The sequence below is a fragment of the Triticum urartu genome, chromosome 6 (genome assembly GCF_003073215.2).
Source record: "Triticum urartu cultivar G1812 chromosome 6, Tu2.1, whole genome shotgun sequence".
Taxonomy (NCBI): domain Eukaryota; kingdom Viridiplantae; phylum Streptophyta; class Magnoliopsida; order Poales; family Poaceae; genus Triticum; species Triticum urartu.
In genome coordinates this window covers 412953748-413018307 of record NC_053027.1, presented here as the reverse complement: position 1 = coordinate 413018307, position 64560 = coordinate 412953748, and the positions used below count along the sequence as shown (strand labels likewise).

The following is a 64560-nucleotide window of genomic DNA, read 5'->3' as shown; positions in this document are numbered from 1 at the left end:
GCTTCTCCAGCCACGGCCAGCTCCAAATCGACCTTTTACAGTTTTACCCTTCCACCAATTTCCATAATACAACAAAATTGCGACGTAATGGTTCGCTGGTGTTCTCGCTCCTCCCTCACCCCGATAGAACATGCTCACTTCCCTCGCCTCGACGACTCCGCCGCCACCTGCTCGATCTCCGGCCGCCGCCACCCGTCCCCTCAGTAGTGAAACTCCCACCTCGGAACCCCGCGGCGAGGCGCTCGTCCTCCACCTCCCTGCAACCCATGGAATCAAAGGCGCCGCACCGAGATCCCTCGCGAGCTCTGCCGCCGTCACCAGTTGCCTCGGCGACGACGTCCGCCGCCACAAGCTAACTTGCCGCATTGGTGGGGTGATCCTTCCCTGGTCAACGTTAGGCACGCGCAGGCGCAGCTGCTAGCGAGCCCCCGGGCATGACTGTGCTTGCCGATGACGTACCCGGGGATCGTTTCGGTGCAGGCTCCACCTTGGCCTCTTCCCATTACCTCCGTCCTTTGCTTCGCCATAGAAGCCAGCGAGCTCCCCGGTCCGTCCTGCTGCTTCGCTTAGGCAGAACGCCGGTCTGTGAGCACTTGTATATGAACCGTGATATGCTAATTGATATGTATATGAGTGCTAATTGACGTCCAAGGTTTGGGTGCGTGCTTGTGCTTATGTAGCGTGCTCTGTGTGCTAGCTGTGTCATCGACTATGTGACTTGTAATATTTTTGTGATAAAGGTACAGAGAGATCGATCGACTATGTGAAACTGTGAATTCAGTTCAAATCTATGAAAAATTAGCCATTTTCGAAAAAATAACTTCTAATCCAGTCATTTATTGTTAAAACAGTATAATCAGCACAATACATGACATTTTGGTCATTTCAGCACATTTCAGAACAAGCCGCTGCTGCTACAGCACAACTACCAAACGACTACACTTCAGCTTCAACCTTTCAGCCACAGCTAGCAGCTACAGCTGCGCCTTCCAGCTGGAGCCGTTGCAGCTGCAGCCGAACAAGTTGCAGCCCAAACAAACACACCCTTATATCTGTCATTTGATACCAAACAAGAGGTGGGACAGTACTCCTAGGGCCTCTCATTCGTAGAAATTTCAAAACGCAAGAACAGGAAAAAAGGCAGGATTGGATTAACATTGTCCACTTGAATCTTATATACCAGAGAGTGTTTGATGCCATAGAAAAAATAAAGTAATTGTGAAAAGAGGTTTGAGTGGATGTTATCTTTCCTATGAAATAGGATCCAATCATATGAATCAAACAACCAATATAGGAAAAATTTCTAAGAACTTTAATTCTCCAAAAATCCTACAAAATTTCCATGAATCAAAGGAGCCCTTAGCATGCACTAAACTGTATGGTCCTTGATCCAACCTGTGCCCTAGCCATCACTAATGCTCTTTAGTCTGCACATACTTATTAATGACTTAACTATAAGGTTCTGATAATCTATATACATGGTACAGTATGCGGCATTATGCGATAGAAGTATAAACGGGATCAAAACCGACTATTATATGACACTAAACGACATAAGCCAAAAGAAAACCTTAAGGACATAGATGTGCAATGTTCAGGGCACATCTATATGTAGTTTAACAAAACTGTAATATAATATACAATATTCCAACCATACATCCCCCAGTCGGCAACGATAATTGAACAAGGCTTGACACTGTGTGTACCGTAGCTATTCTTTTTTTTTTTTTGCGGGTGACCCGTAGCTATTCTTAATACCTTTTATGATATGAATAAAACTAGAGGTGTCATGCTAGAGTACTCTTGGTCGGCTAGAAATCCGGAGGGAGAATCCACCTGCCAGTTGAAGCATGAGGAACTATAATAGATCCTGCTGATTTGATCTCTGGCATGACATCGCCAGTGCTTTCATCAAGAGTAGGAAATACATGATCATCATGGCCGTACAAATACGTCAACACCATGTCGTCGGGATAGACATAGTTCGCTTGCACCCCGCTACGCCCGGTCGCCGACACGTACACCGTTTTCGAGCACATTTCCCCAAAAAACAAGGCATGATCACCCAAGCTCATTATCTCCTCCCACTTGAGAGCATCCTTTCTGGCCGAGTCGTCAACAAGCTTAAACACCTTCCATAAAGGTCCATGGCGGATACCGTTTGACGACCAGGTCCTCTCCAACATCGCGAGCTTTGAGTGTCATCTCCAACATCGCCGTTGCTCCGAAATCCACCTTTGCGGTGTTTGAGTGTTATCTCCGGCTACATGGCTGGTGGAGTCGTCGGCTGGCTTGGTGCGCAGCCTCGGGGATGGTGTCTCCGCGTGTCGCAGTTGTATCGATTTGCGGCCAATTTTTTTATGAACTGGTCAATTCTCTTGTTCTTAATGAAAATGCAGAGATCTTGCCGGTTACTTGATTTTTTTATAATATGGATTGGTTTAGGCGACAAATAATATGGATCGGAGGGAGTACAATGTGTAGAATGTCACTGGCAAGATTCTCTCTTTGATGTCCGTGTGCAAAAACCAGAAGAGCAGTGAAATTCTTCTTAATCAAAACAAACAAACTTGTCATGATCCACTATGTATCGGTCTATTCCAGTTATTTTTTCTAAGGGAAACTCTAACCGATCCCCTATATATAGCGGAGGATCTGGCGGAGTAAATCTTAGTGGAGTATTTTTACTCCACTAAGTTTTGGCCGGATCTAGCCGATTCCCAATATATAATTGAGTAATTTTGATTTTTATTTCCATTTTATTTTCGAGAACCAAAACAAATTTCATTGCTTCTTATTTCATTCAACGACATATTGATACATTGAAGTACATAATTCACCAATTATTTGCTACGAGAACAAAACCAAAGAAAACGAGAACCACGGTTAGACACTTTAAAAGATATCCAAGTTCCATAGATATGCTCCCACTAGTTGGATCAATATTTTCTATACGTCTTAATTGTTGATTCTCTCTATCCATGACAAAGGCGCAGTCCCCGACAGCCGGATGTGTCAAATCTGGCGGTGGCGACGGCAACCGCAGATCTACCGGTTGTGTGCCGGTGATGGAGCGGGAGAGACATAAATCCAGATGGTCAAGGAGCGCGGCGGAGCCTACGAAAGGTTTGTGGTGGCCGATGGAGCGTGGGAAGGACAGTTTCATCGTAAATGCGGTGCGGGAGTGAGGTGGGTGAGGCAGTGGAGGGGAAATGATTTTTTTTCATTCGAGCGATAGCGGTGGATTAAAAATAGGGAGGTGAGACGCAGCTGAGGATATTTTATTCTCAACTAACAACTATTGGAGATTGGCTAGGTGTCAATTAGAATTTTTAATTTTATAACCGGTAAGAGGGGATTAGTTAAAGTTGCCCTAAGAGCATCTCCAACAGCTGCCCAACGTGCGGTGCACTAAAAACCAGTTTGCAGCGCGCCCATCGCCTGGTTTGGCGCGGCGGGTAGCGCTGGCTCCAGTAGCCGCGGTAAAATGCAGCGGCGCGTAGCTCCTGCAGCGCGCGAGCAGCCGACGCATGCCATATGTTGCATTTTGGACACGAAATGAATTTCAAGAATCACAAAACAAAGACATGGCATAATTTAAATCACACAAACAAGTTGATGACTAAAACTTCATACCCACAAGTTCAAATTTATGCCCACAACATCATCCAACCAAGTTTAAAATCCAAACGAAGTTCATGACACAAAAGTTCACACCAACGAAAGGCACATCAACAATCAAGCCTCGTCCTCGTCTTCGTCCACTAGTAGAAAAAAGGGCATTTTGTCCCGGTTCTAAAGAGCCTTTAGTCCCGGTTCTGGAACCGGGACTAAAGTGTCGTTACTAAAGGTCCCCCCCTTTTGTCCCTGTTCTTATACGAACCGGGACTAAAGGCCCTCCACGTGGCTGCTACTTGGAGGTCCACCTTTAGTCCCGGTTGGTAACACCAACCGGTACTAAATGATTTTTTTTGAAATATTTTCCCGATTTTCAAATTTCTGAATTATTTTAACCTCTAATCTCTAATTGCCCCTCATCACTGCTCAATTTAATCTCTAATCACCCCTCATCATTTCAAGTCATCTAACTTCCGGACGGTCACCCATCCTCCCACTCCCCCAGCCTGAGCACGCTTAACTTTCGGGTTCTATTCTCCCTCGTTTCCAAGTCTGTACTTGTTGTTTTCCTGACAATACTGATGTCAATCCTATTAACCCTCAGGAGTTTAGCTTGAGCATGAAGTCACACATTTCACTGTTTCAATTTGAAACTATTGTTCTAAAAAACAATAATTATTCAGTAACACTAATATTTCTTGAATAAGTAGTTGACCATTGTTTGACCAGATTTGACCAAAATTCAAAAAAACTGAAATAATTATTTAGTAACACTAATATTCTTGAATAATTATTTAGTAACACTAATATTCTTGAATAAGTAGTTTGACCATAGTTTGACCAGATTTAACGAAAATTTAAAAAAAGTAAAATTTGAGCATAACTTTTTTCCTTTTGGAATTTGAGGATTCAAAATTTGCAAACAGGCCATAGGTGGTCAAAATCGGATGCGGATTTTCATGCTGAACATTTTTATATATTATACGTTTTTTTCTGACATCATATGCAAAAGTTATAGCCGTTTTACATTTTCCCTATAAATTTTGCAAAACATGTCCAAATTTAAGTTTTTAAATTTTCCTAACTAGTAGATGTAGTAACATAACTACATCACGAAGGATTTTAACTTTTGAAGTTTTTATCAATTTCTTTCGCTTTTTACAAAACTGAAAAGTCGATACACGCGCGGGGGGTGGGGGGGTAGGATTTGAAAATTGCACCATCAGTACCGGTTCGTGGCACGAACCGGTACTAAAGGTCAAACCTTTAGTACCGGTTGGTGCCACAAACCGGTACTAATGCCTCAACCCTTTAGTACCGGTACGTGCCACGAACCGGTACTAATGGGCATCGTACCCTTTAGTCCTGGTTCGTGGCACCAGCCGGGACTGAATGTCCCATTTGAACCGGGAGTAATGCCTGTACGGTGCCCTAGCCGCTCGAACCGGGACTAATGCTCACATTAGTCCCGGTTCATAATGCAACCGGTATTAATGCTCTTTTCTGGCTGAACCAAAGCCCCCTTTTCTACTAGTGATCCTCATCTTCCTCCGATTCATCCAACTCCTCCGAAGACGATTCTTCCTCCTCTTCATTATCGCGCGCCGCATCATCACGTGGAGCTTGGAAGCTGTTGGCAAGATCTTCAACGGCATCTTGATGCAGAGGTGTGTGAGGCACACCGGAAGACATTCCGCCCATGGCGCCCGGAGGTGCACCCATGCCTCCCATGAGAGACGTGACTGTAGGAAGGGGCGAGAGGGGTACCGGCACGGGCGTTCATCAGGTCAATTCGCCGGCGCCGGCGCGGGGCGGGCGAAGGTGGCGCGGCGGAGAGAGTGCGGCGCGAGCGCTCGAGTGTGCGGCGCGCGGAAGCGGGCGCACCGAATACACTGTGCGCGATGGCGATTCGGACCGCGCGTCCAACTCTATATGCCGCGCGCGCTCTTATAGCGCGTCCATTGAAGTCCCTCTGCCGATTGCGCGCGAGCTAAAAATGGGCAAATTTGCTGCGCGGCGCTTATGTAGCGCAGCTGTTGGAGATGCTCTAACCAAACTTGTGTTTCGGCGCTTATGTAGCGCAGCTGTTGGAGATGCTCTAACCAAACTTCTGTTTGGCTCAACCTGGTGGAGGCAGGTGGTTGCCTCCATGAACCCTCGAGTGCACGGCAAAGAATCGTCAAACCCTTTCCTTGTCGATAACTGAACCCCACTTGCCATTAGGGGTGGAAATTGGTAGCGGATAATCCGAAATATCCGATATTCATATTCGAGAAAATGCCTATTCATATCTGAAACATCCGCATCCGAACCAAAATGGAAATGGAAACTATCCGTATCCGAATTTATTAAAGAAATAAAAAATAAAATATGGTAGGAGATTTTGAGACAAATATGGATATGGAAGTGGATATATCCGTATCCGAATAAGATTATGGGTGGTAATTTTTAAAATTCTAGACCCAATATTCCAATTATCCAACATAAAAGCCAAATAAGTAGTCAAATTTTACTCTTTATATGATTAAACTTATAAATTATTATGCATTACAATAGTATTTATTCATAAACCTATTTATCATTGACTTATTGTATGTCACAAGTTGATTATTTCAGGTCACATAGCTATCGACTAATTTACTTAAGCAATATGTTGATATTATTCGTATTCGTTTCGAATCAAGAAAATATCCGATACGTATCCATATTCGAATAATATCCGAGCCGCATCCGTATCCGATAACATCCATATTCGGATTCGTATTCGTTTTGAAAATATGAAAATGGAAGTGGCAAGAGCACTATCCAATTTGCATCCGATCCGTTTCCACCCCTACTTGCGATGCAGTCATCTGAACCTGCCAAGCTAGTGTCACTGAAACCCCACTTGGCCTAGTGAACATTTGGCGAGAGGAATCTGACCAGCTAGCTTGAATACGACCACACCACCGCTGGCTACTAGCTACAAGATGAAGCGATCATCATCAAGCTAAGTCTCTTCCACACGTAGGCCTATTCAAGTACTCTCTCCGTCCCATAATATAAGAATGTTTTTTACACCAGTAGTTCTCAATAATCGACTGGCTGCTCGTAGTTCAAGCTTTGATCTAGCTTAGAAAACACCATCCTGCTTAATCAGTGATTCCCACCTTCACCATGTCATAGATGCTCATGTATACGCCAAATCCCTACTAATACTTGTATCTTGTGCCTATATACACACAAACTTAATTAGGGTGCTAGCGGCAAGCTCAATGGATTGAATTATTTTCCTAAATTTCCTGTGTTTTCTCCATCGTCAAGAAAATTAATTTAAATCGTCTTGACTGAGCTTTCGTGATTTGGTTCGTAGCCGTACGTCCGACCCAGAGGAAGTACAAAGATCAGGCATGCCGTCACCCAATCCAGCACCTTCCTTGGTACTTACATAGGCCTCTTCCTCCAGTGATCTTCTTCATTGTTGATGCTTACACATCTGTTAGTGACGTTTCCTTACCATTAGAACTGTTCAATCGACCCTAATTAAATTCTACATTTAGTTATTATTGTCGTGTGATCCTGCCATTGGTGTAATATCCATTGAAATGATGCTAGCGGCAAGTGTCTGAGTCGCCAACAATCACGGATTTATCGGGCAGTATGGAGCATACACTTAAAAAGAGGGTAAACCCTTCGAACGCAAGTTTCTTTATAATGTGGTTTTGGACATTGACACGTCTTTAAACTGAGGTTACATGCACAAATCTACTATTACTGAAACAACATTTGATCTGTTTGTGCAGTTCAAAGTACATACCGCTACTAGCGAAAAGCCTATAGACACTAGTAGAAAAATGTCCATTTGTCCCGGTTCGGGAACCGGGACTAAAGGGTCGGTACTAAAGGCACTGCTGCTATATAGCAGCAGCTCGCTCCAGCAGAACACGTTGCTGAAATAAAAGTAGCAGTATCGCGCCTCCTCTAAGACACGCTACTAATATAATTGCCACAACCCCGCCGCGAAACTAGTTTTAGCCGCAGCGCGTCAATACGAAGAGCGCTACTGCTACAGATCATAGCAGTAGCGCATTCTCGTAATACACGCTACTGCTAAGTTTACTAAAAAAAATTATAAAGTTTTTTCTTTTCTGTTTTATTTATTTTATTTATTTATTTCTGAGTAGTTTTTTTATATAGTTTTTTTCTTTTCTGCTTTATTTATTTTCTTCTATTTATTTATGAGTAGTTTTTATATAGTTTTTTTTTCTTTTCTGCTTTATTTATTTTCTTCTATTTATTTATGAGTAGTTTTTTATATAGTTTCTTTCTTTTCTGCTTTATTTATTTTCTTCTATTTATTTCTGAGTAGTTTTTTTATATAGTTCTTTCTTTTCTGCTTTATTTATGGCAGAAAGGGTTGAAAGTTGACGACGTGGCTTTGAATGTTGTATAATGAACGCACAAAAAGTCTGGAGTTGTAATAAGTTATTAAAATTTTGAAAAGCCGATGTAACAGATGAGTTTTCGTCCGAAACCCTGATACTTCGAAAGAGAGTGTCCAGTTTGTACACGAAGTGCATCCAGTTTTTGCCGTAACCATCTCTACTTCTTTGCACATGCCATGTGGGTGAAATGATGATACCATGCCAAGTTTCAACCTATTCAGAATTCCTTTGTAGTGATTTTCAATTTCAGGGTCATTTAGCTCAAAACAAATCAGTAAATGCATCAAAAATAGGAAATTATGTCAGAAAGGGTTGAAAGTTGACGACGTGGCTTTGAATGGTGCATAATGGACGCAAAAAAAGTCTGGAGTTATAATAAGTTTAAAATAATAAAGTGCCTTTGTAACAGATGAGTTTTCGTCCTAAACCCTGATACTTCGAAAAAGAGTGTCCAGTTTGTACACGAAGTGTATCCAATTTTTGCCGTAACCATCTCTACTTTTTTGCATATGCCATGTGGGTGAAATGATGATACCATGCCAAGTTTTAACCTTTTCAGAGTTCATTTGTAGTGCTTTTCAATTTCAGGGTCATTTAGCTCAAAACAAATCAGTAAATGCATCAAAAATAGGAAATTATGTCAGAAATGGTTGAAAGTTGACGACGCGGCTTTGAATGGTGTATAATGAACACACAAAAAGTCTGGAGTTGTAATAAATTATTAAAATTTTGAAAAGCCGGTGTAACAAATGTGTTTTCGTCTGAAACCCTGATACTTCGAAAGAGAGTGTCCAGTTTGTACGCGAAGTGCATCCAGTTTTTGCCGTAACCATCTCTACTTCTTTGCACATGCCATGTGGGTGAAATGATGATACCATGCCAAGTTTCAACCTATTCAGAGTTCAATTGTAGTGATTTTTAATTTCAGGGTCATTTAGCTCAAAACAAATCAGTAAATGCATCAAAAATAGGAAATTATTTCAGAAATGGTTGAAAGTTGACGACGTGGATTTGAATGGTGCATAATGAATGCACAAAAAGTCTGGAGTTATAATAAGTTATTAAAATTTTGAATAGCCGGTGTAACAGATGACTTTTCGTCTGAAACACTGATACTTCAAAAGAAAGTGTTCAGTTTGTACACGAAGTGCATCCAGTTTTTGCCGTAACCATCTCTACTTCTTTGCACCGGTTCGTAAAAATGTAAAAATATACCCCTCTGTAAAGAAATATAAGAGCATTTAGATTACTAAAATAGTGATCTAAATGCTCTTATATTTCTTTATAGAGAAATACATTGATCATCAATGATCTTTTTGTGCACAATCTGAATTGACAATATGGGTCCTCACCGGTTTAGAAACAGGAGAAAACTCATATTGTGGCCACAAATTCTACACATAGAGTTCAATGAAGACCAAGTGGTTGTGATAGCTTGAGAAGTAACATATTTAAGGTGGTAAAAACCCTGTTAGCGGAGCGAGGTGAGACTAAAAAACCATTGCAACTAAAAACCTCTAGTACCGGTTTGTGGTATGAACCGGTACTAAAGGTGCTGGTAGGGCCCCAGCCTGACCACGGCGTGCCACAACCTCTTTACACTAGTGCAGAACCGGGCAATAGCACCGGTTCGTAAGGGGCTTTAGTGTCGGTTCGATAACCGGCACTAAATTGTAGGAACTAAAGCCCCCCCTTTAGTACCGGTTCAGCATGAACCGGTGCTAAAGGGCAAACACGTGGCACGAGCCAGCTCCGTGGGCGTGTAGGACATTAGTACCGGTTGGTAACACCAACCGGTACTAAATGTTTTGGTGTGTTTTGGTTTTATTTTTTATTTTTACTTTACTTTTGTGTTTTCAATTTAATTTAGTGATTGTTTTACATTATAATGAGTTGTTAAATCATTAGGTGATTAGTTTGACTGGATGCGTGTGGATCCTAGCTAAGTCATCAAGTATATGTCATATCCATATTATATATACTTGATCACCAACTTAAGTGATCGAGGTAATATGGATATGGCATATACTTGATCACTTAGCTAGAATCCATCCAGTTGAAACAAATATGCAATTTCTTTCATAAATGATATAATAACTCGTCATCATCATCATCATATTAATTAATATAAAAACTCTTGCATCATATATATCATCATCAACGGTTTTCATAGCAAAGATATCATCAAGTTCAACATGGTAATGATATTATAAGCATTCATAACAGCACAAAAGCAAATCACTCTTTCAGATTAAGTTCAGGACGAAGAACACAGACATGAGAGGACAAGTACTAAGAGCATAAACTAGCTAATTAATCACTCCTGCTGCTCTCTCTCAGGTAAAATAGCATAGGACATGTATAGATTTGCTGATTCATCATATTGGAGCATGCAGATGAACCTGTCTCCTAATCGTGGGTTGCGCTTCTGATTGCTGCCCCCTAGTACTTCTCTGTGATCGTTCACAATTTTGCTCCAGTCTTTTACTATTAAGCATTCCTCGCTATTAGAAATCCTGAATGCACTAAAGTGCATTGTAGGATATCTTGGCCGTAAGCTAACAATATTCATGGTACCTTTAGTCTCGATCCAATCAGGCACAACATTCATCGGGAGTTCCTGTTGAAGAACATTGTATAGTAACATACTTAGCAATGAAGTTTAGCTTAAAAAATAATGTATGCAAAAGATGCACTGAGGAGAAATAGTAGAAATCTTACCATCTTTCCTAAATATATGTGACCGTAGTTCAGTACGAACACTATTGGTCGCACGTTTTGAGTACTAACATTTCTAAGTGCAGGAAAGAAATTTGTCTTCACAGCATCAAGATCCTCAAGCCATGAAACATAATGACTTGTCTCCTCGCAGTTTAGTTCAACCCCGGGACAGTGGACGGTCCTGTCTACCAAGCGCCGGACATGTTTGCTTGATTGAAAGTAAGCTGTCAATATAAATTGAGATCTATTAATTATTCAACTGGTTCAAATAATCTCATATCAAAGACATAAATATGGTTGAGAAACTCAAATAATGGTAGAAATGGAGGCGTCTACACATCGACCCAGATGTCTCTATTACCTTCAATATCATCTTTCGGACGAATATCAAAGGTGATAACCATATCAGGCTCAAATGCATAAGCCTTGCATAGTACTTGCCAAGTTTTGCATTCAAAATAGGTATATGTGTCTGCATTGTATAATTTGACATTGAAGGTATAACCATGCTCGGTCTTCAAGTAAACTCTTTTTACCTCCATAGTTTCGTTAGGACTGAAACCTATCTTATCCAAGACAAAAATTCTTGCATGGCAGGGGATACGCTAGTAGAATAGTGAAAATTAAAATTAAAAGGTGAAGCAAATGAAGCATAAGTCATGCTTAATTATGAAAAAAGACTTGTCGTTGTGACTTACTGTATCCACTTCGAAGTTCTCATCCAGCTTGATGCTGAAGCGTCTATCATCAACTAGAAAATTTCTGCCGCACAGGCCGCGCTGGTCTTCGCAGTATTCGCACATAATGAAATCGTGTTCGTCGTCAGACGACATTCCTATGTTCATAGGTGAAACATTAAACACTTATTAGTTCTATTAATTCAACTAATTATGTTAATTCAACTAGTTCAACTTAGCACTTACGAAGAATATACCTAATTAATTGAACTAATTCAACTAACTAGTTTAACTAATTAATTCAACTAAACTAGTTCTATTAATTTTCTTACTAAAAATAAGGTAGCTAGTTCTATATAATAAAATGTTAATTAGATAATGAAATCTCATATAACTAAACTAAATAAACTTGTTCTATTAATTCAACTAAGCATTTACTAAAAATAAACTAGTTCTATTAATTTCTTACTAAAATAAAGTAGGTAGTTCTATATAGTAATATTTTCATTAGATCATCAAATCTCATATACCTACATTTTCTTACTAAAAATAAACTTGTTCTATTAATTTTGAAACTAAAAATAAACTAGTTATATTAATTCAACTAGTTCAAATCTCATATATACCTAATTAATATCTAGCTATACTAATTCAACTAGTTCAACTTGTTCTAATTCATGTAAAATATATTTAACATTAATATTTAACATATTTTCCATATAATTCATCTAACATTAACATTCTAACATTATTATCTACGTAATTTATCTAACATTAATCTAAACAACAGAAAATAGAAAATAAGTAAAAACAATGTGTGTGTATGTGTGTGTGTGGTGTGTGTGTGTGTGTGTCTATGTGTGTGTGTGTGTGTGTGTGTACGACCGGGGGGCGTCGGCGGGCGACGACGGGGGGACGGGCGCGGCGGGCGAGAGGCGGCGGCGACGTACAGGCGCGGCGGGGCCAACGGGCCGGGCGGTGACGGCGACGACGGGTGGTGGGGGCGACGGCGGTGACGGCGACGACGGGTGGCATGGGTGACGGCGGTGACGGCGACGACGGGCGGCGGGGGCGGCGAGGGCGGCGCGCGATGGGGCGACGGGCGCGGCGAGAAGTTTGGATCGAGAAGAACTACTGGTGGTCGATGAAACTGATTTTTTCGTAGGTTCCATATATAGGAGGGGTCTTTAGTGCTGGTTGGAGCCACCAACCGGTACTAAAGGTCAATTTTCGCCAGGCCAAGGGGCGGAAAACGGCCCCTTTAGTACCGGTTCGTGCCACGAACCGGTACTAAAGGGGGGGGGGTCTTTAGTACCGGTTCGAGCCACCAACCGGTACTAAAGGTTGTGCACTGCCACCGGCGGTGCACAATGTTTAGTCCCACCTCGCCGAGCGAAGGGCAGCCGCACTGGTTTATAAACCCAGTCGCGGCTGCTCCTTCGAGCTTCTCTATATAGCAGGCTTCTGGGCCTAATTAACTAGGGCGCGCTGCCCTGTGAGCCTGCTGGCCCTTCTAGGCCTGCATTTGCACACCCTAGGTCTGGCAGGCCCACTTGGCAGCGCGCCAACAATTTTTTTATATAGTTTTGTCTTTTCTGCGTTATTTATTTTCTTCTATTTATTTTTGAGTAGTTTTTTATATAGTTTTTTTTCTGCATTATTTCTTTTCTTCTATTTATTTTTGAGTAATTTTTTTGTAGTTTTTTTATTTTCTGCATTATTTCTTTTCTTCTATTTATTTTCTTCTGGAAATTGAATGCTGCATACTGAACACAAAAGAAGTCCGGAGTTCAAATAAGTTATTGAAAACATTGAAGTGGACGTGTAACACATGAGTTCTCGTCCGAAACCCTGATACTCCGAAAGAGTTTGTCCAGTTTGTACACGAAGTGCGTCCAGTTTTTACCGTGACCCTCTCTACTCTTTCGAGCATGCTATGTGGGTGATATGATGATACCATGCAAAGTTTCAATATTTTCAGGATTCATTTTGTAGTGATTTTCAATTTCACGGTCATTTAGCTCTCTAAACAATTAGGTAAATGACCGAAAAACAACAAATGATGTCAGAACATGTTGGAAACTGATGACCTCGCTTTGAATGCTGCATACTGAACACAAAAGAAGTCCGGAGTTCAAATAAGTTATTAAAAACATTGAAGTGGCCGTGTAACAGATGAGTTCTCGTCCGAAACCCTGATACTCCGAAAGAGTTTGTCCAGTTTGTACGGGAAGTGCGTACAGTTTTTGCCGTGACCCGCTCTACTCTTTCGCGCATGCTATGTGGGTGATATGATGATACCATGCCAAGTTTCAACATTTTCAGAATTCATTTTGTAGTGATTTTCAATTTCACGGTCATTTAGCTCTCTAAACAATTAGGTAAATGACCGAAAAACAACAAATAATGTCAGAACATGTTGGAAATTGATGACGTCGCTTTGAATGATGCATACTGAACATAAAAGAAGTCCGGAGTTCAAATAAGTTTTTAAAAACATTGAAGTGGCCGTGTAATAGATGAGTTCTCGTCCGAAACCCTGATACTCCGAAAGAGTTTGTCCAGTTTGTACACGAAGTGCGTCCAGTTTTTGCCGTGACCCTCTCTACTCTTTCGCGCATGCTATGTGGGTGATATGATGATACCATGCCAAGTTTCAACATTTTCAGGATTCATTTTGTAGTGATTTTCAATTTCACGGTCATTTAGCTCTCTAAACAATTAGGTAAATGACCGAAAAACAACAAATGATGTCAGAACATGTTGGAAATTGATGACGTCGCTTTGAATGATGCATACTGAACACAAAAGAAGTCCGGAGTTCAAATAAGTTTTTAAAAACATTGAAGTGGCCGTGTAATAGATGAGTTCTCGTCCGAAACCCTGATACTCCGAAAGAGTTTGTCCAGTTTGTACACGAAGTGCGTCCAGTTTTTGCCGTGACCCTCTCTACTCTTTCGCGCATGCTATGTGGGTGATATGATGATACCATGCCCAAGTTTCAACATTTTCAGGATTCATTTTGTAGTGATTTTCAATTTCACGGTCGTGTAGCTCTCTAAACAATTAGGTAAATGACCGAAAAACAACAAATAAGTGTCAGAACATGTTGGAAATGATGACGTCGCTTTGAATGATGCATACTGAACACAAAAGAAGTCCCGAGTTCAAATAAGTTTTTAAAAACATTGAAGTGGCCGTGTAACAGATGAGTTCTCGTCTGAAACCCTCATACTCCAAGAGTTTGTCCAGTTTGTACACGAAGTGCGTCCAGTTTTTGCTAGTGACCCTCTCTACTCTTTCGAGCATGCTATGTGGGTGATATGATGATACCATGCCAAGTTTCAACATTTTCAGGATTCATTTTGTAGTGATTTTCAATTTCACGGTCATTTAGCTCTCTAAACAATTAGGTAAATGACCGAAAAACAACAAATGATGTCAGAACATGTTGGAAATTGATGACGTCGCTTTGAATGCTGCATACTGAACACAAAAGAAGTACGGAGTTCAAATAAGTTATTAAAAACATTGAAGTGGCCGTGTAACAGATTAGTTCTCGTCCGAAACCCTGATACTCCGAAAGAGTTTGTCCAGTTTGTACACGAAGTGCGTCCAGTTTTTGCCGTGACCCTCTCTACTCTTTCGCGCATGCTATGTGGGTGATATGATGATACCATGCCAAGTTTCAACATTTTCAGGATTCATTTTATGTGATTTTCAATTTCACGGTCATTTAGCTCTCTAAACAATTAGGTAAATGACGAAAAACAACAAATAATGTCAGAACATGTTGGAAATTGATGACGTCGCTTTGATGATGCATACTGAAACACAAAAGAAGTCCGAGTTCATAAGTTTTTGAAAACATTGAAGTGGCCGTGTAACAGATGAGTTCTCGTCCGAAACCCTGATACTCTGAAAGAGTTTGTCCAGTTTGTACACGAGTGCGCTTCCAGTTTTTGCCGTGACCCTCTCTACTCTTTCGAGCATGCTATGTGGGTGATATGATGATACCATGCCAAGTTTCAACATTTTCAGGATTCATTTTGTAGGATTTTTCAATTTCACGGTCATTTAGCTCTCTAAACAATTAGGTAAATGACCGAAAAACAAACAAATGATGTCAGAACATGTTGGAAATTGATGACGTTCGCTTTGAATGCTGCATATGAACACAAAAGAAGTCCGGAGTTCAAATAAGTTATTTAAAAACATTGAAGTGGCCGTGTAACAGATGAGTTCTCGTCCGAAACCCTGATACTCCGAAAGAGTTTGTCCATTTGTTACCGAAGTGCATCCAGTTTTTGCCGTGACCCTCTCTACTCTTTCGCGCATGCTATGTGGGTGATATGATGATACCATGCCAAGTTTCAACATTTTCAGGATTCTTTTTGTAGTGATTTTCAATTTCACGGTCATTTAGCTCTCTAAACAATTAGGTAAATGACCAAAAAACAACAAATGATGTCAGAACATGTTGGAAATTGATGACGTCGCTTTGAATGCTGCATACTAAACACAAAAGAAGTCCGGAGTTCAAATAAATTTGAAAAACATTGAAGTGGCCATGTAACAGATGGGTTCTTGTCCGAAACCTTGATACTCTGAAAGAGTTTGTCCAGTTTGTACACGAAGTGCGTCCAGTTTTTGCCGTGATCCTCTCTACTCTTTCGCGCATGCTATGCGGGTGATATGATGATACCATGCCAAGTTTCAACATTTTTAGGATGCATTTTGTAGTGATTTTCAATCTCACGGTCATTTAGCTCTCTAAACAATTAGGTAAATGACTGAAAAACAATAAATGATGTGAGAACATGTTGGAAATTGATGACGTCGCTTTGAATGCTGCGTATTAAACACAAAAGAAGTCCGGAGTTCAAATAAGTTTAAAAAACATTGAAGTGGCCATGTAACAGATGAGTTCTCGTCCGAAACCCTGATACTCGAAAGAGTTTGTCCAGTTTGTACACGAAGTCGCTCCAGTTTTTGCCGTGGACCCTCTCTTACTCTTTCGCGCATGCTATGCGGGTGATATGATGATACCATGCCAAGTTTCAACATTTCAGGATTTCATTTTAGTGATTTCAATTTCCACGGTCATTTAGCTCTCTAAACAATTTAGGTAAATGACCGAAAAAACAACAAATGATGTCAGACATGTTTGAAATTGATGACGTCGCTTGAATGCTGCATACTGAACACAAAAGAAGTCTCGAGTTCAAATAAGTTTTAAAAAACATTGAAGTGCCGTCTGTAACAGATGAGTTCTCGTCCGACCCTGATACTCTAAAAGAGTTTGTCCAGTTGTACACGAAGTGCGTCCAGTTTTTGCCGTGACCCTCTCTACTCTTTCGCGCATGCTATGCGGGTGATATGATGATACCATGCCAAGTTTCAACATTTTCAGGATTCATTTTGTAGTGATTTTCAATTTCACGGTCATTTAGCTCTCTAAACAATTAGGTAAATGACCGAAAAACAACAAATGATGTCAGAACATGTTGGAAATTGATGACGTCGCTTTGAATGCTGCATACTGAACACAAAAGAAGTCCGGAGTTCAAATAAGTTATAAAACATTGAAGTGGCCGTGTAACAGATGAGTTCTTGTCCGAAACCCTGATACTCCGAAAGAGTTTGTCCAGTTTGTACACGAAGTGCGTCCAGTTTTTGCCGTGACCCTCTCTACTCTTTCGCGCATGCTATGCGGGTGATATGATGATACCATGCCAAGTTTCAACATTTTCAGGATTCATTTTGTAGTGATTTTCAATTTCACGGTCATTTAGCTCTCTAAACAATTAGGTAAATGACCGAAAAACAACAAATAATGTCAGAACATGTTGGAAATTGATGACGTCGCTTTGAATGATGCATACTGAACACAAAAGAAGTCCGGAGTTCAAATAAGTTTTTAAAAACATTGAAGTGGCCGTGTAATAGATGAGTTCTCGTCCGAAACCCTGATACTCTGAAAGAGTTTGTCCAGTTTGTACACGAAGTGCGTCCAGTTTTTGCCGTGACCCTCTCTACTCTTTCGCGCATGCTATGTGGGTGATATGATGATACCATGCCAAGTTTCAACATTTTCAGGATTCATTTTGTAGTGATTTTCAATTTCACAGTCATTTAGCTCTCTAAACAATTAGGTAAATGACCAAAAAACAACAAATGATGTGAGAACATGTTGGAAATTGATGACGTCGCTTTGAATGATGCATACTGAACACAAAAGAAGTCTGGAGTTCAAATAAGGTATTAAAAACATTGAAGTGGCCGTGTAACAGATGAGTTCTCGTCCGAAACCCTGATACTCCGAAATAGTTTGTCCAGTTTGTAAACGAAGTGCGTCCAGTTTTTGCCGTGACCCTCTCTACTCTTTCGCGCATGCCATGTGGGTGATATGATGATACCATGCCAAGTTTCAACATTTTCAGGATTCATTTTGTAGTGATTTTCAATTTCATGGTCATTTAGCTCTCTAAACAATTAGGCAAATGACCGAAAAACAACAAATGATGTCAGAACATGTTGGAAATTGATGACGTCGCTTTGAATGATGCATAGTGTACACAAAAGAAGTCCGGAGTTCAAATAAGTTTTTAAAAACATCGAAGTGGCCGTGTAACACATGAGTTCTCGTCCGAAACCCTGATACTCTGAAAGAGTTTGTCCAGTTTGTACACGAAGTGCGTCCAGTTTTTGCCGTGACCCTCTCTACTCTTTCGCGCATGCTATGCGGGTGATATGATGATACCATGCCAAGTTTCAACATTTTCAGGATTCATTTTGTAGTGATTTTCAATTTCACGGTCATTTAGCTCTCTAAACAATTAGGTAAATGACCGAAAAACAACAAATGATGTCAGAACATGTTGGAAATTGATGACGTCGCTTTGAATGCTTCATATTGAACACAAAAGAAGTCCGGAGTTCAAATAAGTTATTAAAAACATTGAAGTGGCCGTGTAACAGATGAGTTCTCGTCCGAAACCCTGATACTCCGAAAGAGTTTGTCCAGTTTGTACATGAAGTGCGTCTAGTTTTTGCCGTGAACCTCTCTACTCTTTCGAGCATGCTATGCGGGTGATATGATGATACCATGCCAAGTTTCAACACAAAAGAAGTCCGGAGTTCGAATAAGTTATTAAAAATAAAAAAGAGGTGCAATGCTGGTTAATTTGCTTCAAGCCATTCGGAATAGTGTAGATTGCACTGCACATAGCTCAGTGCAATCTATGCTATTCCGCAAGGCTTGAAGCTAATCAACATGCAGGTGAGCATTGCAACTCTTCGTCATTGTCTGTGGACTCACGGCTTATAAACCGCTCATACTGCCTCTCTCTTGGCGAGGTGGGACTAAAAATCAGCTTACAAAGAAACTCTAGTACCGGTTCATGGCATGAACCGGTACTAAAGGTCTTCGTGGGGGCCCCAGCCTGACCATAGCCTGACACAGCCTCATTAGTACTGGTTCGTGGCATGAACCGGTACTAAAGGTTGCACACAAACCGGTACTAACGATGCCCGCCCACCTAGCCGTTGGAACCGGCACTAATGGTCACATTAGTGCCGGCTCAAATTCAAACCGGCACTAATGTGCTTCACATTTGACCCTTTTTCTACTAGTGTTAGTACCGGTTCGTGGCACGAACCGGTACTAAAGGTTCGCCACGAACCGGTACTAATTAGCTCTGCCCGCCTAGCCATTCGAACCTGCACTAATGGACACATTAGTGCCGGTTTTGTTACAAACCGGTACTAATGTGCTTCACATTACGCCGTTTTTCTACTAGTGTGAGGACCCACTCGATGAAGATGATGAGGACCCACTTCATGAAGTCATCTAGCTCAAAGAATGAGGCTGAGCGAGGAGGAGGTGTTCAACCTATGGGACATAATTCCGCCACGTGATGACTTTGTCGAGGTGCCATCCGTGACCCGCCTAACAAGTACCATGGTCGATCGGCATGATATGGTATGTTATACTTACAAATGCAAATTATCCGATGATATGCTTAGTGTAGAGTCCAATAATATGCTGTGTGGAATCTAGTCAATGATATGCTTTAGTGTAGAGTCTGATCACATGCTTATTAGTGTAGAATCCAAGGAACTATTAATAGTGTAGATAATCCATATATATTTATTAGTAGAATTCATGCTTAGTACAAATGTGTAGTACTGTGTCTTTTGATAGTGTAGAAATCTATATTTAATAGAAATATATTTGCAAGAATATGTGCGCGGCTATTTATTAATTGATATGTTTTTCTTATTCAGAAATTGCCAAAGAGCCTATCTATGAGTTGTGGTATCGAGCCTGATGAAGAAGGCTCAGCTGGACTACGCCTTACCGCAAGGGGCTCCGTCACCACCTGTACTTATCGCATGGACACAGACGGTCGCACACACTTAAACTCGGTTGGGTGGAACAGATTCCTCGTTGGCAAGAATCTTCGTGTTGGACAGGCCATCCTAATTAGTATCAGGAACACCCACCGCCCATGCTAGAGGATGATGATCGTCGTCGATATCATCTAGAACTACATATGTGTGTGTGGCTATATCATCTAGAACTACATATGATGATCGTCGTTGATATCATGTAGAACTACATATGATGATCGTCGTCGATATCATCTAAAACTACATATGATGATCGTCGTCGATATCACCTAATACTGCTTGAGGATGCATGTTGACTATATATGAAATTGTTATCTAGTAAAATCATGACGAGTAATTTGGAACGGAGGGAGTACTATCTAGTACCTATAATGCTTTATGAAATTGATATCTAGTAGTACCTAGTATATCTGGAAATTGCAGTTTATTGAAACTGAAACGAGGTAGGAAGTGAAGGGGGGCGGGGGGGATAATGAAAGATATAGCAGTAGCGCCGGGCTAGGAAACTGCTACATCTAATTAATAGTAGCGCATTCCGAAAAAACGCTGCTACTACTAATAGTTAGCTGTAGCGTTGTAGTAGTAGCGCGGTTGCCCGCGCTGCTTATAGCCTCAAAAGCCGTGCTACTACTAGGGTTTTCCCTAGTAGTGTACCATCACCTTTAATATCTACAGACACACCGATTCATGGATATGTGCTTAATTTGCAGGGTGGGTCGGTGTGCGTCAGTTTGGTTGCCTTCCTGCGATTTGGTGGCTGGTTAGTCCAGAGAAATAGATAGAACCAGGGCATTTGAGCGCCAGGCGTACGTCGCGAGAAAATTTCTCTTTCTCGTGCACTTCTTCTTCTACCTTCGCCTAGGGTTAGACCCAACAAAAATGACTCTGTGAAGAGGGCACTGATCATACGTACATTTCGACTTAAAAAAGAATCAAATGAAACTAGGTAGATAAGGCCACTGATTATTCATCTCGTGGCTGGTTGTCATGATTCTCACCGGGGGCCTGTGCCAAAACTGAAAAAGCAGTGAAACTCTTCTGATTCAGACAAAAAAAACTGTCATGATCTAACTGTTAGAATTAGAGATAAATACCAATTGTAATCTCAACAATCTCTCTTTTGTATCTCTCCCGTATCTATCTCTTCTCCTAGCGACAACGTGTAACGACCTGAAACCTAGCGATCGGGCTTCTATCCTTGTACGCCACGGCAAGGCTGTTTCTGCCTCATATCAATAAATACCGACGCGGCTCCTCGTTGAGGAGTAGGAACGCTTAAACCTTACATGGTATACATAGCCAATTCTCTTCCCAATCTAGCTACGAGAACCTATCTCCATCGCCATGTCGTCTTCCTCAGCACCTGTCGTCCTTAACCTCGGATCTCCACCAACCGAGAAGCTCACCAAGGGGAATTACCTCTTGTGGAAGGCCCGGGTTATGCCCGGCCTGCGAGGAGCGCAGGTCACGGGGCTCCTGGATGGAACCGACGCCACGCCCGCTCGCATGGTGGAGCAGCAGCAGTCGGACAAAACTACCGTCATGGTGCCAAACCCACTATAAGCACCATGGTTATCAAAGGATCAACAAGTTCTTGGCTTTTTGCTGAACTCCCTCTCCAAAGAAGTCCTCGCCCAATTTGTTGGTAAGGAACATACTTTTGATTTATGGACTGGCATCACTACCCTCTTTGCATCGCAATCTCAATCCAGAATTACAAACCTGAGAATCGCCATAACCACAGCAAAGAAGGGGAACACGTCCAGTACCTCCTACATCTCCAAGATGAAAAGCCTTGGGGATGAGCCTGCAGCTGCAGGACGACCTGTCACAGATCCTGAGATGGTGGATTATGTGCTTGCTGGATTGGATCGGGACTACGATCCAGTTGTGGCAGCCATCGGAGCTGTCAAATCTGTCATCACCGTCGACGAGCTGTTTGCTCAGATCGCCGCCTTCGACCAGCGCCTAGAGATGCTCGGTGATGGTGGTGAAGGCGGCTTCCACACGTCCGCTAATCTGGCCTACCGCGGTCGTGGCCAGTACAAGCCTCGGGGGCGTGCACGCGGCAGCAGAGGTCGTGACCGAGGGAGGCGATCTCCTTCTGCTACAAGCGGCAGCAACAGAGGAGCTCGAGGCGGTCGTCCACAACCACAGCAGCAGCAACGCCAACCTTACAGGGATTATCCCAAGTGCCAAATCTGCCTCAAGCATCACCGCGGGGGCGCCCGTGAGTGTTGGGATCGTTATGAAGATGACGAGTACGAGGAGAAGGAGGCCAACGTTGCCACTGATTCCTACGGCATCGACACCAACTGGTACGCGGATACCGGAGCTACAAATCACATCACGGGGGAGCTTGACAAGCTGACGATCAGAGACAAGTACCGTGGGGGCGATCAAATTCACACTGCGAGTGGTTCTGGTATGGAAATTACTCATGTTGGTAGTTCAATTGTCAATACCCCCATGAAAAACTTGCATCTAAAAAAGTCTTATATGTGCCTGAAACATCAAAGAATCTTCTTTCTGTTCATCATTTTACCCTTGACAATCGTGTTCTCATTGAATTCTATCCTTATTTCTTTTTGGTCAAGGACTTGGACACGAGGAAGGTACTTCTTAGGGGCAAGTGCGTGGGTGGTCTTTATCCACTGATATCTTCTTCATCATCATCGAATAAACAAGATTTTGTTGCTGTCAAGCCTTCTTCAGCAAAGTGGCATAGCAGATTAGGTCATCCTTCGTCAGTTATTGTTAAGTTTATTCTTAGTAAAAATAAACTTCCCCATAGTCATGAGTCTAGCATTGATTCTGTGTGTGATCCATGTCAGCAGGCTAAGAGTCATCAACTACCATACCCTATATCTATCAGCATATCCACTGCACCCCTACAGCTTGTTTTTTCAGATGTTTGGGGGCCAGCTCCTATTTCTATTGGTAGACATTCATATTATGTAAGCTTCATTGATGATTATAGCAAATTTACTTGGATCTATCTTCTCAAGAAACGATCTGAAGTGTTTCAAGTTTTCAAGAATTTTCAAAACCTTGTTGAACGAAAACTCAACACTAAAATCATTGCCATGCAAACCGACTGGGGAGGTGAATACAAAAAATTGAACCTCTTTTTTCAACAACTTGGCATTTCACATCATGTTTCATGCCCCCATGCACACCAACAGAATGGTTCTGCCGAAAGAAAACATCGCCATGTTGTTGAGGTAGGGTTAGCTCTACTAGCAAATGCATCCATGCCACTCAAATTCTGGGATGAAGCATTCTTGACTGCCACATATCTTATAAACTTGCTTCCTAGTAAAGTCATTGATTTTGAGACTCCCATCACACGCCTCTTGGGCACTACTCCTGATTATAAATCCCTTCGTGTATTTGGTTGTGCTTGCTGGCCAAACCTCCGTCCATACAATACACGCAAACTTGCTTTCCGTTCAAAGAAGTGTGTGTTTCTTGGTTATAGTCCCATTCATAAAGGAGTCAAATGTCTAGATGTTGCCACAGGAAGGGTTTATATATCATGAGATGTTGTATTTGATGAATCAGTATTTCCTTTTGAATACCTTCATCCAAATGCCGGAGCCCTCCTTAGGAAAGAAATTCTACCCCTTCCGTCAAATCTCCAAAATTTTGATCATGGGGGCGATGATTGTGCTAACCCAACTGATAATCCTACTAGCACTTGTACTGTGTCTACTGATGTGCAGGGTCATGCAGCAAATGCAGGCAAAGACGATACACAAAATGATGCAAAAAATGATAAATTTTTGAAGAAAATGATCCAATATTTCATGTGCCAGAACTGGACGAAGCTGGCGCGGAACACGAGGGAGATCTGCTGTCTCCTGGAACTCCTATGCGCCAGTTCTCCTTGGATGACACGCGGAGATACGCTCGGGATTTTGCGCCAGGCAGGGTTGATTCGCATCAATCAGTGGGCGCCAAGTCAGGTGCCATCCCGCGTCCCACGCGCGGGGCCTCGACAGTGACAGCGGCAGAAACCGCGTCGGCAGGCGCATCTGGCGTGGGATCGCAACCGCCCGCGCATGTGCAGGGCAGCTGCCCGGGATCTTCTATGGGCACCAGGCTGGATGCAGTGACTCTTTCAGTCACACCGCAGGCTACAGGATCTTCTGTGCAAAGCGGGTCCAGTTTTTCACCAGGATCTTCTGCGACTGAAGCCTCTACACCATCTTCTGTACAACAGATTGCACGCCGTGTTTCAACGCAGCCAGCTCCACGTGTTATGACTCGGCTACAAAAAGGTATACGAAATCCAAAGATTAGAACTGATGGGACTATACAATATGGCATGTTGTGTGTTACAGGAGAACCCACAAAATTAGAGGATGTATTTGAAGATCCAAAGTGGAAAAATGCAATGGATGAAGAATACATGGCACTTATGAGAAACAAGACATGGCATCTTGTACCTGAGCCAAGAGGTAAAAACATTATTGATTGTAAGTGGGTTTACAGAATAAAGAAGAAGGCAGATGGCTCAATTGACAGGTATAAAGCACGGTTAGTTGCAAAGGGATTTAAGCAACGTTATGGCTTAGACTATGAAGATACATTTAGTCCCGTTGTTAAAGCTGCAACTATTAGGCTCATGCTAGCTATTGTTGTTTCCAGGGGATGGAGCTTGAGACAGCTAGATGTTCAGAACGCATTTTTACATGGTGTTCTGGAAGAGGAGGTTTACATGAGACAACCACCTGGGTATGCAGAAAAGCAGGCACCTCACCACGTTTGCAAACTTGACAAGGCACTTTATGGTTTGAAACAAGCACCGAGAGCATGGTACTCAAGGTTAAGCTCTCAGTTAAGGCGTTTGGGTTTTGCTGCGTCTAAAGCTGATACTTCACTTTTCATTTATAACAAGGCAAACACAGTTATATTTGTATTGATATATGTTGATGACATTATAGTTGCAAGTTCTTCACAAAGTGCCACTAATGCTCTCTTGCATGACCTGAGTTCAGAGTTTGCTTTAAAGGACCTTGGTGATCTTCACTTCTTTCTAGGCATTGAAGTCAAGAAGATTCAAGATGGCATAGTACTTAATCAAGAGAAATATGCCACTGAACTTCTAGTTCGCATGGGGATGAAGGATTGCAAGCCTTCACCTACACCGTTATCTTCTTCAGAAAAACTTTCAGCCTTTGAAGGAGAGCCACTTAAAGATGAAGAAATCACAAGGTACAGAAGTGCAGTAGGTGCTCTACAGTATTTAACATTGACAAGGCCAGATATATCATTTGCCATTAACAAGGTTTGTCAGTATCTACATGCACCTACTACCGTACATTGGACAGCTGTTAAAAGAATTGTACGGTATATAAAACATATTGTGAGCTTAGGCCTTCAGTTCAGACGTTCTAATTCCACCCTCGTTAGTGCTTTCTCTGATGCTGACTGGGCAGGATGCAGTGATGACAGAAAGTCAACTGGAGGATTTGCAGTATTCTTTGGCTCTAACCTTATTTCCTGGAGTGCCATAAAACAAGCTACAGTGTCAAGGTCAAGTACTGAAGCTGAATACAAGTCACTAGCCAATGCAACTGCTGAGATCATTTGGTTGGAATCATTGCTTAGTGAGTTGGGAATTAAACATCATCGTGTGTCATGTTTGTGGTGTGATAACTTGGGAGCCACCTATCTCTCTGCGAATCCAGTGTTCCATGGCAGAACTAAACATATTGAGATTGATTTTCATTTTGTGCGAGAAAGGGTTGCAGAGAAGAAGTTGGACATACGGTTTATTCCCTCCAAAGATTAGGTTGCAGATGGTTTTACTAAAGCTCTACCAAGCAAACCTTTTGAAGAGTTCAAGAGAAATCTTAATGTAGGATAGTTGAGATTAAGGGAGTGTGTTAGAATTAGAGATAAATACCAATTGTAATCTCTTTTGTATCTCTCCCGTATCTATCTCTTCTCCTAGCGACAACGTGTAACGACCTGAATCCTAGCGATCGGGCTTGTATCCTTGTACGCCACGGCAAGGATGTTTCTGCTTCATATCAATAAATACCGACGCGGCTCCTCGTTGAGGAGTAGGAACGCTTAAACCTTACACTAACATGCATCGATCTCTTCTAGTCATTTTTTTGGAAGAATTTTGTGGCTCAGCCCGTTGGTTGCCTCCTCGAACCCTCGAGTTCACGGCGAAGAATCGTCAAATCAAATCCTTTCCTTTTGGATCACTGAACCCCACTTGGCCCTGTGGAAATTATAGTGGAGGAACCTGCCGAGCTACTGTCAGTGTCGCTGAACCCTACTTGGTCTAGTGAACACTTGGCAAGAAGAATCTGCCCAACTAGCTTGAATATGACAAGACCACCGCTGGCTGGCCACAAGACGAAGCCATCATCATCAAGCTAGGCATCTTCCACACGAGGTCTACTATAGTTGTTGTTGCTCTATTAATGTACAATAATCGACTAGCTGCTCGTAGTTCAAGCTTTGATCTAGCCTAGGAAACGTCATCCTACTTAATTACTGCTTGCCTGCTTCACCATGTCATTCATGCGGTAGCTATCTTCTTATCAACAACGAGCGAAGGAGAGGTCACTGAGTGAGCAGCACCTTATCTTCAAGAAATAAGCATGCATCCTTTCAAGGTTTGGCTGCCGACTGTACTAAGCCACCGATTTCTTCCTCCAGCTCAGGAAGAAAGAGACATTTTTGTTCCTTCTAGCTGCCACTACCTTAACATGGACTGGTCTCCAATGGTACCTGTCTTGTATAGCTAGCCTAATTTGACTGGAATATGAGCACCAACACTATAAAACGAGGACTCATCACTGCCTCTTCCAAAGTGTGTGCACATTGCATACTCTCTTTCACGGTATACCCTCCATACACCCACCACACACACCAATTACCGAGGCACACGCGGGCGTGGCCATACGATCGTCAGAGAAGATGGAGATGGCTATCGGCACAGCAAGCTGGCTCGTCGGCAAGGTGCTGAATAAGCTGTCCGATGACTTGGTGGCTGCATATGTGGCCAGCTCCGATCTCGGCATCAACTCCGAGCAGATTAGATACAAGCTCCAGTACATGCAAGGGCTGCTGCACGCGGCCCAGGAGAAGGACGTGAGCAGCAACCCTGGCCTGCAGAGCTTGCTGGAGGGCCTGAGCAAGAAGGCTGATGAGGCTGAGGATGCCTTGGATGAGCTCCACTACTTCATGATCCAGGACAAGTTGGACGACACCAACAAGGCAGCCGCGGAGCTTGGTGATAGCCTCCGTGCTCATGCTCGCCATAGTCGCCATGCTGCTCGTCGCACCATCGGTAACTGGCTTGCACCCTTTTCTTCCTTGTCTTCACAACATGATGATGGTGGCTATGTTACGAAGTTGAAATTCGATAGAGTTGCCATGTCCAACAAAATCAAGTCAGTGATAGAGAGCATCCACAACCTATGTGATCCTGTCTCTGACTTGCTGAATAAAATCCCAAATAATAACAGAGCTATCACGCGGCCTCAAACGGGTTCAACAATTACAGAGGATAAACTATATGGGAGGGGTGCCATTTTTGACCAAACTGTAAATGCACTCACCAGTGACACACATCTTGGTGAAATCCTTTCTGTTCTACCTTTTGTTGGCCCTGGAGGTATGGGAAAGACAACATTCACCCAACACTTGTATAATGATAAAAGGGTTGAGCAACACTTCACTGTCAAGGTCTGGATATGTGTGTCAACCGAGTTTCGTGTGCTAGACCTCACTCGGCAAATCCTTCGATGCATACCTGCAATTGAAAAAGAAGAACACAACTGTACAGTTGAAACAACCAGTTTAGACCAGCTTCAAAAATCCATTGCAGAGAGACTGAAGTGCAAAAGGTTTTTAATTGTCCTGGATGACATTTGGAAATTCAGTAGTGAAGCTGATTGGAAATACCTATTAGCTCCCTTCACAAAAGGGGAAACCAAGGGCAGTGTGGTTCTCGCCACAACTCGGTTTCCATCTACAGCACATTCGGTGAAAACAACTGATCCAGTAGAATTGCATGGCTTGGAGCCTGATGACTTCTTCGAGTTCTTTGAGGCATGTATATTTGGTCATAGCAAACCCAGGCATTACAAAGAAGACTTAATTAATCTCGCAAGAGATATTGCAAAGAAACTAAAGGGTTCACCCCTAGCAGCCAATACAGTTGGTCGTTTATTGAAGAAAAACATTTCTAGGGAATATTGGGTTGGAGTTCTTGAAAATAATGAGTGGAAAAATTCAAAGAATGATGGTGATATTATGCCATCTTTGAAAATTAGCTATGATTACCTTCCTTTCATTCAAAAAAAAATGTTTTTCATATTGTGCACTCTTCCCGGAAGACTATAAGTTTAGATATTTAGAAATTACTAGATTTTGGAGCGCGATAGGTATCCTGTCAAAAGATAAAAATTACTTAGATGAACTTGTAGACAATGGTTTTCTCATGAAGAAATCTGATTGGCCAGGTGATCAATACTATGTGATGCATGATTTATTGCATGAACTATCCAGGAATGTTTCATCACGAGAATGTGTCAATATAAGTAGTTCAAGTTTTAGTGTTGAAGACATTCCACAATCGATTCAACACTTATCAATCACCATAGAGAATATATATGATGAAACTTTTGTGAAAAAATGGAAATATTGAAGGGCACGATAGACGTTAGAAGTTTGCGAACTTTGATGATTTTTGGGTCACATGATGCAAGACTAGCTAGCATTTTCAAAGATGCATTTGAAGAAATAAAGGCTCTCCGAGTATTATTTATATCAATGATCACTCCGAAATCCTTGCCCAAGAGCTTTTCGAAACTTATCCACCTCCGGTACCTTAAAATTAGTTCACCATATGGCTCAAAAGAAATGACATTACCTAGCACACTGTCTAGATTTTACCACTTGAAATTTTTGGACCTCCTATATTGGTATGGAAGTGAAATATTGCCCAAAGACATTTGCCACCTTGAGAACTTACGTCATTTCCATTCCACCAAAGAACTCCATTCCAATATCCCCAATGTTGGGAAGATGAAGTGTTTACAGGAGCTAAAGGAGTTCTATGTTAGGAAAGAGGGTGATGGGTTTAAATTGAGAGAGCTTGGGGAATTGGGAGAGCTAGGAGGAGAACTCTGCATCGTAATCTTGAAACTGTGGCGTCCAAAGCAGAGGCTAGTTCTGCTGAACTGAAAAATAAAAGGAATTTGAAAGTGCTGGAATTAGTTTGGAGTACAGATCACCAAACGATATATGATGATGTTCTTGATGGTCTTCAACCACACCCTAATCTTAAGGTGCTTAGCATTGTAAATCCTGGTGTTGGCCCTTGTCCTAGATGGTTGTGTGGTGACATTAGCACAAAAAGGCTGGAAGCTCTCCATCTAGAGGGCCTATCTTGGGTTACTTTTCCGCCTTTTGATCAGCTACCGCACCTCAGCAGTCTCACTTTGAAGAATATTGTTGGGATGCACGTGTTTGGACCTGGCTTTAGTGGTGTTACAGAGAGAAGTTTCATGCACCTGAAGAGAATTGAGTTTGGTTGTATGCCAGAACTTGTCAAGTGGGTCGGGGAACCTAATAGCCATCTGTTTTCAAGGCTTGAAAGGATCAAGTTGGGAGATTGTCCCCTTCTCTGCTGGTTCCCCTTCTTGGAGGGTTCTGACTTATTTACCAACCTACGCAGTCTTGATATTGATAATTGTCCCGAGTTATCTCAGTTCCCTCCCATGCCTCACAGCACTACACTAACAAATATGTGTTTGAGGAATGCTAGCTCAGTTATGCGATACACTGGAAATGATTTCACTATTGAAGGGCATTGCGGTGCTTTGGCCTTCCACAATATGGATAAAGTAGAGGTTATGAAAATTACAGATGTGTCGCATATTTCATTTTTAGACCTCCAAAGAGTAAACTCATTGACGAGTGTACATTTTAAGAAATGTGACCGCATGTTCTCTATGGAATTGGAAGACAACCTTGTCCTCTGTTCAGTTCAGAATCTTGTCATAGAGGAGTTATGTATTACTAGTGAATTGTTTTCAAAGATGTTGAAGTGTTTCCCAGCTGTTTCCTAATTTACTATGAAAGAGTGTAAGGAACTTGAACTTCTGCTTGGGGAGGATGGAGGACTCTCGAGCCTCAGGATGCTCCAATCATTTACAGGATTCAGCTGTGGGAAGTTGTTCTCTCGGTGGCACGAGGGAGAAGTAGGTGGAGGAGCTCATGCCATCAAACCTTTCCCTACTTCCCTCAGAGAACTTGATATTTCCTTGGAGCCAAGTATGCAGTCAATGGGTCTGCTCTCAAACCTCACGTCTCTCACAAGTCTAAGGCTGATAGGTTGTAAAGAACTAACAATGGATGGGTTCAATCTGCATATCACAGTCAACCTCAAGAAATTGACTGTAAATGCTATGTATTTGAGTCAAGAGAAGAACTCTATAGCAGGGGGTCTGCTCTCAGAGATTGTAAGGAACAAATTGATGCATGCAGATTCTTTCCAGCTGGAAGAATTTATGGTGGATAGCATCTCGGCAGTGCTTACTGCTCCCATTTGCAGTCACCTTGCCGCTACCCTCCACACATTGGAGTTCTGCGATGATCAACGAGAGAGAACCTTCACAGAAGTGCAAGAGCAAGTGCTTAACCTCCTCACCTCCCTCCAACATTTGGAATTTCGATATTGCGGAAATCTTCGGTCCCTCCCTCAAGGGTTACCTTTCCTTTCTTCTCTCAAGACACTACATATATACGGTTGTAAGAAAATCCGCCGCCTGCCGCCCAAGGAGGGCTTCCCAGCTTCACTGGACAAGCTTCAAGTATGGTTTTGCAGTCCGAAGCTAACTAAGCAAGCCAAGAAATTGAAAGGAAGAGACCCATCGTTTTTGGTACAAGTACAAGGTATGTAACCCACGCAGGAGGTCTTAATTTGAGATGATGCCTCCTCATATGTCTTTGCTTCTGAGAACTTACAGGCTAACATGCTTTTGGTTGCAGAGTAACATGTATCAGACTGAATGAAACTAGGGAGGAGCAGCGAGAGAGAACCCATGCGCAGGGGATCTGGAAATGGTGGGAATCTTTGCCGCTCCCTCTCAGATCTCAGGGTTTCCTGCCTCTCTCTCCCGCCCGTCGCGGCGGCGCTGGAGCGGAACGTTGGCGGCCATCCGATCTGTTCTGCGCGCGCGTCGGTGGATCTAGGTCACCATGTTAGGAGGTGCAACAGCGCCTCACATTCCCCTGAATTCTTATGAATTTTTTATGCGTTGGGCTTGTAGATTTCCCGGATTTGTCCGTCCATGGTTGTGGGCTTGTGGGGTTCAGAAATATTTGATGATTTCTCAAAAAATACAAGTCAGATGAGTTTTTTCTGTGCTTGCTCAATTGGCATGATTTCCCTCTTGCCTTATTTCGTATGCATGCTGTCTAGAGTCATGTTTTTTTTTGTCAATTTCAGATTGCTTTTACCACGCTTGTCGCATGGTCTGTCTACAGTCATGTGATGCAGATTTCATGCCACAACACCTGAATTATAGTATGGCGTATCTAATAAAGGCAATTCACGCCAGTAAAATCATCATGAGAAGAAATACATCTGTTGTAACTATCTTTAAAAAAAGGAAATAACATGCATGAGCACATTCTGCACACTCATTACTCAATTCACAAAAAAAAAAGGTGTGTGCTGACCTTGTTTTTATCTTACTGATGCGGTGCAGGGTAAGCAGCAGGCAAAAGGCGCGAGTGGGCAGCAGGTCCGCCAAATATATGGGGACACACAGTAGGCGTTCCAGCCAACTGTGGCGTCATTGTCGCCTGTAATGAGCGTGCCTTCCCTGTATGCCGCCCTTGTTGTGATACGAACGCAAGGAAAGGAACCAATGATGTCCCCAGTGAAGACAATGCAAGAGGCTGAAAGGTTTGTCTCTATAGATGCAACCTGTCGATTTGTTATGTGATGTGTGTCTGAAAATAAGACATGGAATTCTGTGCTTTGTGCTTGCTTTATACGAGCCAAAGTTCTAGCATACTAGTCGGTATGCTTGTTTCTCAATATATAAAATTTCACTCATCCTCATCGTATTCTGTTAGTTTTGTGACTGCTTATAAATCATGATAATTAATTTGATGTGTACAGCACTTGCTTAAAAAGTTTAGGTGGCCCCTGAATTCAAGCAGATGATTTCAGGGAGATGAGGAAGAAGACGTTGATGACCTGGACAATGAGTTCAACTATAATAGGTAATGGAATGGCAAAGGTCAAGAGTAGCAGGTGTAGGGTCAAGGAGAAGATATTGATTTGTCTTCATTCTCGCCATGAACCTCATCATCTTATTTCTCGATTGACAAGTGGGCAACAGGTAAATATTTATCATCCAGGCACTTGCTTCTATTCATTTGAGACTTGAGCAGAACTCAAAATGGAGAAGAATATGGTCCCTGGGTTCCATTTATTGGAATTATGTTCCTTTTTTATTTTGTTTTCAACTGGTCAGATGCTCTTTTACGAAGGCTCAAGTTGTTTCTGTAGGAATGCCTTGCTCTCTTGTGCATTAATGCACTGGTAATATTCTTCTGACTTCTAGATAGACTTCTTAAGAAACATGCACGTAACCCGCCTCCATTCTTAATTTGAGGTGATGCCTCCCCATTTGTGTACCTTCTGAAACCTGACGGTCTGCATGTTTCAATTAATTGTGGGCTGGTAGATGTATCCTGTCAGCGTTGTGGAGCTAGATGCATTAGGAATAGGTTCACACATTCAAGTCAATCTGCCGGTAAGTACCAAAAATCAACTTACGCTGCGTTTGGATGTCTGTATTGAGCCTTCGAATTGGATTTGGTATTGCTGGGCTGCCAATTCAGTTGTTTGGATGCACACCGAAACGTCAGACTGTAATGAGTCCAGATACAGAGGCGAATTCGCTCTCACGCGCCGAGGCATCCCGCAATACGGACCTCCACCACTCCGATTTGGGTCGAATTGGCCTACACCCGCATAAGAAAACGATTGGGGCGACATCCCCACGCGAGACCTGCTTTCTTTCCCCCGCGCGAGACCAAGGGCTAGACGAGCCGTGTCCATGGCAGCACACCGACGGCGGCACCCAGAGCAGCTCCTCTCGCCGGCTCTCCTCCTCCTCCTACGCCGGTACCGGCATCCCCGCTGCAGCTCGTTCCCCTTCCTCCCATGGCGCCCCATCTCCTCTGCCGCCCCGTCTCCTCTGCCGCCCCATGTCCTCCTCCCATGGCCGCCACGGCCAGGACCTAGCCGTCCACCGCCGCTCCTCATCCTCTAGGACCGCTCCGGAATCCCTCCATGCAACCGGACCCCCTCCTCCTCGCTTGGGACTTGGCCTTCCTCCCTCTGATGCACATCTTCAGTTAGCTAGCTGTTATTTTTCTTCAGTTTCGTCAGGGGAGCAGCTCGGCAGGGGTACCAAGATGGTCCTCTACCTCAAGGACGATACACTATGCAGTCCAAGTCTTCTAAACTGTGATTGGCTTACTGCCCATGTCTTGATGTGATTTTGTGTTTAGTACAGCTGCACTAAACGGCGGCTAGATAGGCTTATTCTCGTCTAAACTGTACTGCATGATTTGAACTTGCCACCAAATCATGCTGTTGTATCTGATCATGATTGCTGTACATGAGTAATCTTTTGTTTAACTATGATTGCTGTACATTTTACTCCTGTATAATTTCTATACAGTTTACTCCTGCTGAAGACGGAGTAATCATGATTTGAACTGTACAGGAATCTTCTGTATCAATCTTGTTTACCTTTGTATCTATCACGAGAAAAGTATGATTTTGCAAGCCATTTTTGAACTAAGATTGCTGAGATTGTGATTTGATGCATATAGAACAAAGCACTATGCAATTCCATAGTTTCCCGTCCAAACATGTTTTGATATTGAAACCTCACCGTGATTCCATGAGCCAATACAATGAGCATCCAAACAAGCGAATTCGTATTCATGTCCATTACCACTGGTAGAAAAAGGGCCTATAGTCCCGGTTCGTAAGGGCCTTTAGTTCCGGTTCCTGAACCGGGACTAAAGTGTCGGTACTAATGTCTTGTACCTTTAGTCCCGGTTCAATCCAGAACCGGGACTGATGGGCCTCCACTTGGGCAGTGCGCAGAGCCGGCCAGGCAGGAGACCCTTTGGTTCCGGTTGGTGGCACCAACCGGGACCAATAGGCATCCACACGTCAGCATTTCTGTGACTGGGGTTTTTTTTTTTTTTAAAGGGGGGGGGGGGTTTGGGGGGTTAATTTAGGTGTTTCATATATTGTGTTAGCTAGCTATAATTAATAGAGAGAAGTGTCCTCTCTTATGTCGGTGCTTGGTCGACGCTACGTACTATACATACGTATAGAGAGGACTAGACATACTAGTTAGCTAGTAAGCAAACGAAGGAAACAGAAGATCGTCATGAACATATATGCATACAGAGAGAAGTGATATCGACCACCTCTCCTTCTCCGAGAGATTGGTCGAACAACAAGTTCTCGTATATCTATCCGATACTACCGGCTACATATATACAATAATTATCTCTTACAAATATAATCATACGGACTCATGGTCCACATAGTATTCTCCGTCTTCAGCGATCACTTGGTCAAGAAAGAATGCCGCCAATTCCTCTTGAATTGCTCGCATGCGAGCTGGTGCTAGGAGTTCATCCCGCTTCTGAAACATCTAATTTGAAGAAGGGGGTCAATACATATATATATATGAATGAATAAAACTCAATACAAATGATGGTAATAAAATAAAATTGTGAATGTTGTTATTTACGTACTTCATATTGTTCGTCAGAGTACCCGCCCCGCTCACAGGTCGTGTGGCGGATGGACTCGCAGATATAGTATCCACAGAAATCATTCCCTTTTTCCTGCCACAACCACTTTACAAGAAATAGAGGTCAATCAAACTGATAAGCAAGAATACTAAATGGTATTGATGAAACTAGCACTTGAATCACTAGGAGATGCGCGGAACATGCTACTATAATACTTACTTTCGGGTGTCTAAATTCCAGCTCCTTCGGTAGTCCCGGAACTGTTTTGGTGAATTTTCTCCAAACCCTGCCGGACAAAGAAAACAATTACTTGATATCAGGAAATGAACAAAGTTGCTGATATGGTGGATAATGATCGATTTAACTTACTTCTTGAAGATTTCAGTCATGTCCGCATACTCCTGGGGATCTTTTCGTTTAGAGTCCAAGACGGTTACTACTCCCTGCTCAAGCCTAATCTCTAGGAGAATATAGTGGAAACTGCACACGCATGCATAACTCATCAATTACATTACTATAACCTGGACTAATATATAAGGGAAACCGAATATGCACAAGACAGTAACACTCACTCGAAGTTGTAAGGAAAGAGTATTATATCTTTGTTTTTCATTTTTTTGAATGATCGTAGCAAGTTGGCCTCGGTACAAAGCTCATCAAAGTGTCAAAGGATTCAACAAAACCATGTCTTCATCATTAGGCGAAAGTAACATGTACATGATGGTACGAAGCTCTTCAAAGTTGTTCTGGAACGGAGTCCCAGATAGGATAGTTCGCTTTTTGGTACAAAGTTCAGCAAGAGCCTTCCGAATATCGCTATTTGGAAGGCCTTTGCTGAATTCGTACCAAAAGGCGGATTATCCTATCCGGGACTCCATTCCAGAACAACTTTGCAGAACTTCATACCAACATGCCCTGGTTACTTCCGGCTAATGATGAAGCCATGGATTTCTTCAATACTTTGACACTAGGAAACATCTCTCGACCCCTCGGCGATCCTCGACCCCTCGAACCCTCGACGACCCTGGAACCCTCAACCCCTAGACGACCCTGGAACCCTCGACCCTCGATCCCTAGACCCTATAGAACCCTCGAACCCTCGACCCTGAAACCCTCGACCCTTGACCCCTTAACGACCCTCGAAGAAAAAAAGAAGAAAAAAAGAGGAGAAGAAGAAAGGAATAGTGGAGAGGAAGAGAAAATAGAATATTCTATTTTCTCTTCCTCTCCACTATTCCTTTCTTCTTCTCCTCTTCTTTTTCTTCTTTTTTCTTCTTCTTAATTATTTATTTCTCCTCTTCTTTTCCTCTCCTCTTCTTCTTTCTTTCCTCTTCTTATTTTCTTCTTTCCTATCCTTCTTTTTCTCAAATTGTAACTTTTGCATATATAAAACTTTTCTAAAATTGTAACTTTTGCATATAGAAAGGAATAGAGGAGAAGATCGAAGAAAAAAAAGAAGAAAAAAAAGAGGAGAAGAAGAAAAAATAGAATTTTTTTCTTCTATTTTTTCTTCTTCTCCTCTTCCTTTTCTTCCTCTCCTCTTCTTCTCCTTTTTCCTCTTCTTATTTTCCTTTTCCTCTCCTAAATATATAAAACTTTTCTAAAAATGAAACTAACCTAAAATGTACTAAATCAGAGAACATATATAGATAATCCTTTTCTAAATATATAAATCTAACTTTTTTGCATATATGAACATATATACACAGAGAACATACAAACATATATACATTTTTATAAAAAAGCAAAATACAAGCATATAATATATGAAAAAGCAAAAAGCAAAACATATATACATATATACACAGAGAACATACAAACATATATACTGATGGGTTTCGTAGTAATTTCAAAAAATTTCCTACGCACACGCAAGATCATGGTGATGCACAGCAACGAGAGGGGAGAGTGTTGTCTACGTACCCACGCAGACCGACTGCGGAAGCGTTGACACAACGTAGAGGAAGTAGTCGTACGTCTTCCCGATCCGACCGATCCAAGCACCGTTACTCCGGCACCTCCGAGTTCTTAGCACACGTACAACTCGATGACAATCCCCGGGCTCCGATCCAGCAAAGCGTCGGGGAGGAGTTTTGTCAGCACGACGGCATGGTGACGATCTTGATGTTCTACCGTCGCAGGGCTTCGCCTAAGCACTGCTACAATATAATCGAGGTGGAATATGGTGGCAGGGGGCACCGCACACGGCTAAGGAACGATCTCAATGATCAACTTGTGTGTCTAGGGTGCCCCCCTGCCTCCGTATATAAAGGAGCCAAGGGGGAGGGGGCGGCCGGCCAAGGAGGGCGCGCCAAGGGAGTCCTACTCCCTCTGGGAGTAGGATTCCCCCCCCCCCAATCCTAGTTGGAATAGGATTCCTTGAGGGGGGAAAGAGAGAGAGAGGGGGCCGGCCACCTCTCCTTGTCCTAATAGGACTAGGGGAGGGGGGAGGCGCGCGGCCCACCTTGGGCTGCCCCTTTCTCCTTTCCACTAAAGCCCACTAAGGCCCATATAGCTCCCGGGGGGTTCCGGTAACCTCCCGGTACTCTGGTAAAATCCCGATTTCACCCGGAACACTTCCGATATCCAAACATAGGCTTCCAATATATCAATCTTTATGTCTCGACCATTTCAAGACTCCTCGTCATGTCCATGATCACATCCGGGACTCCGAACAATCTTCGGTACATCAAAATGCATAAACTCATAATAACTGTCATCGTAACGTTAAGCGTGCGGACCCTACGGTTCGAGAACAATGTAGACATGACCGAGACACGTCTCCGGTTAATAACCAATAGCGGGACCTGGATGCCCATATTGGCTCCTACATATTCTATGAAGATCTTTATCGGTCAAACCGCATAACAACATACGTTGTTCCCTTTGTCATCGGTATGTTACTTGCCCGAGATTTGATCGTCGGTATCCAATACCTAGTTCAATCTCGTTATCGGCAAGTCTCTTTACTCGTTCCGTAATACATCATCCCGCAACTAACTCATTAGTTGCAATGCTTGCAAGGCTTATGTGATGTGCATTACCGAGAGGGCCCAGAGATACCTCTCCGACAATCGGAGTGACAAATCCTATTCTCGAAATACGCCAACCCAACATCTACCATTGGAGACACCTGTAGAGCTCCTTTATAATCACCCAGTTACGTTGTGACGTTTGGTAGCACACAAAGTGTTCCTCCGGCAAACGGGAGTTGCATAATCTCATAGTTATAGGAACATGTATAAGTCATGAAGAAAGCAATAGCAACATACTAAACGATCGGGTGCTAAGCTAATGGAATGGGTCATGTCAATCAGATCATTCAACTAATGATGTGACCTCGTTAATCAAATAACAACACTTTGTTCATGGTTAGGAAACACAATCATCTTTGATTAACGAGCTAGTCAAGTAGAGGCATACTAGTGACACTAAGTTTGTCTATGTATTCACACATGTATTATGTCTCCGGTTAATACAATTCTAGCATGAATAATAAACATTTATCATGATATAAGGAAATAAATAATAACTTTATTATTGCCTCTAGGGCATATTTCCTTCATATACATATATATATATATATAATCTGAAAAAACAAGCATATGAAAAAACAGGGGAGGGGCGGCGCCGGCCGGACCAAGGGAGGGGCAGGGGTGCGGGTTTGGCGGCGAGGACGGCGACGGGGCAGGGGGCGCGCGTTCGGCGGCGAGGAATGGGGCGGGGCAGGGCGACGGCGATGACGGGGGCGCGCGGGCCGGGGCCGGAGATGGCGCATGCAGCGACGAGGAGGAGGCCGGCGACGGCACAAGCAGCGGCGGGGACAAGGCCTGCGGCGGTGCGGGGCGACAGCGACGGGGAGCGGGCGACGACGGGCTCGGGGCGGCGACGACGACGACGAACGGCCTGGGGGCGTCGGGGCGAATGGGAGCGGTTGGCCAAAATTTCGCAAGTGTTGGCTTATATAGCCAGAGCAATGGTCCCGGTTGGTGCCACGAACCGTGACCAATGCCCCCCTTTAGTCCCGGTTGGTGGCCTTGTGCTGCCCCACACCCAAAAGTTTAGTCCCACCTTGCTAGCTGAAGGGCGCCGGCACTTGTTTATAAGCGCTGGTGTGCCTCCCCATTCGAGCTCCTCTCTGATGCAGGCTTTCGGACCTAAACTTGCTACTGCCTGTGGGCCTATTGGGCCTTCTGCGGGCCTGAATCCTGGCTCATGTAGGGTTTCTAGTCGTATTCCGGCCGTGGAGGCCCAGTAGGTGGCATTTTTGGTTTTTTCTTTTTATTTCTACATTTTTTTGGTTTTTTATTTTTTTATTTCTACTTAAAACTAAATACTTGCAGTTTTTTAGTGATTTCTTTTTGCTTTTAGGTCACAAAAATTATAAACTTTCTGTTAGTGCCATTAGTTTTAAATTTTGAATAGTTTAAATTTGAATTTTTAAAAATTTGTGTGAATCACTAGTTTATGAATAACTTTACTATAAAAATAGAATTTTTTTTCTATTTTTTTTTTATTTATACTTACAAATAAATACTTATAGTTTTTTAGTGATTTCTTTTTGATTTTAGGTCACAAAAATTATAAACTTTCTGTTAGTGCCATTAGTTTTAAAATTTTGAATAGTTTAAATTTGTATTTTTCAAAATTTGTGTGAATCACTAGTTTATGAATAACTTTACTATAAAAATTGATTGCTTTTATTTTCATAAAAGTTTTGTAGTTCATTCTGTTTGCTATTAATTCATTCTTTGAGCTAAATGACCTTGAAATTGGAAAGCATTTAAAATGAACTCTGAAAAGGTTGAAAGTTGGCATGGTATCATCATTTCACCCACATAGCATGTTCCAAAAAGTAGAAAGGGTTACGACAAAAACTTGATGCACTTCGTGTACAAAATGGACAATCACTTTCGAAGTATCAAAGTTTCAGACAATAACTGCGCCACATCATTGGCTAGGGACGAATGGTTCGTCTGTGTACCCAAGATTGTTTAGATCCACTGTTGTCATACCGTACTGTGGGTCTACCTGTACCCCGCCTCCTGACATATTGATCCATTTGCCTCAACACATAACCTTCGAACCATAAGACATGAAAGCATTTCAAATGAACTCTGAAAAAGTTGAAAGTTGGGATGGTATCATAATTTCACCCACATAGCATGTGCATGTACAAAACGGACAATGGTAGCATGTTCGTGTGTTACAAAGTTGCGGGAGAAAGTCTTCACTTTTTCTTCGCTTGTGTCATTTGCTTATTGCGCCGTAACCATGGATAATCTTCATTGTTTATCAGGATGCTTGGGTCAGCCTTGACATTGAAGGGAGGAATTTCATGAAACTTTTCATAATCTTCAGACATGTCTGTCTTGCCTTCCACTCCCAGGATGTCCCTTTTTCCTGAAAGAACTATGTGGGGCTTTGGCTCATCGTATGATGTATTCGCTTCCTTATCTTTTCTTTTTCTCGGTTTGGTAGACATGTCCTTCACATAGATAACCTGTGCCACATCATTGGCTAGGACGAACGGTTCGTCAGTGTACCCAAGATTTTTCAGATCCACTGTTGTCATTCCGTACTGTGGGTCTACCTGTACCCCCCCGCCTAATAGATTGACCCATTTGCACTTAAACAAAGGGACCTTAAAATCAGGACCGTAGCCAAGTTCCCATATGTCCACTATGTAATCATAATATGTGTCCTTTCCGCTCTCGGTTGCTGCATCAAAGCGGACACCGCTGTTTTGGTTGGTGCTCTTTTGATCTTGGGCGATCGTGTAAAATGTATTCCCATTTATCTCGTATCCTTTGTAAGTCAGTACAGTCAAAGATGGTCCCCTGGACAACATGTACAACTCATCACAAACAGTGTTGTCACCTCTGAGACGTGTTTCCAACCAACTGCTGAAAGTCCTGATGTGTTCACATGTAATCTAGTCGTCGCACTGCTCCGGGTGTTTGGAGCGCAGACTGTTCTTGTGTTCATCGACATACGGGGTCACCAAGGTAGAGTTCTGTAGAACTGTGTAGTGTGCTTGAGACCAAGAATATCCGTCCCTGCATATTATTGAGTGTCTTCCAAGAGTGCCTTTTCCAGTCAGTCTCCCCTCATACCGCGATTTAGGGAGACCTATATTCTTAAGGCCAGGAATGAAGTCAACACAAAAACCGATAACATCCTCTGTTTGATGGCCCATGGAGATGCTTCCTTCTGGCCTAGCGCGGTTACGGACATATTTCTTTAGGACTCCCATGAACCTCTCAAAGGGGAACATATTGTGTAGAAATACGGGGCCCGGGATGACAATCTCGTCGACTAGATGAACTAGGACGTGCGTCATGATATTGAAGAAGGATGGTGGGAACACCAGCTCGAAACTAACAAGACATTGCGCCACATCACTCCTTAGCCTTGGTACGATTTCTGGATCGATCACCTTCTGAGAGATTGCATTGAGGAATGCACATAGCTTCACAATGGCTAATCGGACGTTTTTCGGTAGAAGCCCCCTCAATGCAACCGGAAGCAGTTGCGTCATAATCACGTGGCAGTCATGAGACTTTAGGTTCTGAAACTTTTTCTCTGGCATATTTATTATTCCCTTTATATTCGACGAGAAGCCAGTCGTGACCTTCATACTGAGCAGGCATTCAAAGAAGATTTCTTTCTCTTCTTTCGTAAGAGCGTAGCTGGCAGGACCTTTATACTGCTTCGGAGGCATGCCATCTTTTTCGTGCAAACGTTGCAGGTCCTCCCGTGCCTTAGGTGTATCTTTTGTCTTCCCATACATGCCCAAGAAGCCTAGCAGGTTCACGCAAAGGTTCTTCGTCACGTGCATCACGTCGATTGAGGAGCGGACCTCTAGGTCTTTCCAGTAGGGTAGGTCCCAAAATATAGATTTCTTCTTCCACATGGGTGCGTGTCCCTCAGCGTCATTCGGAACAGCTAGTCCACCGGGACCCTTTCCAAAGATTACGTAGTGTAAATCATTGACCATAGCAAGCACGTGATCACCGGTGCGCATGGCGGGCTTCTTCCGGTGATCTGCCTCGCCTTTGAAGTGCTTGCCTTTCTTTCGACATTGATGGTTTGTCGGAAGAAATCGACGATGGCCCAGGTACACATTCTTTCTGCATTTGTCCAGGTATATACTTTCAGTGTCATCTAAACAGTGCGTGCATGCGTGGTATCCTTTGTTTGTCTGTCCTGAAAGGTTACTGAGAGCGGGCCAATCGTTGATGGTCACGAACAGCAACGCCTTAAGGTTAAATTCCTCCTGTCTGTGCTCATCCCACGTACGTACACCGTTTCCATTCCACACCTGTAAAAGTTCTTCAACTAATGGCCTTAGGTACACATCAATTTCGTTGCCAGGTTGCTTAGGGCCTTGGATGAGAATTGGCATCATAATGAACTTCTGCTTCATGCACATCCAAGGAGGAAGGTTATACATACATAGAGTCACGGGCCAGGTGCTGTGATTGCTGCTCTGCTCCCTGAAAGGATTAATGCCATCTGCGCTTAAAGCAAACCATACATTCCTTGGGTCCTTTGCAAACTCATCCCAGTACTTTCTCTCGATTTTTCTCCACTGCGACCCGTCAGCGGGTGCTCTCAACTTCCCATCTTTCTTTCGGTTCTCACTGTGCCATCGCATCAACTTGGCATGCTCTTCGTTTCTGAACAGACGTTTCAACCGTGGTATTATAGGAGCATACCACATCACCTTCGCAGGAACCCTCTTCCTGGGGGGCCGCCGTCAACATCACCAGGGTCATCTCGTCTGATCTTATACCGCAATGCACCGCATACCGGACATGCGTTAAGATCCTTGTATGCACCGCGGTAGAGGATGCAGTCATTAGGGAATGCATGTATCTTCTCCACCTCCAATCCTAGAGGGCATACGACCTTCTTTGCTGCGTATGTACTGTCGGGCAATTCGTTATCCTTTGGAAGCTTCTTCTTCAATATTTTCAGTAGCTTCTCAAATCCTTTGTCAGCCACAACATTCTCTGCCTTCCACTGCAGCAATTCCAGTACGGTACCGAGCTTTGTGTTGCCATCTTCGCAATTGGGGTATAACCCTTTTTTGTGATCCTCTAACATGCGATCGAACTTCAGCTTCTCCTTTTCACTTTCGCATTGCGTCCTTGCATCGACAATGACCCGGCGGAGATCACAATCATCGGGCACATCGTCTGGTTCCTCTTGATCTTCAGCAACTTCATCCATTGCAGCATCATTGGGCACATCGTCTGGTTCCTCTTGATCTTCACCAGCTCCCCCCGTTGCAGCATCACCGTATTCAGGGGGCACACAGTTGTCATCGTACTCTTCTTCTTCGCCGTCTTCCATCATAACCCCTATTTCTCCGTGCCTCGTCCTAACATTATAGTGTGGCATGAAACCCTTGTAAAGCAGGTGGGAGTGAAGGATTTTCCGGTTAGAGTAAGACCTCGAATTCCCACATTTAGTGCATGGACAACACATAAAACCATTATGCTTGTTTGCCTCAGCCGCTTCGAGAAACTCATGCACGCCCTTAATGTACTCGCGGGTGTGTCTGTCACCGTACATCCATTGCCGGTTCATCTGCGTGCATTATATATAATTAAGTGTCCAAATTAATAGAAGTTCATCATCACATTAAAACCAAAGTGCATACATAGTTCTCATCTAACAACATATAGCTCTCCAGAGCATCTAATTAATTAAACCATACATTAAAACTATGTAAAACATTTCAATGCGAAAACAAATGCGATCATAATCGCAACCAAGGTAACAATTGATCCAACGGCATAATGATACCAAGCCTCGGTATGAATGGCATATTTTCTAATCTTTCTAATCTTCAAGCGCATTGCATCCATCTTGATCTTGTGATCATCGACGACATCCGCAACATGCAACTCCAATATCATCTTCTCCTCCTCAATTTTTTTTATTTTTTCCTTCAACAAATTGTTTTCTTCTTCAACTAAATTTAACCTCTCGACAATAGGGTCGGTTGGCATTTCCGATTCACATACATCCTACATAAATAATATCTATGTCACGTTGGTCGGCATAATTTTCATAAACAATAAATGAACCAATAGTTATAAAGATAATATATATACCACATCCGAATCATAGACAGGACGAGGGCCGACGGGGGCGGATACCAAAACCATCACACTATATAAGATGCAATAATAAAAGTAAGAAAATGATACAAGTATCTATGTAAACATGCAAGTAAGAATATTTTTCCTTTCAGAAAGAAGATAAAACAAGAGGCTCACCACGGTGGTGCCGGCGATGAGCTCGGCGCGGGTGATCGACGGCGGTGAAGACGGGGACGGGGCGTGACGGACCGCTAAACCTAGACAAATATTATGGAAAATACAGCTTGGAGGTCGAGCTTGGAGAGGAGAAAGCTTAAGTAGTGTGGCTCGGGCATTCCATCGAACACCTTGTGTGCATAGGAGGTGAGCTAGAGCACCACCAAGCCCTCTCCCCCTCGGCCAGAGAAAAACAGAGCACTGGGGTGCTCTGCTCGCGAGCGAGGGGTATATATAGGCACCTCATTGGTCCCGGTTGGTGGCATGAGTCGGGACTAACGGGGAGCCTTTGGTCCCGGTTCAAGCCACCAACCCGGACCAATGGTGGTGGGCCAGGAGCGAGGCCCATTGGTCCCGGTTCATCCCACCAACCGGGACCAAAAGGTCCAGATGAACTGGACTGAACCGGGACTAATGGGCTGAGCCGGCCTGGACCAAAGCCCTGTTTTCTACTAGTGACTGGTCGTGATTGGAACACAAACATGACGTCATCGTCTAATTCAATTGTGTAATAACCACAATGCCTATACCCGAAAATTAGCATTGAGCTAAATGCCAAGTTGGCAGAGGTTAATATTTCCCCATATTGGGTATTGCATATCTTATACATTTTTTTCGATCATCATGCTATCAAGTTTGGCTCTTTTAGTTCGACATAGACAGCTTTGTTGCGTGTCACAGTAAAAACAAATCAGGTAATATATACATTTTATATATTTTGGAGGCTACGTGTAATCAGTCATAGTAGAAAAAAAGTGGGCGTCAATTTAGGAAAAAAGATGGATGGCAGTTTACGAAACATGAAACATGTAGCTTGATTTAGCTCTGGTATGTGTCTTACTTTGGCAAACTCGTTACTTCTGATATATCAAACATTAATAACCAATTAATAACAAGTTATCCAAACGATATACTTTTGTATGTACTTATCAGTTCCCAATTAATCATGCACCCAATTAATTTCTCGTGTCTATAAACATTAGCAACCGAGACATAGCTGCAGAAATAGCCGGAGCAAAATAATAGCCAACTACTAGTGATTGGTCTTATGAAGAACACAAGGGCATTGTGCTTGCTTGCTCTTATTGTCATTTCCACCACTTTCTTGTCTTGCCATGCAGAAGGTATGTAGGAGCATACATAAATATTTTCTCCTACGTATTCATTAGTTTATTTTGTTGGTCCGCCTCTTCTGTTTTGTTTAAATCAAACAGTACATCAGTTCTAACTGCGTCCTGATGTTGTGTCTGATTTGCAGGTACAATGGACCTTGGACCTATTCTTGGGTGTGTAAAGATGAAAAAAGCTTGCTCAGTTAATGGGTGCTTGTGGCAATGTGCCTCTCATGGTTGGAATCCCCAGAGATGCATTTGTACCGATGTTGGCCATTGTTGTCACTACGCGGAGGCGATGACACCAAATTGATAGTAGTAGTATGATATATTGTTGTTAGCCATGTCCTCTTGCTTTGCAAGGGTGAATATTAATCATCTATGTCACCGCTGATATAATAGATGAGGAAGATTTAATAAATTCAAAGCTATATAGTTGAATTATACTATTTATGAAGGGACTATTCGGGCTATGAGTTCTTTGCTTTTAACACTCTTCTGTTAACTTAGATTTTATTTTGTTTCAGTCGATTTTTGATATGGCTTGCAACAGCCCACATACAAAGTAGCTAACGTGGAACTATGGGGAACGAAGCATGAAAATCAAAAAAATCCTGTGAAACACCCAAGATCCAATCTAGGAGATGCAAAGCAATGAGAGGGGAGTGTCTACATACCCTTGTAGACCAAAAGCGAAACATATATAACGCAGATGATGTTGTCGCACTCTTCGCGATCCAATCACGATCCAAACCGCCGAGTTTAGCACATGTGCGGCTCGGTGACGTCTCCTCCTCCTTGATCCAGCAAGAGAAGGAGGAAAAGTAGATGTGATCTCTACTAGCACGACGGCATGGTGGAGATGGTGGTTGTGGTGCTCCGGCAAGGCTTCGTCGAGCCGTACCGGAGGAGATATGGTTGTAGGAAGGTGGAGGGGCTGCACCAGGGTTTAGGGTGCGGCTCCCCTCCTCTCCCTCCACTATATGGAAGGGTAAGGGCAGGGAGGGCTGCAGCCCTAGCCCCTCCTCCAAGGAGGGGTGCAGCCAGGGAGGGAGGGAGTCCCTCTCCCGTGCGATAGATGAGATTCCTCCCTTCCCCTTCAGGGAATCTTTCCCCCAAGCCACATGGACTTTCCGGGCCTGGTGCACCTTGGCCATATAGGCCAGGGCGGCCTCCCTCAGCCCATGGTGGCCTCGAGGGGTGGTGGGATCCACTGGTGGTCCTGCGGAACCCTTCGGTGGCCCCCGGTACGATATCGGTATTCTCTCAAACTTTTCCAGTGCCTTGAAAATGACTTCCTATATATCAATCTTTACCTCCGAACCATTTCGGAACTCCTCTACGTCTGGGATCTCATCTGGGACTCCGAACAACCTTCGGTCACCATTGTACATATCCCAATACTATCTTGCTTCAACAAACGTTAAGCATGCAACCCTACGGATTCGAGAATCATGCAGACTGACTGAGACTCCTCTCTGGTCAATAACCAATAGCAGGACCTGTATGTCCATATTGGCTCCCACATATTCAACGAAGATCTTTCTTGGCCGAACCACGATGTCGAGGATTCGGATAATTCTGTATGCAATTCCCTTTGTCCGGTGATATGTTACTTTCCCGAGATTTGATTGTCGGTATCTCCATACCTAATTTCATCTCGTCACTTGCAAGTCTCTTTAATCATTCCCGTAATACAAGATGTGACTAAACTCATTAGTCACCCGAAACTTCTTGTGATGTTGTATTACCGAGTGGGCCAAAAGATATCTCTCCGTCATACGGAGTGACAAATCCTAGTCTTGATCCATGCAACCCAACAGAGACCATCGGAGATACCTGTAGAGCACCTTTATGATCACCCATTTACGAAGTGACATTTGATAGCACACAAGCCATTCCTCCGGTATCCGGGAGTAGCATGATCTCATGGTCGAAGAAACAGATACTTGACATGAAGAAAGTTATAGCAAATATATTAAGTGTGCGATCTTATGCTAAGCTTACGGTTGGGTCTTGTCCATCACCTCATTCTCCTAATTATCAAATGACCACTCATGTCTATGGTTATGAAACCATAACCATCTTTGATCAACGAGCTAGTCTAGTAGAGACTTACTAGGGACACGGTATAATTTATGTATTCATACATGTATTTAAGTTTCCGGTCAATACAATTCCAGCATGAATAATAAACATTTATCATGAATGTGAAATATGATTGTAACTAATTTATTATTACCTTTAGGGCATATTTACAACAGAAACACACGAGCATCTAAACTTCTGCTAATCAAAATTTTGATTTTGTTCCTACTGTATAAGGTATGAAGGTCAACCTTTACAACTATAAAAAAAGTCAAACATTCTAATATGATCTTCCCTACATCGCGGATGGGATATAGAGCGAAGAACGCAACGCTGTTCACCCCATACACATGGCAGCAGCGCATGCAAGGATTACTAATGTGTGGTGGGCTGATTGTGAGAGTGGAGCACTTCGCTCCGTAATGGGCAACGAAAGTTCGCTCGCTAGATTTCTCATTGAATATATTTTTTCCCGGTAGATCACAAGTGCTGGAAAAAACATGCAAAACATAAAGTGCATGAATGGACCACGTGTTTGCAAATACTCCCTCCGTTCCTTTATATAAGGTGTATTTATGTTTTCATAAAATTTCACAATGTAAGGTGCATACTTGTAATTCCTTATAATTTCCTTGCTAGCCCTCCAAAAAAAGGGAAAGTATCTATTTCCTGATTGTCTATATCTCTCTGCCGATTGCATGTATCTCTTACTTTCCTAGACTAAATAATTTACTTGCCACTAACCAACAAATTTGCCAAGGGTAATTTGGTCTTAACATGTCTATAATTTTATGCCTTGGTCACCCTGCCGAAAATAATACATCTTACATAAAGAAACGGAGGAAGTACTTGTTTTATTTTTCAGTATGGCCCCAGCAGAGATTCCACCTTCCCAGCCCTGCAGAGTTAGCATTGTGAATTACCGTGACCTTTCTGATCATTTTTTGCACCATAAAAAAACAATGCATATAATGATTGAAAAGAACAATATTGAACTGGAGATGGGAGGTATCCTCTACCATTTGAGCTACATCCCCATTTATATGCTGATATACCGAAAGTTAATTAGTATAATTTATATTAATTATTTGTGATTAAGAATTATTAATCAAACATGAGCGGCTGAGAGCCGTGCTGCCAGTACTTCCTTATCCTACAACTCTTAATTAATTAACTTGGAATTGGCATAGTACTTAATATGCACCGATTAAGGTAGTTGAATTTGCATAGTCAACCGCTAATCGATTGCAATTTCAACCTGATTGTTTTTCAAAAAAGAAATCATCGGTTGTTCCGCCACATACAACATATTGTTTTGCTATTCTGACCAACCATATTTCAAGGATTGTGTATTGTGGTGTTTCAAGTTTTCAGAGAGGAACTGAGCTCTTTCACGACCAAGCTCAGCTCACGTGAAAGAGGGCTCACTCGTGTCGCTCCAGGGGCGGCTCGGGTCATCCAGATCTCAGCCGCCGCCGACCCCACCCCCTCCACCTCCATACCCCGCCACCACCGGAGGAAGTCACCTGGGCAAGCCTGCGCGGCTGATGGCGACGGCGGGCCTTCATCTCATCGCACGGCTGGTAGCAACATAGGCCTTTCATCTCCACGCGGCGGGATCTTCGGCTGCTGCAGATCAGCGGCCCTAGGCGTTGAGGTGCACGCGGCGGAGACGGACGCCGGGGCGGCGGCACCGGTCTTCTTCAGTGACCTTGGCGACCGTTGTGGCCACAAGGGCTGCATGGGTGCCTGGTTCAGGGGACTTGGTGCGGCTAAGCCCCTCATCTCTATGTGGTATGGGTGGTGACAGCGGTGTCCACTCTGATCTCTAGCCTGCTATTGGGAGCTGGCGGGTGACGGCATGGGGCTGTTGTTCTGCCTAATAAAGGCGGCGGTCCTAAGGTTTCTTTCGCGCCAAGACGAAGATCTGCTCGATACATGTCCTCCTTGATCTGTCCGGAGTGTCAAGTTCCGGGAGGCTCCGCCGTCGAACTCCCTTGGACGCCTCATGCCTGCAGAAAGCTGGATCTGATGGGATTCGGTCGTGCGCACCCATGTTTTTTTCGTTTATGGAGGGAGCAGCGCGGAGCTTTGCTATTTGTTGCCGTCATGGGACATGTCTTTTTCGTTCCATTGTGAAGTCAGAGGCAGAGAATGTCATGGAAGCTGTGATCTGATGACTAGTAATGGTGGTTCGGATCTTTGCGGTGATGAGGAATTTGCTTGGTGTTTCGGGACTCATAGCGGAGGCATGCAAGTGGGGGCGACGACACTGGAGAAGTTCAAGGCCTTACCTTTCAGGGTGAAAATCCAAGGTCTGGCCTTAGTTGCTTGTGCCTCGCAATGGCCTTTTCGAAGGCATTGTATTGAGCGTGTGGACTTTCTTCAGGGTGAAAACCTATGATCTATGATCGGTCGACGAAGCGCTTGTGCACTGGTTCCTTCTTGGAGGTGTCGCTTTTGGAGAATTTGGACTTCAAGTATTGTCTCGGTGGTGTTTGTACTGCTGCTTCACGGACTAGATCACTGTAGCAAAACTTTTCTTTTTTAGCTTCTTCTTCTTTTGGCTATGTGCATCTGCACTGTCATTAGGGTATTGTGTTGTTGCAGAGACTGGGTATAATTGATATCTTTAGAATATTATTATATTCCCTTTGTCAAAAAAGAGAGGAACTATGGTGATCGAAAGAATATTTAGTTAATTTAGTGCATGCTACGAGAACTGTCCGAGCTCCTATTTGGCATCGATGACGTATAAATGGTATTCATTAATCGGATGCATCTGAATCAATATGCCAACAAGACCATACTACTTGGTGTCTTCTGTTGTATACATCAATACCAATGTTTTAAATAGCGGGCTATGGCATTTAACGGCAACCCTTAAAAACAGTTATAATTGGGTTATAGCTGGCTATAGCGAGGCTATAACGGCAAATTGTACATGAAATTATTTAGCGGCAACATCCTCAAACAGCTAAAGCATAGCTATAGCGGGGTTATAGCCAGCTATTTAAAACTATATTCATGTCTGTCTAATAGACGTTTATTCATGTCAGTCGCAAAAAAAAAAACAGCTGCAGGCTGATGGTGATGAGCTGCTCCCTGCTGGTGGACAAGCGGGGCGCTGTTGGCCAGACCCAAATTACAAAGGCGACGAGGGCCCAACAGGCTTTCACGGAGTCGAAGATAGCAAGGTCAAAGTAGGAGCTCTAGGGAGCCGGCAGACAGTACATCACGACACCACAATAGCGATATGCATCTGTTGGTAAAGTGTACAACGCCGACACTTTTTTTATTCCAAATTATACCGAATTGTCAGTGTTATACATCCTTTTGACACATTATCCGTCGGTAATGCCTCAACAGACACCGACGTAATTTCTGTCGGCAGATACCGCCTTCAGTGGTAGAATATGTGTCGGCGGTTCATCCCGATAGAAAAAGTGTCGGTGTTTTCTAGAGTAGCAGAGGCAGGCAGCTAGCATGTGGGTGCATCAAGAGAAGATGATGTGGTTGGCATCGATGGAGTAAGTGCCATTGCACGCCAGCCCAGTGGAGTGTAGAAGGCGATCGAGAAACGGGAGGGTGGCCTCGTTCTTTGTGCATGAAGAGCCGGGCCGTGGCGAGTGCCTCGTCGAGGGAGCGTGTGCATCACCGGCGTCGAGCAGTTGCATGGCCTATATTTTTTCCTTTTTTCCCAGGCCGCATGTTCTCCCTTCATTAGTAGGGAATAGGTTAGTAGCTACAGATTTATATTGACATACGCCTACTTCCTTCGCTCCAAATTATTCGTCATAAAAATAGATGTATCTAAAACTAAAATACATCTAGATACATCCGTATCTGCGACAAATAATTCGGAACGGAAGAAGTAGATGCCATTATGTACCACGACGTGGATTAGTTTGATACACGCATGCTCTTTGCCTGGTGCTTGTATGAAGTGGAGAGCTCCTTCATTTTTAATTCGTTTCCCTTCGTGTATATATATATCTCTCTCTTTGTTTTCATCGAATTGAAAGAAAAACAAGGAGCTTTCGATCCACATGCTAGTATCTATTGCATGAACATGGTTATCTATGCTCAACCAGCCTTTTCTTTTTCCAACCCCACAAATAATATAATCTTGCAGTCAAGACCCGGACATTTTGCAACCCACACCCGAAAGCTTTTGTTTTCTTAGAAACATTAGTAGAAAACATGGCTTTGATCACAGCGCAATATACATATTAGTCCCGGTTGCATTACGAACCGGAATGAATGTGAGCATTAGTCCCGGTTCGAGCGGCTAAAGGCATTAATCCCGGTTTAAATGGGCCCTTTAGTCCCAGTTTGAGACACGAACCGGGACAAAAGGGCATCGCACCCATCTTTACTCCCTGTTTGAGACACGAACCGGGACTAAAGGTGAAGCTCCAGACAGTAGCCACGTGAAGGGTCTTTAGTACCGACCCTTTAGTCCCGGTTCCAGAACCGGGACCAATGGCCCTCTAGAACCGGGACAAAGGCCATTTTTCTACTAGTGAAACAAGGACAAAATTCAAAATTCCAACAAATCGTACGAAATTTCGCAAGAAATTTTGGAAGCATAATGCGTCTATTTCGTAGTGCCTGGCGACATGACGACGACAGGAGATCAGATCATCACGCCTAATCCACATGCAGCTCTAGGATTTTATTTTTCTGGATCCTATGTGCAACATGGACCTATCGGAAGGCGGAGTTACTCTTGCCAGCGCGCAGCCATGAGAACCGCGTCCGCTGCCGAATGAGAAAGCACTCGAGGGAGGCTAGCCCCAGGTAGGCGCACTTAAGTTTGTGCCACAACCAAGCCTGATCGTCGGACAGCAACCTGAAATCCTGCGCCTCATCCAGGCGGGCATTGATCTCGCAAGCAAGCAGATGCTCGAGAGAGATGTCACCCCAGCGGCGAAGCTTGTGCGTGGTGGCCTTGAAACATTCATAGATCCTACGGAAGGGGTTGGGTCTGGGACAACGGAGTGCCAAGCCAGGGAAACCGCTCGAAGTGGAAGCGTTTCCTCTCCGATCTTGGAGCACAATCAATGAGCAGCGGGCAATGGTCGTACGTTGCCGAGGCGAGGCAGCAAAGCATGTAGGACTGCTGGGACGTTTTTCCAGGAAGGGGTACAAAGCACACGGTTGTTCCCCGCGAGGTAGATGTCGTGGAGCTCCATGTCTGCAATAAAACGGCGAAAACAGCTCATGATCCGGTGGTTCAATCTGTTATTGTTCTTGTCAGCAGCTGAGGTGATCATGCTGAAGTCACCGCCAACCATCCATGGACCTGCCGCGGAGTTTTACCTTTCAAAAACTAGAAGAACCAGCAAGTAACCATTTATCCACCTACTAGCTGAAAAATCACGTGGGAATCGAGCCCTTTTGAATTTCTTTACCATTTGTTTTTTGAGAATCATGAATTTGTGAATTCTATATCATAAGAAATAATAACTGGAATGCACATATCACATGAGGGTGGGAAAACTTGGCTAGATTGTGAGCTTTAAAGTTAGAAGCACTTCGTGGTGCCGCTCCCCTCAACAAATTCAATGTTCAAGGACATGACGGCAGTCCACTATGACTGGAGAGACATAATCCGCATGGTTGTCTTATCAGAATCCCCCACGACAAGTATGGTCTCGCCCTTTGTAGGATTGTTTGTCCAAATGGTGGGTGGACCTTGAAACAATAGGATGGGATGAGGCTTTCAGACATTTTATTCCACCATGGACATCTCTAATTTGGGTGATGCCATAGAGATGTCCTACGGATGGGATACAGCGCGACGAACATCAGTGCATGCAAGGATTACTAATGTGTGGGGGGCTGATTGTGAGAGTGGAGCACTTGCCACCGTACGTAACCCCAGGCAGCGAATGTTCGCTCGCTAGATTTCTCGCTGAATATATTTTTCAGGCTTCAGCATGGCCCCGCGTAGAAGATTCCACCTTCCAGCCCATGCAGAGTTAGCTCATTGAATTGGCGTGACCTTCCCGGTCATTTTTTGCAGTAAAAAATAAATTGGTATAATGAGGAAAAGAAAAGGAATAAGATTGAACTGGAGATGGGAGGTATCGATCCCCCAGCCTCTATACATATAGATACATTGTAAAGCACTCTACCATTTGAACTACATCCCCCTTTATATCAATAATGTTAATTACTATAAATTATATTGATTATCTGTGATTAAGAATTGATCAACCCTGAGCAGCTGCGAGCCCTGGCGCTAGTAGTTTCTTCGTTACTTAACATTAGGGCTGGAAAAAAAGCTCGAAGCTCGTGAGCTAAATGAGTAGCTCGTGACTCGGCTCGAATCGACTCGAACTCGAAGAATAACGAGTCGAGCCGAGCTTTAGTTTAATATCGTTTATAGACCAAGTTAAACGAGAGCCAATCTCACGAGTACTCGTGTAACTCGTTAGGCTTGGTACAAAAGATCAGCTACTTCCAATATAAAAAAAGATCAGCCACTCAGCACCCTATGTCCCAGACGCACAACACAAGGCCTAGCCGTTGAAGGCCCAACCGTCTAGGAGACTCATGTGTTACAAGGAAATTACTATTGTTTAGTGATATATATGATTAATATATACATAATAATTTTTATAATGTTTGAGGGTTTTATGTTCATATCTTTAACGAGCTTAACAAGCTAAACGAGCCAGCTCGCGAGTTATACGAGTCGAGCCAATCTTGGATTTGAGCTCGTTAATGATAACGAGTCGAGTCGAGCTAGCTCGTTAATGAAACGAGCTCTAGCGAGTCAAGCCGAGCTGGCTCGACTTGGCTCGAATTCCAGCCCTACTTAACATGTGCATATTAAGGTAGCTAAACTAGCATAGTCCACCACTAATCAGTTGATATTTGTATTGAATTTCCACCTCAAATGAAAAAAAAAGTTTTTTTTTGCAAGAAACTTCCAATCTATTCATCTACAATGGCAGTACAAATAACAATAGAGATAATAAAAATTGCAATCATGTCCGTAGACCACCTAGCGACGACTACAAGCACTCTTCCTCATCGGAGCCGGATATAACTTGTTTTAGTAGACGGTCGGGAAGTCATCGTGCTAAGGCCCATGGGACCAGCGCACCAGACTAGCAACCATCGCCGATGACGAAAGTCGTAGATCAGAAGAATCAATCCAGTAAACACCCATATTTCAAGGACTGTGTATTTTGATGTTTCAAGTTTCCAGAGAGCAAAACTGATGATCTAAAGGATATTTAGTTAATTTAGTGCCTGCTATGAGTACTGTCCCAGCTCCCATTTGGTATCGATGACATATATAAGCTGTCCGAATTAACAAGGTTTTATATACTTGATGAATGAATAGCAAGAAATTTTAACCACCAGAGTCCAAAAAAATATGAAAAATAAAAGGATCGTATAAATTTGACCTACCTTCCTTAACTATACTGTTGCCAGATAGATTTGAAATGTAAATCATGTGGCTAGTAAACTGATTTCATGAATGCATGCTAAGAAACGCATGATTCAGAAGCCATCACTGTCCATTATTTAATCAGCACGGTTCATAGTTCTCTCCAAGAACAACTTGAGGAGAAGATACGCATGTGTATCACTGCGTACAACAAAAGGCCTAATTAACTAAGACATGGGAAAAGGGACTGACATATGTAGCATACCCAAGAAAGGACGTGACTAATGCAATCTTGACTTAATGCAAATTCAGATGAACAACACGCTACTACCCCAGAGTAAAATACAGAGAGTCAAATGCAAGTCATGGTTAAGAAAAGCCTTCCAAATTTTTATAGCAAAAATCAGACCAGTCTGGACATCAGCAATATGGTTTGTGAGCATTGAAGTCAGACCTCACTCTGTGTTGTTGCGGTGGAGTTGTAAAAACTGACATCCAATCTACGATCTGAGAAAAACATGACTGCAGATCCTTCGCACCTGCTTCTATTTACAAACAAATTGCACAGAAGTATCGGCACAATAGAATCTTGGTCGTGACGTTGTAGAGGGATAAGCTGGTCCAGAGAAGGGAGGGGAGGCAACGGAGGGCTGCAGATGTGTCCCGGGCTCCCGACTAAGGGCCTTGTTCGGTGCGTTCGTTCAGGGCCACCGGAGTGAGGAGGAACCGGAGGGGAGGCACGATGTGCGCAGAGTATAAATCAGCCGCGCGAGGATGTCTTGCAGGCCATGGCGGCGGCAAGGAGTCGGCGGGATACTAACGACCTGATCCTTCCGAGGCCACCCGGCCAGTTGGATCCCCCACACGTTATGGGGATGGCCACCTCCGGCACGTCCAATTCGTCCGATGCCGCCACCGCAAGGAGGACCAGGAGCAGAGGAACAACATGATGGAGCGGCTCTGAACGTCAGCGCGGTAGCGCAGTGCGGCCGATGCCTCCGTCGTGAGGACTCGAAGCGGAGGAACTGCAGGAGGGAGCGGCTCTGAACACTTGCGTGGGGAGGCTGGCGGAGGGAGGAGGACCCAGAGCAGGTGGAAAAGATTGGGATGACCGTGTGTTAAATAGGATGGCCTAAAATAATTAAAACGATGTGTGTAGAAGATGAAGAAGGAAGAGTAACAGATGCTCCCCGCACATTGTTGCGGGAATGTTTGCAATACATTCAGTAAGAATTGGTTGTATGAAACATGAATTTTAGGGTTATAATATGAGCACCCAGCTAGCGAGCGGTCAGATAAGAGGCTTATGATGCAGTTCGCTTTGGATCTTGGTCTTCTTGGAATTGGGAACGCGCGTAGTACTCTGCAAATTTTTTTTTTGAGGAAAGTACTCTGCAAATCTTACTTGCAGCAAATATAGTACGTGCCCTCTAAAAAAAGATAGTACGTGCCCCCTCAAAAAAAAAGAGATAGTACGTGCCGTTTCATGCGTGGAATAATGGCAGCAGTTTCCGTGTCAGATTCCAGCCAGGCAATGCAACCGGATAATATGCCGTACGTACGTAGGGTATAAGCTGCAACACGATTCGAACATATTCGAGATCGATCGGAACACGATTTAACTGCTCGTGGATCGATCTGCCGGCGGAGCACACCTTCCACGTTGATGTCGACTCAGTGGTCCGATCTCCCCGACGATCTCTTCCACCTGATCTACAGCAAGGTCACCATCCTACGCGACCGTGTGCGCTTCGCCGCCATATGCAGGCCGTGGCGAGCCGCCGCGATCGCGGTGAGGCATGTGGCGCCGCCCGTCATCCCGTGGCTCGTCTTCTCCTTGTTATGCGGCGACGACCCCAGCACGAGGCTCGCATATCGCCCCGAGGATGGCGGGGTCATGCGAATCCCGCTCCCGGGCAAGGCACTGATCGATAAGCGGGTGGTGGGAGCTCACGACGGTGGCTGGGTTGCGGCGTGTGGGGACAAGCAGCTTATAGTCATGAACCTCTTCCCTGTCGTCGAGGTGACGCATCCCGCAAATGACACAAGGACAATCTGCTTAGACATGTGTAGCGACATGCTTTGGAAGGTTGTCTTCTCGAAATCCCCCACCACAAGTGGATGCATCTGACAGGGGAACTAATGCTCTGGCAACTCACGATCAGAGGAGACGATGGTTTTGCGTCGCGTTTAACTGTGCGACTTTTCTCATTTTTCCTTTCTCTATTTATTGGGTACAAAAGGGAAACGGAGTGGCCCGTAGTTTCCTACCTCTACGCCACGACCCTGACAACTCGTGCCATCCCACGAGTTCGCGTCGTGCTAAACCACCCGAGCTAAACGCATGGGCTAATGTGACGTGGTCACATCGTGCTACAGGCCCATGCAGCCTACATGCAAGGCACGCACATGTCGCAGGCTCTCACCAAACAAAATAGGCTGAAAAAACTAACTAGCTAACGTTTTTCTTAGCGACTAGATTAGCTAACAGATCACCCCCCTAATCTTGTCGCCTCCTGATTATTTCAGACATGCCGATCTTCCCCCTCAGCTCCAAGAACCGGATCCATCCGAGCGCTTTCGTGAGAATGTCGGCGAGCTGGTTGGCGGTGTTGACGTAGTCGATGCTGATGCGCCCGTCCTCCACGCACTCACGGATGAAGTGATAGCGCAAGTCAATGTGCTTGCTACGATCGTGGAAGACGGGATTCTTTGACAAGGAGATGGCCGACTTATTGTCAACCAGTAGCTTCGGCTGTTTGATCTTTACGTTGAGCATCTCTCCAACCAGCCGAGCTAGCCAAATGCCCTGGCAGGTAGCAGTAGTGGCGGCCATGTACTCGGCCTCGCATGAGGAGATCGCCACCACACGCTGCTTCTGGGACTGCCAGCTTACGGGGCTGCCGCCGAGGAAAAAGAGCACTCCCGTTGTGCTTCTCCTGTTGTCGATGTCGCCGGCGTGATCCGCGTCGCTGTACCCCAACAGCTCTGGCGTGCCCTTCCCGCAGACGTAGGCACACACGTGGTCAATCGTGCCGCCTCTTCACCGCTGCGTAGTGATCAGATGCCGGCGCCTCCATGAAGCGTCTCAGATATCCGACGGCGAAGGAGATATCCGGCCTCGTGTGAACGAGGTAACGCAACCCTCCGATGATGCTGCGGTACAGGGTGCTGTCCACCGACTTCTCCTTGCTGTCCCTGCTCAATTTCAGCCGCGCCTCCATCGGCACGTTGCCGGGGTTGCAGTCGTCCATCCGGGTGTGCTCCAGCAGCTTCTTGGCATAGGCCGCCTGGCACAGCGTATCCGATCACGCTCGTGGCGCACCTCGATGCCGAGGTAGTAGCTGAGCCGCCCGAGATCGCTCATACGAAAGAGCGACGTCATCTGGCGCTTGAAAGAGCCAATCTCCGACGGGTCCGAGCCGGTGATGATGAGGTCGTCGACGTACACGCCGACGAGCAGCAACTTGCTCCCCTCCCCACGCCGGTACACAGCGTGCTCGGACGGACATCGCTCAAAACCCAGGGAGCGCAAGCTTTCGTCGAGTTTGGCGTTCTACGCCCTCGGTGCTTGACGAAGCCCGTACAATGCCTTCCGTAGGCGCAGCACCTTCTCCTCCTTGCCGGGCACGGCGTACCCCGGCGGCTGGACGACGTAGACCTCCTCGAGTAGGTCGCCGTTCAAGAAGGCGGACTTGACGTCCATGTGATGCACTGGCCAGGCGTGGTGCGCAGCGAGCGCGATCAAGACGCGCATAGAGTCCATTCGCGCCACCGGCGCGAACACGTCCTTGAAGTCCACTCCCTGAACTTGGACGTATCCCTTCGCCACCAGCCTCGCCTTGCGCTTCACCACCGCCCCATGGGCGTCCTTCTTGAGCTTGTAAACCCACTTGAGGCCTATAGCGCGGTGTCCAGGCGGGAGCTCCGTGAGTTCCCACGTGTGGTTGTCGATGATGCTTTGCATCTCCTCGTCCATGGTGCTCCGCCACCCTGGTTCCTTCTCCGCATCAAGGTACGAGGCTGGCTCCTCCCCTGCAAACAGGCAGAGAGGACTGTACACCGTCTCGACCTCCTCCGTGGTCTCCCATAGGTTCTTGAACGTGCGGTAGCGCCTTGGTGCCTCTGCTCTAGGGGCCGGCTCAGACGCGCCTGTTGGCGGGGACGCGAACTCGACGCCGGACGCCGCTGAGATCGGCGTCATGAGCTCATGTGTCGTGGGAGTAGTAGGGGAGACCCCTCTGGCGTCGGGCGTGGGAGTGGCCGGAGAAGCCTCTCTGGGATCGGGCGCGGGAGTGGAAGGAGCCGGCGAAGTTGTCGCCGACGCGTCATCTTGGGCGTCGCGGGGGTCGGCCGGCAGGACGTGCTCGAGCTCGACCGTAAAGGTGTCCAGCGCCGGTGCCTGATCCTCTCCACCGGCCTCAGCGCGCCAGTCCCAGGAACCATCTTCGTCGAAAACAATGTCCCTGGAGACGTGTACACGGTTCGTCGAGGGATGAAGCACATGGTACGCCGCCGAGCCAGGCTCGTATCCTAGGAACACCACGGGCACGCTCCTGTCATCAAGTTTCTTCAGGTTTGGCTTCGTTACCTTGACGTGTGCGATGCAGCCAAAGGTGCGCAGATGCTGAATGCTTGGACGACGCCCACACCACGCCTCGTGTGGTGTCATCTTCTCAACGCTCTTCGTCGTGGATTTGTTGAGGAGATATACGGCCGTCGTTATGGCCTCGCCCCAGAAGCGTCCCGGCATGCCCTTGGCCTTCAGAAGACTGCGCGCCATGCCGACGATCGTTTGCTTGCGCCTCTCTAGCACGCCGTTTTGCTGGGGCGTGTAGGGCGCGGTGAGCTGCCGTCGCACTCCCTGATCGGCGAAGTACTCGCCGAGGCTGTGGGAGGTGAATTCACCCCCTCGATCTGTGCGCAGCACCTTGAGCTTGTGGCCGGACTCGAGCTCCGTCATGGCCTGGAACCGCTTCAGCGCTGCCGACGCCTCGTCCTTGGCGGTGAGCAGCACGAGCCACATGTGCCTGCTATGGTCATCGACCAGCAGGAGGAAGTACCTCTTCCCGCCCGGCATTGGCGGACTGATTGGCCCATACAGATCGGCGTGGACCAGCTCCAGTGGTGTCGCGGCTCGGTTGAGAGCCCTGTCGGGGAAGGGTGCGCGTCGATGCTTACCGGCGAGGCAGGCCTCGCACACCCGATCAGCCTCGTCGACGAGTGGTAGGCCATGCACCATGCCGTCCCGGGCAAGTTGACGTGGTGCCCGGAAGTTGACATGGCCGTAGCGCGCGTGCCAGCGCCACGCGTCCTCGCCGCCGTGTACGGCGAGGCGCACCGGCCGCGCCGGAGCGAGCTGAAGGATGTAGAGCCGTCCCGCGTTGCGTTGTACGCGGGCGAGGAGGCGCCCTCCGGGTTCGCGCAGTTGGAGTACGCCGTGATGGATCGTGGTCTCGTACGCGATCTCATCTAACTGTCCGATGCTAACTATGTTGCTGCACAAACGGGGTATAAAATACACCTCGGACAACACAAGATGCTCACCATTGTGACACTGGAACACGATTGTCCCCTTGCCCTCGATGTGGACGGCCGATCCGTCGCCGAGCTTGACCCTCCCGCGCACGCCGGTGTCCAGCTCGGAGAAGATGTCCCGCCGCCCGGACATGTGGTTACTGGCTCCGGTGTCCAGATACCACGCCATGTCGCAGCGCTCGCCTTCTGCCGCCGCGCGCTCCTGGGAGTGCTCCTCATTCAAGAGCACGTGCTCACCAGCGCCGCCGGCGGTCACCACGATCTCGTGCGCGCTAGCAAGGAGGAGTGCTGACTCATGCGTTTCCTCCTGAGCCAGATTCACCTGCTCCTTGCGTTCGCGCCGTGGCTCGGTGCAGTCGCGGGAGAAGTGCCCGTTCTTGTTGCAGTTGTAGCACTTCACCTTGCTCATGTCACGGCCGCCGCCGCCGCCGGACCCGCCGGCGTTGTTGTCGCCGTCCTGCGGCGGGCGGGAGTCGTTCCTCTTCTTCTGGTTCTTACCCCGGCGGTTGTTCTGCCCGCCATTGCCGTTGCCACCACCGGAGCCTTGCCCGGTCTCGCGCCCTTGGCGACGCGCCTCCCACTGGCGTTCAGTGAGAAGCAGCTCCCCGCCGGCCTGGCCGGGCGTGGCCGCCCCGCAGCGCTCCTCGGCCGTGCACAGCCGCCCGATCAGCTCCTCGACCGAGATCGTCCTTAGGTCGAGCAACGTCTCGATTGCCACTGCGATCTGTGCGTAGCGAGAAGGGACAACCCGCAGGAGTTTCTGAACGACTCGTACCTCTTCCACGTTGTCGCCGAAGTTTGATTTAGGGTTGCGTGGGGCATAGCCTCCACATATCTCGTATATATATAAGACCAACAATACAGAGTTAGATTACAATACGACAGGTATAAGACATTTCCAACACACCCCCTCAATCTGAACTACTACTACATACAAGGTTCAGATTGGACCGAAAACGTTCTAACATCTGTCGTGTGGCCGGTTTAGTAAATACATCAGCCAGTTGGTCATTAGACGAGATAAACCTGACATCTAAAACACCAGAAGCAACGCGTTCATGCACAAAGTGAAAATCTACCTCTATGTGCTTGGTTCTTGCGTGAAAGACTGGATTTTCCGTCAGGTATGTAGCCCCAAGATTATCACACCATAGAATGGCGGTACGCTGCTTGAAGACCCCAAGCTCCTTGAGTAAAGTCTCCACCCAGATTGCTTCAGCTGCTCCATTAGCTAAAGCTTTATACTCTGCCTCCGTACTCGATCTAGAGACAGTTGGCTGTTTCTTGGAACTCCATGAGACAAGATTTGATCCAACAAACACAGCAAAACCACTATTGGAACGGCGGTCATCAATGCATCCAGCCCAATCAGCATCCGTGAAAATACTCACACCAGTGGAAAGTGATTTATGAATCCTCAATCCCGTACTCAAAGCCCCTTTGACATAACGCAATGTACGCTTGACAGCTTCCCAATGCTCATTAGTCGGCTGTGATAAATACTGGCAAACCTTGTTGACTGCAAAGGACAGATCAGGACGAGTGAGCGTTAAATACTGAAGTCCTCCAACAATGCTGTGATATCGAGTGGCATCCTCAACACCCAAGGGAGTGCCGACATCACGAGGCAGATGCTCAGTGGCAGATAATGGTGTAGAGGTTGGCCTGCAATTCTCCATACTCACACGATGAAGAAGATCAAGTGCATACTTGAGTTGAGTCAGCGTCATGCCCCCGGAATTGTAGGATACTTCAAGCCCCAAGAAATACTGGAGAGGACCAAGATCCTTGATGGGAAAACTGTCGGAGAGGGATCTCACCAGACGATCAACTGCATCCGGAGTGGAGCCAGCAATGACAATATCATCAACATACACAAGCATGTATATCTGGACGCCATGTGCAGCAAAGATGAATAGAGATGCGTCCGCCCTAGAAGGAACAAAACTAAGCTGAAGAAGTCGAGCACTGAGACGAGCATACCATACACGTGGCGACTGTTTAAGACCATAAAGATCCCGTTGCAACTTGCACACATGCGAAGGAAACCGAGCATCTTCAAAACCTGATGGTTGCTGCATATAAACAGTCTCGGAAAGAAAACCATGAAGAAATGCATTGCTGACATCAACTTGCCTTAAACTCCATCCGCGTGAAACAGCAAGCGAAAGAACCAGACGAATAGTAGTCGGTTTTACCATGGGACTGAAAGTATCACCATAGTCAAGACCTTGTTGTTGAGTAAAACCACGAGCAATGAGGCGAGCCTTGTGCTTGTCAACAGACCCATCAGCGTGTTGCTTCGTCTTGAACACCCATTTACTGCCAACAATGTTAACGCCAGGTGGTCGAGGAACCAAGACCCATGTGCCATTTTGACGAAGTGCTGCAAACTCAGCAACCATAGCATCACGCCATGCCGGCTCATGAAGGGCATCACGATGTGACACCGGTGTCGCAAAGAAGGCACGATGAAGAGGATTATACCGCACCGTCCCATCGGTAAATTCCTTCTCACGTCGAGTAGAATCACGGGTACGAGTCACCATCGGATGAGGGGGCTGGACGGCCAGAGGCGTAGGCGAGGATGACGACGGTGCTGGACTTGGCGATGGTGGCACAGGAGCCGGCGAAGATGGCTCATGGGCCGACGAGGCACACGGGGAACCAGCCGCCGCTCCAGGCACTGACGAGGCCGACTCGTGGGCTGGCGAGGCGCAGATGGAGCCAGCCGCACGCGCAGGCGGGACCCCTCCCTGGGAAACCAGGCCGCCATGCACGTCGATCTGCATGGCGTGTACGTCGCCCGTGGCCGGGCGCTGAGCATCACTGGAGGGCGAATCCTGCACAGGAGAAACGTTGGCTAGGCCAGAAGGATTAGTAGCCAAGTAGGTTAAGTCGTAATTACGCACATGTGCACTCGTAGCCGGTTCTCTGGATGGAAAAGAAATAGCCTCGTCAAGTGTAGACACATCGACAATGACACCGGGAGTAGCAAACGGAAAAACAGACTCGTCAAAGATAACGTCATGTGAGATGTATATACGACCCGTAGATCGATCAAGACACTTGTACCCCTTATGCATAGGACTATAGCCCAGAAAAACACACATCTTGGACCGAAATTCTAGTTTGTGTGAGTTATATTTCCGCAAACTAGGCCAACAAGCACACCCAAAAGTACGAAGAAAAGAATAGTTGGGTGGAATTTTCAGAAGACGATGAATAGGAGTATCTTGACCAAGCACGGGGGTGGGCATGCGGTTAATTAGGTAACACGCAGTCAGAAAAGCTTCATCCCAATAACGTAAAGGGAGAGACGAGTGAGCCAACAAAGCAAGACCAGTTTCAACCAAGTGTCGGTGTTTGCGCTCGGCAATGCCATTCTGTTGGGAGGTGTGAGGGCAAGAGACTCGGTGAGAGATGCCCGTACGAAGAAAATAACGGTGCAACTTATGGTATTCCCCCCCCCCCCCCGGTCAGATTGGACAGCTTTAAGTTTAGTATCCAAAAGGCGCTCAACATGTGCTTGAAAAACATAGAACACCTGTTCAACATCAGACTTATGTTTTAGTAGATAGATCCAGCAAAACGGGAGTAGTCGTCAATAAAACTCACATAATACTTGTTCAAGAGGCATAGTAGACACACGAGCAGAAGCAGTATAAGATAGTTGACGACTTTTACCACATTGACAAGCATCACAAACTAAAGCAGAAGTATCTGAGGTTGAACACTCGAGATCATTAGTCCTAACAATGGAACTAACGACATTTTTGGATGGATGACCGAGACGCTGATGCCACTGAGATGAGGAGACACGGACGCTGGACGACGCTTGACGCTCGGACCGATGTGAGGCTCGTCCGAGTGGAAGAGGGTAGAGCCCTCCTTTGCTTCTACCTCGAAGAAGAATTCTCCTGGTGCCTTTGTCCTTAACAAGGAAAAAATATTTATGAAATTCAATGAAGATACGATTATCCGACACAAGACGATAGACTGATAGAAGATGTTGGCTAATATTTGGAACATGTAAAATATTGTTCAGGCAAAGGGAAGAACCGGCTAAGGTCGAGTGCCCAATATGCGAAATAGACAAACCTGAGCCGTTGGCCACCTGAACCTGATCATGGCCGCCGTAGCGCTCGCGGAACTGAAGACGCTCCAGGTCACTAGTCAGGTGATCCGTGGTGCCGGAGTCCAGAACCCAGTGCGTGGAGTTGTTGGAGGAGGTCGATGCATTATATGCCGAGCGGCCATTGCCGCTGGAGTAGTCTGAATCGAAGCGCTTCTTGCAGGTGTCGGCTTCGTGACCCCAATTCTTGCAAATCTGGCACCTCGGGTGCCAGCGACGATTGCCGTTGCGACCGTTGCCGCCTC

The 64560-nt window shown here is 45.0% G+C and overlaps 1 protein-coding gene across 3 annotated transcripts; it reads left to right on the top strand.

Annotated features, from left to right (window-relative positions):
* The first annotated feature begins 26642 nt into the window (after positions 1 to 26642).
* Positions 26643 to 32537, top strand: LOC125513861 (disease resistance protein RPS6-like). 3 transcript variants are annotated; one of them, XM_048679067.1, is made up of 4 exons: positions 26643 to 27173; positions 30380 to 30787; positions 30884 to 31103; positions 31606 to 32537. In XM_048679067.1, exons 1-3 carry the CDS (start codon positions 26801 to 26803, stop codon positions 30886 to 30888), a joined length of 786 nt encoding a protein of 261 aa, XP_048535024.1. In that variant the 5' UTR covers positions 26643 to 26800; the 3' UTR covers positions 30889 to 31103; positions 31606 to 32537. The 3 variants fall into 3 exon arrangements, with proteins under 3 accessions (XP_048535024.1, XP_048535025.1, XP_048535023.1); XM_048679066.1 differs by lacking the exon at positions 26643 to 27173 and having other exon boundaries at positions 29957 to 30787; XM_048679068.1 differs by lacking the exons at positions 30380 to 30787; positions 30884 to 31103 and having other exon boundaries at positions 26647 to 27173.
* The last annotated feature ends 32023 nt before the right edge of the window (positions 32538 to 64560 follow it).

Bases quoted from the DNA above. Each gene is read 5' to 3' on its own strand.
- LOC125513861 (XM_048679066.1), top strand. From the start codon at position 29,968: ATGAAAGAGTGTAAGGAACTTGAACTTCTGCTTGGGGAGGATGGAGGA.